We start from the raw sequence: 72,089 nt of genomic DNA, 5'->3' as shown, positions 1-72,089 counted from the left end.
TATAAAGCAGAGTTACAGCAAGTTAGAGCATATAATAATAATTACTTACCAAGTACTTTATGTCTGATTTTCGCTGTTTGGCAGAACAAATCTTTATAAAACAACTTACTATAGTTAAATCTACCTTTTTATTTATACTTTGGTTGCTCCACTACCGCCCACCATGAAAGCTGGAACGCCCACTAGTGGGCGGTAGGGACCAGGTTGACCACCACTGGAAACGCTGAAGATTCTGGTGGAAGTGTGGACATCTCCCCGTTTTGTGGTCACCCAAGACAAGCCTCCTATGTCAGTTCCCTTGCTTAGGACACCTGCCACCTAGCCACCTGCAGTGTCCTTCCTCTTTCTGTGGCCTCTCTCCGTCCTCCATGCACTAGAGCCGGTGTGCGAGCCAACAGTCTTTGCCACCACGGCAGAGCCCGGCAGGGTTCAGCAGAGGAGGGGACACAGGAAGCCTGTACACAGCATCTGCAAACTGCAGACCTGGGCAGGGACAGTGTGCCGGTACCACTACCCCCACCCCTGTCCCCTTAATACTGTGACCCTAAACAACCCTGTCTTCTTACACACAATGCAAAAATATATGCTGACGTGGGTAATTAACCTCCTGCTTTTAGCTGTGGGCTGTGTAAAAACACAGGAGAAAAAGCATGCTGGGATTTTCCATTTTCCACTCATTGTTGGGCCTTATCTCACTGAAACTTGGGAATCAAATTATCTGCTTTTGCCGTCAACCACAAAACATTTGCCCAATTAATCTCTGCCCTGGGATTTTGTTTCCCTGAGCCTAAATCCCTGTCATTATGCATCATTCCGATCCTGAAAACGCAATCAAAGCGGAGACTGCAGTGTGTTTCAGCCTCCATTGATCAACATAACGATTCCGAGTGGAGTGGGTAGGAAAGAATGCGCTGATTTTGCTGACTTTTCATTTTTTCCCCTTGCACAGAAATAAAACCCCTGGTGGCTCCGGGAGCTGCAATGCCAGGGCTCCTGCTCCTGAGGCTTGTAATGAGTTTCAGCCGCGACTCCGCCGCCCCCCCAGCTGGGGAGGGCATATGGTCCGTTTCCTCCGGATCAGGGTTCCCCAGAGGCCACGCCTGAGTCAGGGGCCAGGGGACCACCAATCAGACAGAGGGATCCTGAGGCTGTGTGCATGAACTTACTCTTCCGCTATATCGTTCGTAGCGCTTAATCCGGCTCCAGGGACCACGCTCCATTAACCGGCTACTGGACAAATGACTGGTCACTCAGTTGGCTGGAAGAAGGCCCTGTGTCAGGAGTCCTAACGGCTGCCTTCTAGAATTTGCTCACCCACTGGATCACAGCCCTGGGGAATAGGCGTCCGCCCTGCGGGTGTGGCTCTCGACAACCTGAGGGAGCCGGTCTAGCCACGCGGGATTTGGGAAGACATCCTTGGAATAGGTGAGTACTCGGTGAGAATTTTCAATTTCATCTTTTTGCTTAGCTGAAGATTTATCAAAAGCTGAAAATGACACCTCGGTCGTGTGTCTGAATAACTAAAAGCCAAGTTCCGCCTCTTCGCAGGATGTGGTCGCAGCACTGATTAACACTCTCAAGCAAGCGTCTCACGCGCCCGAGTGTGACCTGGGTTGCCCGTCTCTCTCGGGGGTATACGAGATTTCGGGTTTGGCAATCGCAGGGCATCCAGTACCTCTCCCTCTAGCCCTCAGCAATGGTCGACATAACGGAGAGTGGTTGATTCCTCCTGTCCATTCCTCTCTCTCTCTCTCTTTTTTCCTTCTTCCATCTGTTGCTCACACGTTTTTTGCTCACCGCTGGCAAGCCGACACCGTTGGAGCGATGAGGCGGCCAGAATGCAGGAGAGTCCCCATGTGCCTCTGGGGCTGCAGGGTTTGGCTGGGGAGACACACTTCTCTGTAGCGAGTCACAGGACACACGACATCGCACTGAAAACATCCCTACACTGCAATATAGTAAATCAAGCCGCGCAGTTAGCACCAGTAACTCTAAACTCTTGGTGCGCTCATTCCTGAATTCACGGGAACGTGCCGTGCCTCTGGGTGATTTTGAGTGATCTCCTCCAAATAGGTCTAAGCCCTCATCCTCAATCCTAGGAATATCCTACATTTCATGGCGGATGGGGCCTGACTGACTCCATGAAGGTTATGGATCGTACAATCAGCAGATTGTCTTGGGTTATTTGGGTAAACTCGGTTTAATCCAATGAGCCCTTAAAGGCAGAGAACCCTTTCCAGCTTGGGTAAGAGAGGGGAGCAGAAGAAGTCAGAGAGGTTCCAAGCATGAGAAGGACTTGACCCGCTGTGGTGTGAGGGCCACGTGGAAAGGGACGGAGATGGGCTCTGCTGACGGTCAGCGAGGAGATGGAGACCTCAGCCCGGCAACCACAAGGAACTGCATTTGTCCAACGACCAGAACGAGGTTGGAAGGAGACTGATCCCCAAGAGCCGCTAGTTAGGAAGCCAACCCTGCTGACCCCTTGGTTTTGACCTTGTGAGGCTCTCAGCAGAGGATGCTGCTGAGCCACTGTCTCCAGCCTGCTGATCCAAAGAACTGTAAACTGAGTGGGTGTTGATGTAAGCACCCAGCGTATGGTCATTGGTTAGGGCAGCACCAGAAAACGAGTACGCTCTTCCCAGCTGTATGGTCTCATCCGCAGTCTGGGGGCCACCCCGCTGTGCAGGGTGGTGCTGGCACCCACCCGGATGCCATGGTCAACCTTATTGTCTCCCGGTCATGCTGACACTCCTAAACTTCCTCAAAAATATGCAGATCTCTGGCTCAATAGGTAGGAAATCATTTCAAGAAAACACCCTAAAGAAAAAGTGTCTTCACACTTCAGAAAGTACCAGCCCACTCCCCTGGTAACTGCCATGTGTGCATTAGGGGCCGTGACCAAGTGAGAGCAGGAGGCTTTAGAGAGAACACTGTGTGCTCATCATGGGCACGCGCGTGTGTTTGGGGCAAGGAGGGCACGCTGAGATGTCAGGAGAAGTTCTCCCACGGAACGTGCTGCTGAGACGAGACATGGAGACGGATGTGAGGAAGAGCATTCTGGGCAGAGGCGCAGAGGGGAGTGCGGAGCGCAAGGAAGCCCAGAGAGGCCCTTAGAGTGTCCAGACGGCGTCGGAAGGGGAACACGACGCCGGCCAGGTGTCCTGTGGCCGCAGAGCGAAGCGGTCAGACGTGTTTTAGGACCACTGCTCTGGTGACACATGTGGCCCAGAGGAGACAGAGAGCGGAGTGAGGGAGGGTCATTATCTGTAGAGGATTGTTGTGCCTTGTATAAAAGAAGGAGTTTGTCTCAGAAAGGCGTGATTACGTCTGGGAGGGCTGGGATTACTGTCATCGGTGCCTGGGACTCGGACCCCATCTTCTCGGCGGAGAGCGAGGGGGGCCAGATGGATTGAGCTACAGCCCAGGTCAAACTTGAATGGCGGAAAGTGCTCATTTTGCTTCCCTTTCTCTGTGGTAAATACAGTGTAACCGCGGAAGAAAAAGAAGCGGAAAAACACCTCAGATTATCCTCCATTTTTGTCACCCCCCACAATGATGATTTTCTTTCTTGTGGGTTCATTTCTTGGCTTGTCGAAATGCCTGTATACCTGGACGCTCCTGCGATCATTCTGGACACAGTTTTCCGTCTCACTTGGGGAACTTAACGTGGTGATTTTTTTTTCATGTCGCTGTAGTGTCTTTGTAAGATCATTTCTAATGCCTACCTGACATCCCCCACAGGTAGACGTGCAATAGTTTTTTGTTTTTTTTTTTAAAGGTTATGAAGCTTTTTTTATTTTTTTATTCATTTTTAGAGAGGAGAGAGAGAGAAGAGAGAGAGAGAGAGAGAGAAAGAGAGAGAGAGAGAAGGGAGGAGGAGCTGGAAGCATCAACTCCCATATGTGCCTTGACCAGGCAAGCCCAGGGTTTTGAACCGGCGACCTCAGTATTTCCAGGTCGACGCTTTATCCACTGCGCTACCACAGGTTAGGCAACGTGCAATAGTTTTAATGAACTATTCTCTCTCTGTCAGACATTATGCTTCTCCCCGAAGTTTCACACCCACAGGTAGCACCTCCGGGACATAGGTTGCATTCTTTTGAGGGGCCATTTCCTTAGAAATAGATTTCTTCCTGTGTCATTGCTAGGTTGAAGATTAGGAATGTTTTTGGCTTCTGATTCCTATTGCTAAATTGCCTAGAAGGTGCGTTTTTTTTGGAAAAGTCACCCAATTCTCCATCCCTAGGGACCAGTGGGGACCGGGAAGAGGAATTAGCTGCTCCGGAGCCCCCACTGGGCACCAGACGCTGAGTCTTGACAGGGACCCCACGAGTCTTCCTACGTACTGATTTCTTACTTCACGCGAGTACCTTCATTACACGCCTCAGGTCCTTTACCTCATTTAATCATCCGAAGGGCTCAGTGAGGAAGACATTCTGTGTCTCTTTTATAGATGAGGAAAGCTGAGTTTTGAAGCGGTTAAACAACTTCTCAAATACTTGGCATGCGATGTGAGGGGCATGATGTAAGGGGTAGAGGCTGTTGTATTGAGTGGGACACTGGAAACCATGGCAACACAATACATTAACAATTAAAATGAAGTGCTCAGACAATAGCGGGGCTTGGAGCTGAGCCTGTCCTCCCTCCCTCCCACTCTGTGGGAAGCAACGGGCCCTCTCCCGACCTGTTTGTCGTGAGGCTCCTGTTCACAGAGGCATCAAGAGACATGGGCAGCATAAGCGGCCTAGACCTTGAGACGCAGAGGCTGCGTCAGGAGCCCCAAGCGCCACTTAAGTCCTTCTGACAGGACATCACTCCTATCTGTTGTCCATCCTGGATCACGAGGTGTCGGGGCTAATTTCTCTTGTTTATAAACGGTACCCAGAGGGTAACTCCCAGGGGTCCACGCGCCTGGGCTCTCGACAATTTCAACAGCATCTGTGAACGGGTGGCATCAAGCTAAGTTGCGGCTCCCTGGCTCCACTGTGGCACTGCAGGTGGCAGGGCACCGGGCGTCTATGAGCACAGGGACCGTCCAGCCTCAGAGGCCGTGGAGGGTCGCGATGACTCCTCGGAGGCAGAGGGACATGAGTGTACAAATAATATTTCCTTCCCCAGGCATTCCGCTGTGGCCCAATGAACTTGGACTGAGGGCAATGTCATTGAGCAAATATACACAAGTGAAAGATGATCATAATCATTAGTATAAAAAAAAAGGGTGTGCAGCAAATGCTCATCACTTAAGAAGAAGGCATCCCATAGGATGGCAGGGAACGGAGGGCAGGACACAGCAGAGGTGCGGAGGGAAGGGGGGACAGAGAGAAGACAGACACAGGACCCGTGGGGGCTGTGGCGATGCACAGCAAGACGGAGCCTCCCCTGGACTCTAGGCCAACAGATCTAGTTAGCAGACAGCCGGTCAAGGAGGCGCCCTTCGTGGCGTGACCCTGCTGGACACGGAAGAGCGAGTCAGAGCCCCTGACACCGGTTCCGGTGTTCATTCTTTTCCTCTGTCCCCCTGAGTCAGGGAGCAATAATTCTTCCTAAGCCGGGTCCTGAACGCGCAGTTAATTTAGATCTATTGAGTTTTACAAGGATTACCCTGCTTCCTTAGTAGTAAATAAAGCTATAAACAGCTGGTGAAATTGATTAATGGCTCCAGGTGAGCTGCAGCATTTAATCAATGGCAAAACCGTTCATTGGGTACAATCCAGAGAAGAGAGCAGCCCAGGACAGGGACCGTGGCCTTGGGGCGCCCAGGTGGGCGGGAGGAGCCACTGCGGGTGCGCGCTGGGTGGTGGGAGCGCCATTCAGCGAGAAGCCTCGCGAGATTGTATTTATTCAAACTACAGGGGCAGCTCCTGCGTCTCCTTTTTCTGTTTTGTTTGGCTGGGGATAATTGTTTGAATTATTATTTTTTAACAACTATAATTACACAGAAAGCAGGAGCATGAGTGTAAATTGATCACGTACAGAAACATACCTAACTCGACATAAGCCAAGGTCGTTTGATTTTTCTCACGCTCATCTCTTGTCATTGGCTAGATTCCTGCCATCGGTCCCCTTCTGGGTTCTCAAACGTCCCCCGGGCTGGCTCTCAGTGCCTGCCAGATCTCTGTCCTGCTCTGTCCTCTGCCCGGGACCTCCCGCTACCCACGCTGGAGGATTCCAACACCTCCTACTCGTCCAAGAACGGTTTCCAGCCCTGATCTATATAAATTCGATTCTTCTAATCAAACTGTATCCACTTTGGTTTCACTGCAATTAGGACAGTTTGGGTGATTTTTTTTATGCCGTGTCCTTTTTTTCCTCCCCTGGATTGTGAGCTCCTGGATGCAGGGGACACCTTCTTGTTCCTCACAGAATGTGTGGCTCGCGGCAGAATACCTGGACCCCAATTACATCACCATCGACAACTGGGTTTGATGGTAAAGACACGCTTTCATATTCTGCCCTTTTTTTTTCACGTAGCATCACCTCGACAGCACTGGGCCACCGTGGTGCGTTTGATCGGTTGATTCCTCTCCTCTTTCATCAGACGGACACGACTTATTTTACTTAATCATCCCCTCGAGGTCGGGCAATTGAGTTCTGTCCACTATTTCCTGTTTATATATAATGCGTGCCTTTTAGCTTCTTGCGGCTGATACACTTAAGAACTGTTTCTCGGGAAAATGGGCTAAATTGAAGAGACTATTCCCTTTGTTACATGCACAGAACCCTGCTCATCAAAGTCATCCAGTGTGTGGAGAAGCTCTCTGGGAGGCGGGGTACAAGTGTGGTCTGGCCGGCGGGTTTGGGGAAAGGGTGGGGGACACCAGGTAGACTAGTTCTCCCCTTCTACTCTCCTGAACGCTGTGGGTAGGCAAACACACGTCCTGACTGAGTGGAGAAAGCCACCACAGAAAAGATATAAATGAAAGGCCTTGGCTGGGTTCTAACAAGTTTATTTATAAAAAACAGGGGCAGATTGGATCTGGCCCTGGGGCTACTGTTTGCCAACCTTTGATCAAGAGAATTGAATCAGATGCTAATTGTAAAGTACTTAGCCCAATGTCCAGCACATAGGAAGTACTTCATGTAATAATAGTGATGACAGAGATTATAATGATGGTCAGGGTGATTGGCATCTGTCAGCCTACTGGGCTTGGCCAGCTGCCATTCTCTGGGGTTTCTTGGGGTCTGACGTCTGTACTCACACATTCTGGCTGTTCTTCCTGCCGGCGCAGCCTTGCAGAGCACGGCACTTCCCTCAGCAAAATTCAGTAACGCCCCTCTCTTTAGGTATACTCCATTGTCATGCAAGAATTCCTAGAGTCCTTTGCAAATCCCACCCTTTCAATTGGACACATTAGTTTAAGGCGTATAATTACTTCTAATTGGATTCACAGTCAATGTGCTGCAGTGCCATTAGAGGCGTGATCGATAATCACTTTCTGGAGCAAGTTGAGCTCAATACCATCTTCTGCCCGAGCCTTCTGATCAGTTGAGATTTGGCCGCATGTTAGGTAGCACATAAGCAGTGAGATGGATCAGTGGCCTTGCACGCAGCCTGTGAGTACTGCTGTGCTGTCCGTCTCCCAGTGGAAAGTCGTTGGTTCCATGCACAAAGAGAAGCAACTCTCAGCCAGGGGTGAAACCAGGAGGGCTGATGCCCACCTCCCATACCCGGATGGCTCCAGAGGCAGAGGAGAACATGGGTGTAGAGAAGAAGAGGCCACCGTTGTATTGAATTACGTCTTTAGCACCTGGGGTTCATCGGGGGTTTCTAAACTCTCAGAAGCAACAGAACATAGAGAGCCTTCTCCCTCTCAGAAAGCTCCATGCCCCTCGCAGGGGAGCTCTGGGTCCCTGAGCCCGTCACGTACGCTCCAGCGACTTCCTCACACAAGGGGGAGGCTGTCTGTCCTGGTCTTACCCTTGTCCGTCCCAGCTCTGCGGCTCCTCCCTGTTCTCCAGCTAGCACATTGTAACTGTTGCCTGCAGACAGCAGCAAGAGGCAGAGCGGAATCTGAGACCCCGACTCTAGCACTAACCATTTCTGTGGTCTTACCCTTGTCCGTCCCAGCTCTGCGGCTCCTCCCTGTTCTCCAGCTAGCACATTGTAACTGTTGCCCGCAGACAGCAGCAAGAGGCAGAGCGGAATCTGAGACCCCGACTCTAGCACTAACCAGTTCTGTGGTCTTACCCTTGTCCGTCCCAGCTCTGCGGCTCCTCCCTGTTCTCCAGCTAGCACATTGTAACTGTTGCCCGCAGACAGCAGCAAGAGGCAGAGCGGAATCTGAGACCCCGACTCGAACACTAACCAGTTCTGCGGCCTGGGAGACTCGGGCCGCTGCGGCTGAGGGAGGTTAACGCCAAGGCCGTGCCGGCACCGGCCAGCTGGGTCAGGGGTGGTGCCGGAGCCACAGTGGGTGAGCCTCCTTTCCACACGGACAGGGGTCTGCGTCTCTTCTTCACAATAAAGCCAGACTCTGCCATGAAGATAGACTCTGGACTATCCGGCGTCGTTGAAAACAATCCATGCTGAGGACAGTTTGAGATATAAGTGGTTTTGTGAATTAATCCAGCCTTTTTATAAGGCATTTTCTTTTTCTTTTGACAGAGACAGAGAGAGGGACAGATAGGGACAGACAGACAGAAAGGGAGAGAGATGAGAAGTATCAATTCTTCCTTGCAGCACCTTAGTTGTTCATTGATTGCTTTCTCATATGTGCCTTGACCCGGGGTGGGGGCTACTGCAGAGCGAGTGACCCCTTGCTCAAGCTAGTGACCTTGGGCTCAAGCTGGTGAGCCTCGCTCAAACCAGATAAGCCCGCACTCAAGCTGGCGACCTCGGGGTCTCGAACCTGGGTCCTCTACATCCCAGTCCGATGCTCTATGCACTACACCACCGCCTGGTCAGGCAAGGCATTTTCTTATAACGAATAATTTCTAATAAGTTAAATGGAGCTATTCAAGTCAATTATAAATTTGACTTTGTGTGATGGGTACACAACATAATCAACAGTTCAAATGCTATAGAAATGTTTACCTGAAACTTGTATACTCTTAATGATCAATGTCACCCCTTTACATTTAATTTTCTACATAAAATTTTAATAAAGTCAATTATGAAATGAATTGAATAAGATTATCTTTTTTTAGTCCATTCTCTTTAAGGTACAAAAACGTCGTGAGTAGCAACACAAGCAAATGAAACATTATCATATTTGTTTACACCACTATTTCATTCTTCGTATCAACTTTACTACTCAAACAGTAGAAAGCAGATAGCAGTGAGGTGCTGGGAGGGAGATTACACACATAAACATTTTCTACCACTCCTATTCTGCACCGGGTGGAGCGTGTCACAGAGACGCCCCCTTCCGTTCCCCATGGCGCAGGGGTTCAGGAGTCCAGGACACTGACCCCGCTCAAACGCTGAGGGAGACCGGAAATGCCGGGTCCCTGTCCTGCGCCCTGGCAGACAATTCAAACGACGGTGCGGCCACCAGCTTGCAATTTTTAGGGACCCTGAATGGGGCTCTCTCCTGCTGTGGAACCAAACCGCACTTCCGATGCCCCTGTGGTTTTGTAACTCGTGCGGGAGTACATGGATACCGAGGAGGTGCCAGACCTGGTCTCCACCCGTCACCCCTGCCGTCATCGTGACACAGTCTCGAAGACTCCCCCCTGACCACCCAGTGTCTCCGTCAGTAAGCGCTTCAGTCCTCCAGCTTCGCTTCTCCCGGGTTGAGTTCCCCAGCAGGGAGTCTGAGGGGAGATGCGTCCAGTTGCGGCAGCAGCGCGTGGGGCAGGGGTCCAGCCAGGCTCTCTGAACCCACCCGGTCACCTTGTCCTTATTCACTGTCATCACGGACGTGCTCAGTCCTTCTCATTTGACAGAAAACTGAGACTCGGGCCCGCTAACTCACTTAAAGACACACTACAGGGTATCAGTAGTGGAATCAATATTAGACTCAGAACTGTCTGATCCCAAGGCTGTCATCTTAGCTCTGGTCCCGCAGAGCCTCCCTGTGAGCCGCTGTCATGGAGGCTTGGCCGCCCCTGCTCCCGTGGGTCTGGTGGCCGACATCCCCAGTCAACCTGGGCACCCTTCCCGAAGCCCTGCCGGAGGGCCTGGGCCCCGCCCTGCTTTCTTCTGTTTCTCCTGCGGAGCTGAAGTTCTTGCTCTGAATCCAGCTGGCTGTCTGGAGTCCTGAAAAATTCCCATCCCCTGTTGCTAGCTGGCCACAGGGTGATTCCTCGGTCCTCACACCCCCACCCCCGGCTTGAGGCCAGCTACTGAGGGACTGGTCAGCCAGAAGAGGAGGGCTCACCCCGTGTCCTGTCTCTGTCTGCCCACGGAGTTGGACTCCCTCTTCTTGCTGCTGCCCCCGCAGCCCGTGGCAAAGCCCATGCCGCCACGCCTCACCGGACCCTCCGCGCTGCACTGCGGCCCATCCGAGCGCCCAGCCGTCTCTGCAGGAGCTCCCCTCCGGCGTGTAACAGGTTTGGAGCTACTTCCTAGCAGCCCTGGGCAGTCCTCTTGCCCTCTGTGCACCTAAACGCCTGTCTCCGAAGCGGGCGTGATATGGGCACCTTCCTCACCGGGGGACGGGAGGGGGGGAGGGGAGGACCCTGATCCGTGTGGCAGCTCAGGAAGAGGCCCCCTCAGAGAGGCGGGTGTTGTGCGTCCCGCCTCCTTGGCATTGACGTGGCAGTGGGGGGTTGGGGTGGTAGCGGCCGGGGCCTACGCATGGAGGCAATTAAGAAGATGAACCAGATCAAAGGAGGCAGAGGTAGTTAGGAAAGGGAAAAGGGAGAGAAGGGGGTTCAAAGCGTGCTTGTTAATTACTTGCTCTGGATTTAGGAGGCCAAGAGGGCCCACCAGCCGGAATTCGGAATGGAGAGGGGAAGGAAGTGAGCCGAGAATCCTGCCTCCTGTTGGTTCTCCGTAAGGGGCCCGAGTCCCTGCGAGTGATCAATCGCAAGGCAGGGAGCCAACTCCCTCCACCTTTGTCGGAAACTTCTTTAGGACAGAAGCAAAGATCCCGGAGGAAACCGGGACCTACGTCCAGGTCTGGGGACTGCATCACCGCGCGTGGCTCCTGAGGGAAGTCACTCTTCGTGGAGGGGGCTCAGTGACAAGCAGGGTGGTTATGGACTTGAGGGCGGCCCGGAGCTGAGGAAACGAGCTGAGGGGACATCTCAGGGACCCCGAAGTCTCCCTCCATGTGCTCTGTGACGTTGGGCGGCCACCCAACCTGAGCCTTCCATTATTACTCCAGGTGAAGGACACAGTGTCCTCCATCTTACCCTCAGGGGTCTTGTGAAGATCAAATGGGAGAAGAAATTCGGTAATTTGTTCAGGGACTCTAGATCTGGGTAACCATGGTGATGAAGATGCTGTTGCTGCTGATGGATTCAGGATCAGGCTCATGTGAAGTGGAAGTGGACTCCCAGGTGTTACACCTGGAGGCCAATGCCAGGTCCCCTTATCTACCCCCAGGGCCTCCCGCCGGCTCCCTGGTGCCCGGGTTGGGCACCCCGTTAGAGCACACACGTCATTCCCAGTGAGCACCTTATTACTGCTGTGTCATTGTGCCCACCCACCAACCTCTCATCCCATCGTCCACTCCAATCGGCCCACTTCCTCTTGGGTGAGGGTCAGGAACCAACATGACGGACCGGTCGTGTGTTGTGCTGAGCGCACCGCCAGGACCTGCACACGCCTCACGCTCCTGCATCCTTTCAGCAAAATGACAACGTCTGTTCTATTAATCTGATGGCGCATTCGGGGAAAGTGAGGCATATTCTGCATGACACGAACACTAAATAAATAAGAGGGAATTCAGACAAGATCTGTTTGATTCTTTTATGATAAATAAACTAACTCACTTCACGGGCTTCCTCTCATTTTCTGTTTTAAATGTTTCATAGAGAAGTAATCATGTTTTCGGTGAAAACATTATGTTGTACAGGCCCAAAGCTACGGCCTGAGTTTTCAGGAAAGAGAAGTTTTAGACTCTGCAGAAGGTGTATTCATTATAGGGAAGGCTTAGCTTTCAATCGACCCACCAGTGCCAGTCGGAGGCGCCCAGGTTAACTGCAGTACACGTTACTTTTACAGATGCTTGTGGCACATCGGTATGCTGGCATTGTCTCCACCAGCCAAGTGTCACCAGGATCACAGGAGCTATTGTCAGAGGTAGTGGTCACATCTGAGTCGTGCTGTCTGCCGAAAAGAAAGTGGTGGCTTTTGGAAGCAGACGTCGTCCTGGATGTGATCTGCAGACACACTGTTGACATCTCCCTCAGATGAAGGGGGAAGGGAGACGCCCACGCCAACAGGAGGTGCCTCGTGGGAAAGTCAAGGCTTGAACTTCTGAAAACACTGATGAGACAAAGCAAAACTTTCCAAAGTGAAGAAAAAAATCTTTCCATAGGAAGATTTTTTTTTCAAAAGCTGTGATAGATAACAAAGGCTCCACGGAACAGTTCCCCGAGCAAGCAGGCATTCTGTGGGGGGTCTGGTTAGGGTGATAGACAACGGGGGTTCTATGGGCACGTGGATGTGATCAAATTTACATCTAAATTGTATCCGATGCTTTTAATCCTGCAAGACTTCTCAGAGCAAATTCCTAAATGAACCTGATCATCCACTCTCCATGCCTCTCTGCTCCAGGGCTCAGTGGGACACAGTGGGGACTCGCAGGGACAGTCAGGGCGAGTGAGCTCATCAGGTGCTGTGCACGTGCTCTCTGGATCCAAGCTCTTCCCAGAGGAGAATTAGCTGTCCCACTTGCTATTTTCAGTAAAAAAATGCTTTAGAAAATAAGATGTCTTGTGGCCGTGCCTGAACTATACATTTCTCCACCTGTCTTATCTAGGCATTACTGTCGTCAGCCTGAGAGACACCACACCGCAATCCTTGGTTCATGGAGGACACCCCCAAAAATCCTATTGCCTGGAACCCTCCTTTCATTTTCTTCCCAAGAACTGTTACTAAGCAACTACTACTACCTTCCACATCTCGGAGAGAGACTATGATTTGAAAACAAAAAAGCTATACCTATCTATCTACCCATATAATTACTAATTTTAGAGAGCACAGGTCTGGTCTTAGTGCACCAAAATGAGTTACAACAACAACACCAATGCAGTCATTCACACAACACTGTGTAAGTGCTATGACAGGAATAGGGAGGAAGGTGGAGAAAGGACGGACAAACCACTCTAAGGTGAGGGTATTCCAGAAATGAGGAACTACCTTCACTTGATAAATTAAAAGACAACAACTATGAACTAAATTAAAAGAAACTCTTAGATCACTGTGATGATGTCACTGGTGGGTTGCGTGAACAGAGAGGTCCCCCTAATGGAATTCTGAAAAGTCCCGTTCCCTTTAAGCCACCCCAGCTCTCTTATCCGATTATTTGGGGTTTGTGTCTTCAGTCATATAATTATATAATTAAATTCCTCTTGCGTGCGAGTAATTGAGTTTGTTGAAATAAAGCAGGATGTAGGTAGGTACTGATTTTTCTGTATGAGCGTTTTCATGGCTGTGTAAGTTGTTAATAATCTACAAGTTTTGTTTTTTTTAAAAAAAACGAGTCTATGAAGAGTAAGGGATAGACAACTACCTTGTCTGAGTAGAAATCCATTCACTTCTTTCCCTACATATCATGAGGCTCAGTCACTATCTGATGTGCTGAGAAGCTAGAGTCGCTCAAGTGGAAGCCGACTTCCTCCTGTGCCATTTTCCTTGTGATGAACTTCAGAGCTGTGTCCGTGCAGAGGATTTCCCGAGCGGCCGTCTTCTGTGAACTAGAAATTAGCGCAGAAGCATCTGAATGGGAGAAAAGGCTGTGTGGTGTTTACGTGCAAATATGGACGAACACCACTACAGGAACATGAAAGGAAAAGGTCTTAGCACGTTTTGTTCCCCAACCAGAAAAGGATTCTCAGAGGACAGTAGGGGATTAGTCAGTGATATTGCGGGAGAATAATGGATTATGCTAAACTAAGAGTATTCTAGAAGGAACAGATTCCAGATCCCCCCCCCAGGAGTTGAAGTGCTACTGGGTGGTAGGCACAGGACACCCCCAGTGCCCCGTCTGTAGTAGGTGCTCAGTCATCCATTTGAAATGAATGAGAACGGGTGGAATGCACCGGTCTTTGATGATGACAACCAGCTGACAGCACCCCTACAACGTCTTAGAGAGAGGGCCAGAGATGAGTCTGTTCGCGTCTTTGATGTTTAGAGCTTTGGAAAGGGTCATGGGAGGGCCGGCCGCTGCCAAGCACCGGGAGTCATGCTACCAGCTCCTGGGCATGTGGTCAGGGACATGTCACAGCTGTGCTCAGACCCTCCATCCTCCCGGCTAGCTCTAGCAACCTGACTGGTGCTATAGAAGCCCGCCTCTCCTCCCTCCTCTCCTCCCCCCCACTCCTGAGGCCCCCCCTTCTGCACGGCAGGGTTCCACCGCTGGGATCCCAGACAGCTTTTCATCCGCACACGTGACTCTGGCTCCGCCCAAGTCCAGGTGCCCAGCCTCTGCCTGGACTCTTTTGATTGACTTGCATGGCCTGTCCCTTCCCAGCACTTTCCTGACCTTTCCTCACTTGTTCTTCATTTCAGAGTTTCTGTTCACGCCCAAGACCAGCTGTTTGAGGCAGTGACACCCTCTCTGGTCTTCCCGGGCTGCTCTGGGGGACTGCTGCACCGGTGACCACCGATCTGTTCACACTGCTCTGTGTCCGTAACCTCGGGGGGCTCCTACCACGCTGCCGCTGGGCCCGGTCACGCAGCTTCTCCAGCCAACGTGGCGGCTCCCAGTGTGGGCTCTGCCCCTGGACTTGCCTTCCTAGGCACACGTCTCTGAGGCCCCCACATCTGCGTTTCTCCCAGCCCTCACCTGTCCCCCATCTTGGGTAACTGTCTGAACTCACGTCTCCCGACCTCACGGGCCTGATCCACCCCGCGACTGCCCAGCCTCGGTCCTGTCTGGGTCGGACGCTGCAGACAGAACCTAGGAGTGCAGCCGCTCCACAGCGGTGAGGCTGCTTCTGGCAAGGGACCCGGCGACTTGTTGGCGAGAAGGAGCTCGAGGAGCAGAAATGCCTCCGCAGAACGCTGGGCCAGTGTTCCGTCTGCTGATGAGCAGCGAAGGGATCAAGAGAGGAAAACAGGTGGGAGGGACAACAAACGCAAAAGAAGGCCCATCCCTGGTGATTCGGGGGTGTCTGAACTGTGACCCTCGGGTCTCAGACGGAGCGAGCAAGGCCAGCACGCCTTGAACAGGCGGGCTTGCTGACCCGGAAGGGACCGGCTCGGAGGGGCACAGCCTTCACCGGAGACAGACAGACGCGGCATGGGGATCGCCCATTAGGACGCCTTGCACAGTCAAGCCGCATACACTGGGCCAAACCCTCACGAGCACTGAAATTCTGTGTCACGGGGGAAGTGACTTCTCCCAGTGTCAGCGGTCAGCCACTGAGCCAGTGCTGCTTGATGTTAATTAAACGTATGGACATAATTCAACGGCAGGAGAATCTGTGCAGCTTTTCAGATGCTCCTCCAAAGGACAGAGAGGGAAGACGCGAGTGAGAGCATTTTCACGGAGGTGATGACGTAACGGCAGCCTTCCAGGGGAGATGTGCAAATGAGTGTCTTATGAGCCCTATGAACTACTTTTTAAATTTGCGCTTTTATAAGACTGAAACGTTTTAAAAATATGCACTTTATTTATGATTTTACAGAGAAAGGAAGGAAGAGGGAGAGACAGAGACATTGATTTGTTGTTCCACTTACCGATGCATTCATTGTTTGATTCGTGCATGTACCCTTGCCTGGAATTGAACCCACGACCCTGGCATTTCAGGGTGATGCTCTAACCAACTGGGCAACCGGGTCAGGGCTTGCATCTGCCCTTTCACATTTTGTTACGTTTAGCTTCACCCTATACCATGGGTTACTCAGAGACAAACACCGGTCAGATCGCTGAGGCAGACTGATTTGGGTTTGAGCCTCAGCGAGCCATTGAATAGAGGTGTCCCTGAAGAAGGTACTTCAGCATTTGAAGGTCAGTTTCTTCAAAACAACAAGAAGCAAAATCATTTCGTGGAGTGAGTCTGAGGACGAAAATAGATTTTAAAACCCCATTAAATAAGCAGCAAGTGGCGGCTGGGGGGTGTCCCAGTACAGCAGGACGCACCAACAAGAATTTGTTATGATTACTACCGTCCTGTGCACTGGATAACTGCTGGTCACCTGCCACCATTTTCAGGAGACTGTGATGGCGCAGACCTCTGCCCCCCACCCCGTGACCGTCACCCCCCCCCCACGTCTGTGTGCATGCCCACCACAGGGTGCGTGCCTCCCCTCCTCCGGGGCGTGAGAGCCGAGGTGAAGGGCTCGGTCACCTTGACCTTGGCAGGGCTGAGTGCAGGCAGCTCAGAGACCAGGTGAAGAGGAACGTGAAGAATAATGATGCGGACATCTACATACACGAGGGACACTTTAGACTTTCTTTCAAAAGAAAAGAGACAGATTGAAAAAATAATAATACCGTATTTTTTGTTCCATAAGATGCACCTGAGCATAAGACACACCTCAGGTTTTAAGGAGAAAAATAAGAAAAAAAATATTCTGAAGCAAATGGTGCGTTAAAATATTTGATAAAATACCGCATTTTTGCTCCATAAGAGGCACGAGCATTTTCCCCTCCATTTCAGGGGGAAAAAGTGCATCTTACGGAGTGAAAAACACAGTAATTCCTCCTCTTCAAAGTCGTACGACGCTTTAGAGGCAGAGTCGTGCCCGGGGTGGAGGCGATTCAAAACGAAGTACGTGGTGGTGATTTATTGATGTCCAGTGTTTTAAGAAAGTTGCCAGATTGATGAAAAATGTATAGACATGCACTTTAGTCTGACGCCAGACACAAGGTGGGGGGGGGGGGGAGAAGGAGTCAGTTTGGAAAGAGCCAGAGATGAGCAACCCATCTAAGGCTCGGAGGATCGTGCAGTGAGGAGGAAAACGTCTCACAATTAAACCACACAAATAACTCGGGCAGGATTTGCGCTGGAGCGCCGCCAACCACCCATTCTAAGATCGTGGTTGGCGTAAGTCTCAAGAGGGAGCCAGGGCCATACTGGGGGTGGCCCCATGCTGAACAGGGACAAGCACAGGGCTGGGATGCAGGTGACTCACCTCAAACCCCAGCCCTGTCGCTGTGCAGCAGGGGGGTGACTTTGGGGAGTCACTTAAGCTTCCCTGACTCCGCGTTCCTTGTCTCTGTCATTCTGGCCCAAATGATATTAGGGAAACCGAGTGAAAATTGAGTAGGAACAGTCAGAACAAAGCTTGGGCTAGAAACATAAACGGCCGAGACAAAATCCAATCAGAGGCTGTGAGGCACCCAACTCTCCCAAGAGAAATTTGCCGTGGAGACCCAGCATGGGCTGACCTGAGAGGCAGACGGAAACCACAGAGAGTGTGGGGGAGGACTGTGGTTAGACCCCACGTGCACCACACAGCACGCCTGTCTCTTCTCCTCCCGTGTTCAGAGCTTACGGATGTACGCATACCCTAAAAAACCAAGACGTGCGATCGGCCAGATCCTTAAATGATGCTAAAGCACTCCTTCTTACCCTGTCTTATCCTAGACTCCTGTCTCCCAGACAAGCACTATTAGCCGCTTCTTGTGTGCTTTTCCAGAGATTTAGAAGTCACATGCAAGAAGAGACACATAAATATGGAGGTGAGACTTAGATGGGTGTAGAGATATACATGCAGCGTAGAGGTGATGCAGAGAGAAGTGTCGATGTGGATGCAGGTGAGCGATACCTGTGGGTGTTTACGTGGACATAGGTGCAGGTGAGATACAGGTGTATGTGTAGCTGCAGGTGGGCATGTGGAGGTAGGTGAGGGATAGATGCAGGCAGTGATGTGGATATAACTGTACATGTCGATATGGATGGCTACGTAGGTGAGATGCAGCCGTCAATCTAGACGCAGGTACAGATGTAGCTATAGGTTGAAATGTAGCCGTAGATGCTGCTGCAGGTTGAGGTGTAGACAAGAGGTGTAGACACAGCTGCATGTGTAAGGAGACGTAGGCGGAGGTGTAGACATCTCAGCACGCCCCCGCCTCGGTGCAGTCTGTAGGACCCTGTGCTCACTTGTCCATACCTAGCTTCCTCTCTCCCCTTCCATTCTGGGGGGTGGGTGTTCCTGGAACTCTGAGGGGATGGGCATATATTTTCTAAGCACTCACAGTTCTCCAGTACCTAAATGAACTACACTTTTCCCAGTCCCCCACCCCCCCGCGCATAATATTTCAGTTATGTGCAGTGTTTTGTTTTGTTTTTACAAACATGGTCATGATAATTTTTTTTTGTACTTGCATTTTTTGAATATGTGTCTGTCAACAAATTTGATGAGGTAGATAGAGTTATTGTGTCAAACAGAGCAAACATTGAAAACGTTTACAGATGTTGCCAAAATGTGGGGACCCGGCGAATCATCGAATTAGCTTGAAAAGCGCCGTGATCCGACCCAGTGCCTGACAACAGGCTCCGCAAATAAGTCACGATCACCTTTTTATATTAAGCTCTGATGGTCTATTTCTGCAAGTCGATGCCTAATTGCTGAGGAGGGTCATTTGCCCACAGTCATCCCTGGTCTCTACATTATTCTTTTATTTCAGAAACAAAGAACTTGTTCTCTCAGTCCTTGAGCAATATTAGCTCTGTCTACATCACAGTCTAGAAAATAATGTTAGTTTAATCTCAAATATGACTCTCTTTGAAAGTGCAAATATTAAATCATGGAAGTATTAATTATATGGGGTAAACTTTGACAGAAATATCCACTTAGCTAAATAGACATTTTTCACTAATTCTTAAAACATGTCAATGATATCTGGACTGAATGCATGTCTTGTGCAAAATAAAATACAGCTTTCTAAATATTAGGAGGACTCCAAATGCCTTTCACTGTGAGGTTATAGCTTATGGATTCGGGGTCAACTGAATATAAAATAAAGTGTTAGCAGGTCCGTTAGGAAGGGTGGAGCCCATTTCCTTTAATCAAAGGAAGGCAGGTGGGCCAGGGGAGGTTACGTGACTTGCCCGACCTCAGTCTGTGTGACCTCAGGTTACCCTGGTTGAATGCTAGTTCCATAGTAAGACTTTTAAACTGTGTTTTTAAATGTACATCTCCCTCTGAGGTGTTGTCATTCACATTTTGGGGGCTTGGAGATGAAGAGGCCACCCGGCCCGCGGTTAGCAGCATTGGCAGCCCCGCCTGGGAAGCTGTCAGAAAGGCAGATGTTTAGTCCTCACCCTGACATGATGGATCAGACACGCGGGGCTGCCCCTCCCCACCTCCCAGCCTGTGGCTGAAGCAGCCCGGCAGGTGGCCCCCCTCACGTCACAGCCAGAGACCCTCTGTTCTGAAGTCTCCTCAGAAAGCCTGGGGCAGAGGTTGGCCTCCAGCCCAGGCTCCTCCGACAAAGGCTTTCCGATGCAGAGTGCTACAGGGGTGGCTGTCCCACCCCAGGGGCGGTTTCAGCCTCCTGTCTGTCCCTTGCCATGACCTTGTTCCTCAGCTGCGGGCCGACCTGAGATGTTCTCTTTCCAGTCCTCCAACTGAAAGAGGAGGCAGAAGAATAAACAAGTGTAGACTGCATGTTGCTGCAGTGATTCTATCTCGTACCTAATCAGAAGCACCTGCTTTTTCTCTCTCTCATTAAAAGCTGGAGGAGTAGTTCATCCTTCTACCTTTTTTTACACAGAAAGTTTGGTGCCTGCCGAGAATGAAACAGGACGTCCTAGCCGCAGCAGCAACGAGCCGGCTGTATTTACAGACTGCCTTGAACACGAACATTCCCCAGCACCATTGGTTAACGTTTCAAAGTGTGAATTTAAATAAGGCAGCTGAACATAGATGAGAGCCCATTTATTCACAATAGCAATTGACATAAAAACAAATGACATCAGGGGCTCGACTCAGTTCCCTGGGACTTACGTACCAGGCACAAGAGGGCTGAGAGATGGGGACGGTGTCTGCCTCGGGCAGGGATTCTCTCTGTCCTTCCTGACCTGAGGTTCAGAGGTGGACACACAGTGAGTAGAATCATACAGGCCCTCTGTGGCTTCCTCAGTGCACAGGGCGCAAGCCCCTGTCCTGACATGTGACATGCGGGGCCCTGTAGCGCCTTGGTGACGCTTCTCTCTCTGGCCGAGACCACCTCCCCAACTGCTTTTCTGAGCTGTCTGCCCGCCCCCCGGCGCGAGGCTCTGATGCTGCCGCTGCCTCGGGAACCTCTCCCAGACCGTCAGCCACCCGCAAGCTGGAGATGCGCGCTGGGACAGCGCTCCCGCTCCTCGCAGCCAGCCTCCGGCAACGCGAGGGCCTCTGGGCACCTTCCCAGGCACCGCACTCCCAGCTGAGATCGAACTTTCAGTGTTTGTTTCTAAGTTAAGATAAAGACTCTGGCGGAGGGTCTCGTCTTGATCATCACCAAGCCCACAGACCCGCCAGTAGACGCGTCATTTACCAGGAACACAGAGCGTGTCAGCTGACCGCGGAAGTAGATTCCTGAGCGCGGGTGAGGAGGCGGGGATCAGAAGTCAGCGTGAACACTCCATGACTGCCCACGCGGGGATGCCTGCCGTTGTAGCTGCTCAGGGCCTGCGGCGTCCACAGAAAGGGGGATACTGCCTACGTGTTCAATCAGAAAAAAATTTTTAAATCTATTTTCTCTCGTTAATGGACCCAATCCATTTGGAAGCTCCTTATGGAGCCAAAACAGGAGGCGCGAGTCCCAGTCGCACGATCGCTCAGCGCGGTTGGTTGGCTGCGACCGTCGGCGGAGGAGAGATCAGCGGCAAGGGCGCCCATGGCCAGCAGAGGGCTGCTTGGGGGACACTCTGGGGGGCATTCGTGAAAGAGCCCCGGAATAAGACAGGACCAGGGAAGCGTTTCATTTTAATTCAAGTAAACTCAGCAAAGGTGTATTAAGTTTGAAAGGCTTCAAACAAAGGGTTGATAAGCACATGCAAACACACACACACACATTCTATACAAGTACGGACCCAACACAACTAACTGGGACACACAACCAGGACAGAGTGCATGCAGTTTACGAGAAGGCATGACAAATGACAAACTCACTGCCCACTAGAAACACCTTCCTCACGGCTCTGAACCTAGAGTGTGTACATGTCCTTGCCACACACACATTCACATGTGCACACCTGAAACTGAAAATGTGATTGACATACACACTCACACCAGCGTATCTGCTCGTACTCTGCAGAAGTTCCCACACTACTCAGATCAAATGCACACCGGTGTCACTCATACACAGAAACACAATAAACATTTATGCACCACACACAGACGGGTCCTCAAAGTTGCACCATGACCACATATGTCCTGTCCATCCCGTCCCCCGTTCCCCGTATGCTGTGTCTCACACAGCCAGTCCCCGTCCTGTCCTGCAGAAACTGATACGGTCTGTGCTCACGCTCTGTTCCTCAGCTGTGACTCACACACATGCGCACACGTTCACACACAGGGGGCCGCTGGCAGGTGAACTACATCCCAAAGAAACTCTGACGCCATAATGAGTAAGGTTGATGCCTTTTGAAATAACTGGTTTTGAACAGCCACCCGCTTGGAATCAGGTGTATGGGAAACCCATGGAAGCCTGACCGAGCGTCCGTCCCTGTCGCTGGAGGTGCTCGCAAACACCAAACACCAAACACCGAGAGAGCTCTCGGCGGAGGAGGGAGCGCGCGGCAGCGGAGGGAGCACACCGCAGCAGCTGTCTTTCACAGCCTCTTTGCTGCATGTCACAACTCACTGGACATGTTCAAACACACCATTCCATTTGATCTTTGTCGTGTGCACCAAGGAAGGGACACTGGGTGTCTGAGGAGGTGGCATGGGCACGGTGACACAGGAAGGGCCAGAGGCGGGGACCTGCATCAGGCCCGCTAGACGGTGATCCCGGCTGGGGAGAGGAGGTGGTTTGCCCCCCACCTGGGGAGATATCTTTGGGTGGCCACAACTTGGAGAGGGCTGCTCGTGGCATGCAGAGAGCAGGTGCCAGAGGTGCTCCTGAGCACTGCCCGCCGCCCGGGACAGCGCCCCCCAGCAAAGGCTCGTCTGGGGCCCCAGGGTCTAAGTGTGCAACGCGGAAGCCCCGGCCGGGCCCAGGTGGCTTCATGGCAGCCTTGGGAAAGAGCTGGGGGTGGCTATGGGCCCCGCACAGGCCGCCGCCCCTCAGGTGAAGGCCGAACAGGGAAGGTGTCCACTCCTCTCGCCGGGCCATCTGGCCACCCGCCGTGGCCGAGTGTGACGACCAGGAGCAAGGCAGATGCATAAATGGCTTCTCTCTGCTGACGTTTTTCTACACATGCCCTCCGGAAGCCTTCCCTCTGGAAGCCTTCCCTCTGAGAAACGGGGATTTTATTAAAAGGGGAGGACGGAAACTTCCTGGACGCGAGCCAGGGCAGAGCTGATAAGTGACCACCCGACTCTCAATGCTACATGCCTTCCCTTCAGGGGCAGTTACAGGAGAAACCAACCGGGGAAAGAAAATACCAGCTTCCCCTCGTATGACGTAAATCAGCTGGACAGGCCCCCACGGAGCTGCGAGGCATCCATCAGGGTCCCCCATGAAATCAATGAGCGAGCGAGAGGGAGCCCAGGGGCCTGGGAAGGTCCCGGCTGCCTGCCCTAACCAAGGGCACCGCCATTCTGGAGCCCGAATCCTCCCCTTTGTCCTTGTTTCTCTGGGCACAAAAATCGCTGGGCGTCAGGGAAGATAAATCATTTCACAGGTGAAGAAACCGGGAGCGGGCTGTTGGGTGATTCATGAGAGGGTCTGTGAACAGTGAGACCGGTTCTTCCACTCACACTGGAATCCAGTCCCTCCTGTGGTTTGTCAGGAGGACTGAGAGGGCCCTCCTTGTCCGAAGATCAGTCGTTCGTCTGGTCTGTTTGTTTCTGGCAGTGGGAAATATTTGCTGCGAACCACCCGCAGTCTTTCTTCTGAGCTTTCTGATGATTGAAGGACCTCACAGAGCAGGGTTGAACCCACCTGGTAACCTCCCCGCAGCCAGGCACTGTTCACAGAGACCGTTCCGGCTGACCTCACAGCAAGCCAACAAGCTGGGTCACATGACTAGCATTATTCCTACTTAGCAAATGATAAAATGGCCTGAGGCTGGGAGATCGCCAGTGGCCTGACCTCAGGTCCTCAAAGGGGTTTGAGACGGGAGCGCCTAGTATCTCACAGCCGTGACACTGACCCAGAGTAACGTGCAGACGGAGAGTGTGGGGAGCTTTTTAAAAACGCCGATGCGTGGGCCCTAACCCCCAGACCTTCGGATAAAACCAACTGGACCACAGCAGGAGCATCTCTGGGATGCTCTCCGGACCACTCTGATCGCTGTAGTAGATATTTACCCCGTAGCAGGCTGGGGATAGGGACTCTGGGCCCCCAGGGGATCCTGACGATGGACAGTCAAGACTTGAGCCCAGAGACATCTGACTTCAAAGCTCATGTTCTTCTAATCTGCTTGAGAATAATCTTTGTCACCTGTGGGGCGGCCTGGGATTTGCACAGGACTTCCGTAGCCAACGCCCTGGTTTTAGACCTTCTTCTTCCCATCCTCACTCATGACCTTGAAACCCCACGCTATTAACTACACAGCGACGCTCTGAGGTCTGGCCATGCGCAAAGTGAAACCGCAGTCAGCTCCCTCGGGGGCTTCGAGAAGAGGTGGGCGCAGAGGCAGCTGTTCGATGTGTCACCGGAGGGCATGTGGCGGGTGACAAGTGAGGCAGAGGATGACTCGAGTTCAGGACCTCCGTCCGCCGTCCGCCCCCTTGCTCACACCACCACGCTACCTTAAGATGACCCAACAGGGATCTCGATCGCATTGCAGAAGCCAGGGGCTGAGAGGGCAAGTCTGTGGCCAGCCAACGCGATGACCCTTCCAAAGGGAATACGGTAGATATGTGAGAAAAGTAGGCAAGCTACTCACGCAGCGTGCAGTAAGAATGCCATCGGGACAGGCAGGATCTGAGTGACTGGCCTCCCTTCCGGGTCAGGATGTCTTCCCCGCCCGCTGCAGAGGGCGGCCACGGGGGACGGAAATCACACGCGGGGAAGTAATGCCGACTGCGGGCAGCACGTTCCAGGAGTGGGCTGGCCTCTGGCTCCGCAGCTTTCCTCAGTGCCCAGCTCAGACACGCCGCGTGTTCAGTGTGCCAGCTGTGCCTCCACTTGAGCCTGGGTGGAAGGCGGGCACCTGGGAAGCCTGGGGACCACGGAGTCCTGCCGGATCCTTTGCCTGCTCTTTCGTTGGCATCCTCGGGGCACACAGAATGCCCGACACCAGCAGGGCTCAGCACCAGCCGAGCGTGAACGAGCTCTAGGACAACCTCTGCACACCGTGTGCATCTCCTTACTGGACGAAGTTGGGGCAAGCTTCCCACTTCCTCACCAACTGGCCCACGTTGAGCTGCAGCCTCCTAGCGGTGCGCAAGGTGAGCGTGTCGAAGGAACCGAGCACAGTTCCTGGGCTCCCGCCGTAAAGCCGCCCCCACGGTCCCAGCAAAGGGCCTGGGCGGCCGTGCCCCGGGCCTGGAGGTGCCCAGGAGTGAGCGTGCTCAGCAGGGGGGTCATTGGAGAAAAACGGGTCAGGAGGGTCAGGAGAGGTGTCGCTGCAGCTGCGTCTCCATTTCAGAACGCTGGAGGCCGCAGGGAAGGGCCTTCAGGTTGAACGGTGACAATACAAACGTAGGTCCGGCTGGATGGATGGCCGGCTCCGTGCGGGGCCCCTCACCCACACGGCGTCAGGCCGGCTCTGCTTGCTGAGTCGGCAGTAGAGTGATCTCTCCCCAAGAGAACCCATCTTATTACATTACAGTTCCTGATCCCTCCGTGGCTCCTGAGTGACCTGGGAATAAGTTAGAGGAGCATCACAGCCTCAGGAAACTCCGGCGACATTCTCCGCTGGGCAGGGGCGCCCGGAATGGCGCCACATGTGACCCGCGGGGCTGCCTGCTCTCCTCTGACAGCCCTTTCCACCGTCTCCTCTTGCTACGTTCCTGAGGGCGAAGTGATGACAATGAGGGTTTCCTAATACTTACTATGTGCCGGTCCCTCCTGAAGGCTCTGTTTGTCCATTGAATCCTCGCCATTACATGCACAGGCACCGTGGTTACACCGCCTTTCAAGCAGACAGAGCCGAGGGGGGAAGGGTGGATAGAGCAGGATGTCCGCGGACCCACCAGCCAGCTCCAGAGCCCACGCTTAAGTGACAGACGCTGGGCTTCTTCAAGGGGAGAGACGAGAGCAAGGGCCTCTGTCTCCTGCTCACACTTTGGGAACACTGTCATTTGGCTGCAGCTAACGTCTTCTGAGCGTCTACCCTGTACTAGGAAATACACTCCATTTAGCTGAGCTTTAAAAAGAGAGAGAGAAGACTAAAAGGTTCTAGGCAGGAAGTAGGGCATTTCAAGAAGAATATCATGGATGAGGCTCTAAGGAAGGGGCCGGAATGGATGGATAAAACATGGAAGAATTAATTAGCACGACTCCTTACAACCCCTCCCCCCAAAACCCACCAAGATTATAGAACAAGAGATACTCAAAGAAACGCAAACCTGTGTGCATGGGATGTCAGGAGAGGAGACAACAGCAGCAACGTTCTGTAGGCTGGAAACACAACAATTTTTTAGTGCGACTAGATTCATCCTAATTCAGGAGCTGGGAGAGATGTGAGCTACCCAACTGATGCTGCACAATCTAAAAACAAAACAAAAGAAAACACACCTTGAGAACATACAGCATTTCAGCAGCAGGGGCCTCCGCTGAAATTCTGTTTGTGAAGCTATCCAATCACCCGGTCTCACACCAGCTTCGATGGAAAACAGACAGTAGAGACGGAAGGCTTGTCCTCTGAGGACAGCAGGAGAGACGGTCCCAGGGCGAGGGAGGTGCCAGGCAATGAGAGACGGTCCCAGGGCGAGGGAGGTGCCAGGCAAGGAGAGACGGTCCCAGGGCGAGGGAGGTGCAAGGCAAGTTGCAGGGAGACGGGAAACATCAGTAAATATTTGTGCACGGGGGGCCGAAACCCACAGGCCTTTCCCGAGACTGAGCTCCTGAAACTGAGGCAGCCCGATCTCCCCATCCGGGCACCAGACTGAGAGGCTCTTTCCGGGGGGACATCCGTCCACTGCAGGCAGCCGGCCAGCCCTGAAATCACCAGGACTGGGCAGAGGCCCAAGTGAGCTGCCGAAGGGGTGGAAGTGTTGCCTCTGAAAGGGGGAGTAACGGGGTGCATCGGACACCTTAGCATCTGCAGCTGTCCAGGAGAGAGGAGGCGGAAAGTCCAAACAGGGACAGGGGAATGGCAGGGGCTGACGGCAAGACCATCCAGATGGGACACCATGAGTGACTGTCCAGGACTGAGGGACAAGAACAAGCAAGAACTGCCTGAACAGGCCATAGCGCAGTGGATAGAGCATCAGACCGGGATGTAGAGGACCCAGGTTCGAGTCCCCGAGATCGCCGGCTTGAGTGCTGGCTCACCAGCTTGAGAGCCGGGTCACTGGCTTGAGCAAGGGGTCACTTGCTCTGCTGGAGCCCCCTGGCCAAGGCACATATAAGAAAGCAATCAATGAACAACTAAGGTGCCGCAACAAAAAATTGATGTTTCTCATCTCTCTCCCTTCCTCCTGTCTGTCCCTGTGTGTCCGTCTCTCTCTCTCTCTCTCTCTCTGTTCCTATCTCTTTTGCTAAAAAAAAAAAAAAAAAAAAAAAGCAAGAAGCACCCTCAGTGTCTAACAGCAGGGACCACGTGCTGCTACCACCAGTGACGGAGATCTGGGTGGGCTAAAGGATCTAGTGGGGGACTATGAGTTAAACCTTGGGCTGCGGCGTTGCTTCCAGAAAGAAGTCTTGAATTTCCAGCGCAAGAGGTTACAGCCATCTCTTTATCCGGCATCACTGATCAGCAAACCACAAAGGGGTCATGGACCATATCAGCCTAAACCCCTGAGAGAGGGTAACACGGAGCAGAGGTCCTGTCAACCCCGGCCGAGTGTGTTGTGAATGAGAGTTTAAACCCTGCCTCTGTCAAGTTGCAGAGACTGTGGCGTTTGTCTCTTAGCCCACCCTGGCTGCTAGTCAGACAGAATGAAAACACAGACACTCCTGTCCAGACCCCAGAGGTCACTGCTCCTGTGATCTAATCCAAGTAACTTCGTGTGACTCGGTTATTTTACCTGAGGAATGGACGTCCTGGCCTCACTGCTCTGTGTGGAGGCCGCGATCAGTTAGCACATGCAGAGCATGGAGCACAGTGCCTGGGGCACGTTCAGTGCTGCTGATTCTCACTGCCATCGCTGGGTGTGGGTGCTAGGGCGGAGCAGAGTGGCAGCCAGGCACTGGGCAGGGCAGGCCACTGAGCCCTCAGGCAGGTGAACCAGACTCGAGCCCAGGTCTGTCCTCGGGTTTCTGGGGAATGCAATCCTAGGCGCGGCCAGAAGCCACCGTGTCCCCCGACTGAGAGCAGGGTCGTGCTGTGCACTCCCCTCTGGCCAGCGCGGGCTGTGCGGGTTCCTCGGCGACCGGTGCAGACGGAGAGTCCACGTCACCATGAGCCCACTCGAGGCTGGGATGGTGACCGGGGACACGGGCCTCACTTGGAGACCCTGTGCTGTAAGGTGCCCCATCGGCATTGGGGGAAAAAGACTGCGGGCTCTGTTTTCGTGGGAAGGTGTCGTTCGTGTGTGACACTGTGGGACCCCTTCTCCCCCAGCTCTCTCCGTGGTGGACAGAGAGGCAGCGGGAGGGGAATTTGTGACTTCTTAAGCCAGGGGTTGGGAACCTTTCTGGCTGAGAGAGCCAGGAACGCCACATATTTTAAAATGAAATTCCGTGAGAGCCAAACAATATGTTTAACACTAAATACAAGTAAATGTGTGCATTTTATGTAAGACCAACACTTTTAAAGTACAATAAGTCTCTGAATTCTTTTCAATAACATTGTTATGCTGTTGCTAACCAGTGATGAATAAAGTGTTTCTTACCATTAATGCGACTTCTGGTGCTGCATGGTTTTGCTGATGGCTTTGTAGTCTGGTTGATACGTGGTGAGGTTAAGCTTCATGCAGGCATTGAGACTTTGATCCGTTAAATGTGGTCGTAGGTTGGTCTTAACGTTCTTTAGATGTGAGAAAGACTGCTCACATGCATACGTAGAGCCAAACATTGTCAGTACAGCAATACTCACACGCTGCAGTGTGTGGTATGTGACGGGAAGTGCGTTCCAAGTTTTGACAATCAGCTGGTCCCCAGGTTGAAGTTTTTTCATTTCTCCCCACTTGTGTTTGCTCACCAACTCTGCTTGCTGTTGTGCAAGTCTTTCCAGATCTTCATTCAGTGACTTGAACTTATTCACCCACATGTCTGAGGCCTTCAGGTCAGCAGCTTGTAGCTCAAAATCTCTGATGGAGACACCGGGGATGTAACTCAGGTCAGCGCCATCCACCGCACACTCGTGTGGATGGGTGATAAAATTTTTTTGAATGCTGATGAACAGGAGACGCCAAATCTTTTTCTCCTGCAAACTTCTACCTTCTTTTATTTGATCCAGCTAATAACACTGTTTTGTCTTTTTCCAAATAGCTCCAGATATACGGAAAAGGTTTATATAGGCGGATGGGGATCGTCAAACCCCTCAGCGAGATCTTCTGAGCATGGCTTTTAAGGCACCAAGAGGCAGAAAAAGCCCAATAGAGATCAGGTGAACTACCAGCTTTTAGGATACACCCTTAAAGGCTCCAATGCTCCAAAGGGGTCTCATTGGATTCCATCTGGGTCCTGTTTCAATAGTGGAAAGGAAGGTCATTGAGCTAAAGCCTACCAGGTTTACATGCCTTTGCTGTGAGGAAAAGGGACACTGGAAGGTAGGCTTCCCCCTCGCTCCTCTAAGGGAGGGTTCAGTCTCTTCCAGCCCTGCTCCAGCCACCTATGACCTAACCTTGCCCAGAATGCTGGGGTTTGCCACTGAAGGCTGAAGGTGCCCAGGGCCGTCGGCCCCATCTCTGACACTGTGGACGAGCCTAGGGTATTTCTTCCAAGAAGCAGGTAAACTGATCTCATTTGTACAAGGGCCACTTAACTATGTCTTGCCTGAATAGTCAGGTTTTTTATTCTTCCCTCGACTGTCTCTGTTGTGGGTGTTGATAGTCCTATTTTCTGCTGCTTTGTTTAATATATAGTGTTTCCTTTATTCCTCCTACCTCAGTGACCCACTCATATTTCAGGCTGGGACCTACTCCTAATTTAGAGCTCTTTTTCCCCCTTTTGCCAACTTCTATTATGAATTTACCTTTGCCACCCAGCTTAGTGTATCCCAAGGTTCTCTTTACCATGCCACAGTCGCAGAGCTCCAGGGAAAGGCAACCTGGTCTCATCTCTCCAGGCAGAGGCGAACAGAAGCTTTATCTCCACACATACTGCAGATGGCTTTTCCAGTCTACCTGAATCATTACCAGCTAGAAGCAGTGGTCATTGGGACTTGGACGTGAGCTGCAAAGTATAGAATGGTGACAACAATTCCAGTGCCATGCGGACTTTTCTTGGATGTGGACTTTTCCTGGACTCCTGCTCCTTGTGACAGCTCCTAACGGATTGAACTGGGGTTGGGTTGCATTTGCAGGGATTTGGAATGGTGTTGGTACCAACTTGGACTTGGTGAACATGTTAAAGACACTACTCTTTTATGGATTATTGTTGTATTGGCCAAGAGTTTGCTTAAAGGCTTTAATCATTGTAAAAAAAAAAATAGAAGACTGAATAAAGAAGATGTGGCACATATACACTATGGTATACTACTCAGCCATAAGAAATGATGACATCGGATCATTTACAACAAAATGGTGGGATCTTGATAACATTATACGGAGTGAAATAAGTAAATCAGAAAAAACCAAAAACTGCATGATTCCATACATTGGTGGGACATAAAAACGAGACTAAGAGATGGACAAGAGTGTGGTGGTTATGGGGGGAGGGGAAGGAAGGAGGGAGAGGGGAAGGGGGACGGGGAGGGGAGGGGCACAAAGAAAACTAGATAGAAGGTTATGGAAGACAATCTGACTTTGGGTGATGGGTATGCAACATAATTGAATGACAAGATAACCTGGACATGTTTTCTTTGAATATATGTACCCTGATTTATTGATGTCACCCCATTAAAATTAATAAAAATTTATTTATAAAAAAAAAAAGAAGAGTGCGCTCACAAAATTCTCCAAATCGCACTTTGAAAGACTGCAGGGCATTAGATGGGAAGCTCACTAGCTGCTGGAGATCAAGATGTTGAGCAGGGTCACTTGCTGTGCATGCATCTTTAAACTTTCCCAGTTTTTCAAAGTGTAGTAAACGACCTGTTTCAATGTCTGTGATGAAGAGTTCCAGCCTGTTTTCAAATGCAAACACTGCTTGTTAGAGGGATAAGACTGTATTTCCAACGACTTGCATTTTCACATTGAGCTGGTTCAGATGTTCAGTCATGTCCACGAGATAGTAGAACTTCAGGAGCCACTCAGCGTTAGCTAACTCAGGATGCTCGACATTTTTCATTTCAAGAAAAGTCCGGATTTTGCTCAGACAAGCAGCGAAATGGCTGGTCACCTTTCCTCTTGACAACCAACGCACATTGCTGTGCAGAAGCAGACCAGGATAATTATTCCCAACTTTCTCCAGCAGTGTTTTAAACTGGCGGTCATTTAAAGCTTGGGCAACAATAAAGTTAACCAACCGAATGACCAGCGACATCACCAAGCAGCTCGCCACATATCTGAGCACAAAGCGCCTCCTGATGTAGGATGCAGTGAAAACTTAGGATGGGTCTCTTTTCATGTTCACAACGAAGTGCTACGAATCCTCTGTTTTTCCCCACCATGCACGGAGCACCATCAGTACACACCGAAATAAGTTTTTCCATCGGTAGATTTTTTTCTTTAGTGAACTCAGTGAAAGACTTGAATAAATCCTCCCCTCTTGTTGTTTCTTTCATAGGCAAAACAGCAAGACTTTCCTCATGTAGTGTGTCACCAACAGCATACCTTGCAATCATGCTGAACTGGGATAAATGGCTTACGTCTGTTGACTCATCCAAAGCGAGAGAAAAGAATGGTGCTGCATTTATGTCCTTCACTTGTGTTGCCTCAATTTGATTTGCCATCATGATGGCATGAATGTGAACAGTTCTTGCCGACAGAGGCATGTCTTTTATTCGTTTGATTATCTTGTCTTTATCCAAAAAGTTGTCAAAAAGTTCATTGGCAACATCAAGCATGAATGTTTTGGCATACTCCCCATCTGTGAATGGCTTTCCGTTTCTCACAATTGCTAAAGCACCAGCAAAGCTAGCCAAATTCCAGCCACCTTGTTGAGTCCAAACATGGAGTTGCTGCTGACTAGTTTGCACTCTGAACAGTAGCTCTTGACATGCTTTCTTCCTGCTGTCCCCTGCTGGATATTTCCATGAGAATGTAGTATGGCGTGTGTCGAAGTGCCGCTTTATATTTGACTGTTTCATGGATGCAATTTTATCATTGCATATTAGACACACTGCAGAACCTGCTCTCTCCACAAAGACGAATTCCTCTGTCCATTCCTGCTGAAAAATATGATACTCCTCATCTTTTTTTCTTTTAACCATCTTCTTTGTCAAAAGTGTTTCTGCAATTAGCTAGCTGACTAGTTGATTAAAAAGAGGGATGTTTACTTCCTGACCTCACAATGACCCGTGTACTTTATGCATTATCCAATAAAAATTTAGTATTGTCCTGGAGGACAGCTGTGATTGGCTCCAGCCACCCACAACCATGAACATAAGTGGTAGGAAATGAATGGATTGTAATACATGAGAATGTTTTATATTTTTAACATTATTATTATTATTTGTATTAAAGATTTATCTGCGAGCCAGATGCAGCCACCAAAAGAGCCACATCTGGCTCATGAGCCATAAATTCCTGACCCCTGTCTTAAGAGTTGAGCACCAGTCTCTTAATTTTGTTATTTTATTTTTTAGAAAAAGAGAGAGCTGGGACTAAAGATATTTTTGCGAGCCTGGGGCCTTTCCATGTCCTATCGAGCAACTGTGGGCATCAGAGGAAGCAGCCACGCCCTGGCCATGATGCAGGGCTGCGGGCACAGCTCAAAGTCTGCTCCTCCTCACCTCCCACCCACAGGAAGGGGCCCCGCATGTGGTTCTCGGCTGCTCCTCCAGCGGCCTGCGTTTACCTTGGAGTATCGTTCACTCTTCAATCTTGTCCGGCATCAGCCCTGCAAAGATTCAACCTGGGCGGCCGCAACAATTCCCCAAATAACATCCTCAACAGCTCCCACACCCTTAAACCGTGGTGGAACTGTAAATTGGACACTGCCTTTGTGCCAGCCTCTATGCTTGGTGAATTAGGACCACCACCTGCTCTATTCCTCTGGACATCCACAGGACATTGCTGTCATTGATCCCATTTCTTGTGTAAATACACGGACTGACTCAAGTTTGCATGTTGCTGATTCTGAGCCCGATCACTGCTCTTAACCTCTCTTCTGTCTACATCGGATCCTGTCACGAACACGTGCTGGACTTTGGGCCAGTTACGTGCCCATCCTCTGCTTCTGTTTCTTCGTCTTTCAGTGGCCACCTCAAAGTGAGAATGAAATAAGTTTCAATGAAATATAAGCTACTTGACACATATAAATGCTCGGAACATGTTGGCTATGATCTCTGTCCTTCCTCCCCTTTCTCTGTCTTTTTTTTTTTTCCCCTCCTTTTCATTAACATATATTGAGCCCTTGATCCACGCCAGGCACTGGGACGGATAAGACTCCCCCACACTACAAATGCACCCTTTCTTTCGGCACCTGCCCTAGGGCAGAGAAGCTCTTGTTAGCCAGAGATCTCAGCGGTTCAGCCTGCTCTGTGCACGGAAAAGCAGGATCGTCAGCATTAAACTTCACCCATGACGAGATTTTAAAAACAGGGATAGCCATCACGGCTTTTGCCCCATCAGCCTCGTTGCAATCACGGTGCGAAAGTAGGTGGTCTCCTGCCTGTGGCTCTTGCAGACAAATCTCTTACATGCCTTGGATAATTTTAGAAGCAGAATTAACTTCCAGTTTGTAGGTACTTTACTGAGGTGAAAAAAGTAGAGAAAAACAAAATGAGACATTGAAATTAAATTAGCTCTTCATGCTGGTATTATAACCTTAATATTAAGTACAGTGTGTTCACACACACCCACGGAGCCATGAGTTAATCCAATTCCCAATAATGAAATATTTTTCTTCAGGTTGAACTGATTACTCATCAGCAGATGAGACTGGGTGGGGGAAATGCCCAGTGTCTTAAATACACACACGCAAAAAGACCGATACCCGCGGACCCTCTCCGGTGGCTTTAGGAAGCGCCTCACTCGGGGAGCCTGCTCTTGGCCGACAGTCCTCTGTGGGTCCTAGACCTGTGCGGCCACCTCCTGGTTCCTGCCCTCAAGGTCTACACCATACGGTCCAGAAACAGACACGAGACGAATGCCTCCACGGGGCGAGCCCGCTGTGGTGAGCGGTGGAAGCACTGAGAGGCGGTCGCAGGAGTGAGGACGCGTGTGTGTCTTGGGCGTGCAGGAAGTCTTCCCGGTGGAGTAGTCGTGAGGTGTGACACCATGGGAAAGGGCAGAAGACACCAGTTCTCAAGCTGGTTAGCTCAGCACGCTTTCCTGAACACTGAACAGAGGGGATTCACAGGGTTTCTGCTTCATATTCTCTTGGGTTGTCACCACGCTCTCCCAACACCAGGGAAGGGGACATTTTACCCTTCTCATTGTTTAGGGAATTTGGGATAACCAAAATATTTCCTATCCTAAAAGTACACATGTGCCTTTCTGTGGTCTACTTTTGCCAGTTTCCGTGGGACCTGTCCGTTTGCTCTGCGCCCTTGCTGTCTTCTTGAACCTCAGCTGCCAGAGTGGGACCATCTTGACCTTGGTATTTATCCATCAGAGGCTGTCTCTCCCAAACCGCTTCCCAAGAGGCCTGGCTCCGATGGCTGGTGGCTTCCTCCTTTGGAATGAAGGGCAAGTATGATGGCTAAGTTTTGCAGTTTTAAGATCTCAACTGATATCCTGAGATTGATTCATGATCGCCCACGAGAATATTTTGCTTCCCTGCTCCCAAAAAGAAACCCTACCTCTTAGACTCCCAGGTCATCTAGACCAGTGGTTATCAACCTCCCATCCACAGATGGGTCCACCAGAAATTTCATGCTAGTCTACGAAAGAGTTAACCATCCTGATGTTGTATGAAGATTATAGACCCAATGATCTTAGCTGAATTTGCTTATGCTCAGGGTGATTTCTGCCTTAGCAGTCACTGAAATAATTCTCCTATTTTCACTGGTCCCCAAGTATAAAAAGGTTGGAAGCCACTGATCTCGCCTCCAGCCATATTCATTTAAGTAAAGACTTTGTGCTTTTTAAGCTGACTTAGCTTAGTTCTGTCTTTCAGGAACTTGCCTTCTCTGTGTGTCCCAGACTGGCTGTCACATTCTTTTATATTGCAAATCAGGTTATCAGTGCATGTAACGAACAATAGAAACTGCCTGCAGAGTCTGGGGACACTGATAAGGTTTGACATCAGTCTCTGCATCTGAGTCCTCTCTGAGTCCCTGATTCTTTTCTTTTTAATTGAATTTATTGGGGTGACATTGGTTAATAAAGTTATGTAGGTTGTGGGTGTACCATTCTACAACACATCATCTGTGCATCATACTGTGTGTTCACCACCCCGAGTCAAGTCTCCTGCGGTCACCATTTACCCCCTCCCCCCGTTACCCTCGTCTACCTCCAACACCCCCTTCACTCTGGCAACTTGTGAAGGTCAAATCCATCCCTGCATTTGTATGTATAAGATAATTATTAGCAAAAGGGCTGGCCACATGGGTAAGCTGACCACATAAAAAGACTTGAATAAAATTACTAACTTCCGCAGAAATATGTAAAAATTGTCTTTATAATCCAATTATTTGTCTTCTAGCTAGTGTTCCAAGTCATGGGTCAACCTTTCTGGGTTAAAATCTTCTCCACGGAGACCCTCACCTGAATCTCAATGCATCGAATTTAGACATTCTAAGATTGGTTCTTGAGTGCTGGACCATAGCCAAAGATTCACAGTCAGTCATACCGGAAATCAACCATCAACTATTGACACGTTCATTTCAGAAATAAGAAATGTGTGCCACATGAGCACAGTGTCCCCATGATGCCAGGTTCTGAATTTCACAGTCGCCTGTTTATTCATAATTTCCACAACATCTGGTTGCAAAAATACAGGTTCAAAGCCACTTACCTGAACTCCTTGGAGGCAGATATATCTGGGATTTTAAAAAACTTTTTGAATATAATAAATGAGCATATTACATATGACATGTACCTCAAGGGTTCTGGGGTGGCACTTTGACAGTGAACACAGCAATATTGTCCACACCAATTTACATATGTTCACAACAAGTAGGACAGTCAAGATTATAAAGAACCTCCTGCCAGACTAGGTTAGGCGTTGTCATTTAAATGGGCACAGGTTGGGTTAAATCAGTCCCATTAACTAGTTATACCAAAGCTTTGGGTTTCGAAAGTGTGGCAAAGGGAATTTGGACCAAATGATCATCATTAGCAGTAAAAACAACGTACGTTTTACTGAGCTCTTCCCAGTTAACCTACATAATCCAGCGATTCCTCATGAGGTGGTTGGTACCCATAGCACTGATAAGGATACTCAGGTTCAAGGAATATGACCAGTCTCCTCACACACGTAACAGCACGCGGAGCCCAGAGCTGGATTCTCGACTTGATTTCGAGGCCAGCACTCGATGCACATGGCATAATCTACACTTCTGGGGACCCCAGTGCTGAGTGGCCCGCATTTCACGGGATCTGTTGTCCTAGGCTACAGCTATTTCCTTAAGGAAATCATGTTTTTGTGTTGGGCAGATAAAATGTATTATGCTCACTTTGTTAAAAATGGTGCTGCCCACGTGAGGCCGTCGCCCAGGTGATATTAATGTGTATTGAGAATCCTTGTAGCCTGGGGCTTGGTTTTGGGATTAAGCCTTTCCCACCCTTTTTGATGTGGGGCGGTACAATCCAATCATGCCTCAGAGAAGTGACTTTGTATTAGAGACTTCCCTATTTTGTATATTGGATTAGAGGTTGTGAAGCTTCAATATAAAATGGGGGCAGAACGAGAGTTTGCTCTCTCTTAGTTCCTGGGATGATTAGCATGAGAGAGCAGAGGGAGCAGAGCAGAGAGCAGCGGAAAGAGGCCATGTGGCCAGGAGAAGCAGCCAAGATGGCAGAGTGCTGAGTGAGATGCCAGTTTGTGCAGAGTTTGTATCTGGGATAAGGAAGGAGATGGGGAACTGAGGAGAATAAGGCTGGTGAGCTAGAAACCTTTGATTCTAGGAAACTCGGATAAGTCAGTGGCTTTGTGAGCACTGAATGTGAGTGGGTTTTGGAGCCCAGTGTGTGTTTTTACTTGCCCGCCGGGTGCAAGCTAGAATTAAAGAAAATGGCCCATCAGTTTTTGGCTCCGTTGTTTCTTTACCGACTGTCCGAATCCAATGTGAACCTGCATGGGCTGGGCTGCTCTGATGGTGGCCCTGGCCACGACTCCTGGCTTTGCATTTTGTTTGTTTGGTTGTTTTTTCTTTTAATTCTGATAAAGAAATAGGAGTAAAAGCCTTCTCTAAATGCTCCCTACAGAACACTTGCAAATACATGATTTGCAACTGAAAATCTGACCAACAAAACCTCATTTCATTTGTTCCATAGGCAGAGGCTATGAACAGAGAGTTCACAGCGAAGGTTCAGAAACCATGAGAAGAGACAGCATCCCTCACAGGAGGACACAGGGACGGGAAACTGTATGGAGTTCCTACTTCCACCCATCTCTTGTCAAAAGTGGAAAAGGTAGTTGTTGGGCAAATGAGTTTGTCAAGTTTCTGTTTTTTGAGTTTGCTCACTTTTATTGTTAAAAATGGCGTGGGGCAGCCACGTGTGTGCTTGCCCTCAGCGCAGGGCAGTTGATTGCAAATTGCGGATTGCGTTCCTGCTTGGGAGGGCCGTTATCTTGCTAATGTTTGCAGGAGGAGGGGTCTTTGTGGGCCCAGGCAGTCTTGCAGGGAGAGCAGAGAGAATGCAGAGTGTGGACAAAGAAGCAGTTTGTGCAGAGAGGAGAAGGTGTGCAGATGAGGAACCAGAGCTGAGGGGCTTTGCGAGCTCCTCTCAGACAGGTGAGGCCTTTGGTTCTAGGAGGAACCGGAGAAGATTCTCCTGGCTGTGGAACAGAGAGTATCAGGACTTTGAGAGCCGTGAATGAGAGGGAAGCGGTCTTCCTGTTTGTTTGCTTGTCCGTCAGTGCTGCGAGATGCTGGCGGTGGGAATGGCCCCCCGTTTCTTGGTTCCTCTGTTTCCTCTCCATCTGCCCGGATCCAGTGACAACCCACATGTGCATGACCGCCACGGCGGCGGCCTCTGGCCGTACTGTAGTTGTAAAGCCAGTAGCCGCGGCCACCATTACTGGCCACCATCACAGCCGCCTGGCTTGTGCAAGTTCGCATTGGATTCAGGCAGATGGCAGGGAAACAAGGGAGCCAGGAACTGGTGGGCCATGACCTTTCTTCCTAGCTCACGCTCGGCAAGCGAGTAAACGCAAACACACTGGGCCCCAAAACCCACTCATTCGGGGCTCACAGAGCTACTGACACATTCGAGTTTTCCTAGAATCCAAGGCCCCACCAGTCTTATCCCCTCTGGTTCCCCATCTCCCTTCTCCTCTCTGCACAAACTGGCTCCTCCTTCAGCACCGGCCATCTTGACTGCCTCCTCTCCTCCAGCCACGCGGCCTCTCTCTTCCCTGGAACAATGTGGTCTCTCTCCCCCAAATGGCCTCCTAGCTCCTCCTTTTAAAACTTTTCCCCTGGGAAAACCCCCTCCTCCAACACACATTAGCATAACCAAGCCCCTTCCCAAGCATGAAGGTAATTCATATTATCACCTAGGCAACGGCCATCCACGTGGGCAGTGCCATTTTTAACAATAAAAGTGGGCATAAACATCACATTAAACTTATTTGCCCAACAGTAGTGAATGCGCTCTTGGCAATACTGTGGGGAAACGGACCTTTTCGTGCATTACTTCTAGAAATGTAGGACCCTGTACCAAGGGCCATACCGATCACAATGATCAATCTGTGGGCTCTTTGTTCCAGAACTTCTACTTCTGGGAGTGTATCTGGCGGTTGTCATTGTTCCTGTGTAAGGTGCTGTATGTGTATAGTTGTTCACTGTGGCACTGCTGGTAGTAATGCGAGACGGGAAAACACAGACAGGCCCATTGATAGGGCCCCTGTTGAACTAATTAGGATACTTTCATGTAACCAAATTCTAAGAGAATGAGAAAAATATCCTTGTCTTTAAAATATAGTAAGTTTAAGAAAGCAAGTTACGTAGCGTGGTATCATTTGTGTAAAATGAAGAATAATAGGAGAATATAAATTTGTTGCTTTTTTTAATGCATCGAGAAAGCCCAGAAAGATCTATGAGATGCTGTGTTTACAGGGTTACTTGGAGGGGAGAGGGAGGACAAGGAAGGGAGAGAGATTTTTCACCGGAGTGCTTTCTCTACTTTTCATTTTAATGCACTGCATTACTTATGCAAAATTAAACTCTATGATTAAGTTTAAGATGCAGTGCCCAATTTATATCTGCCATTACGATTATTAATATTAAAATTGAAATTAATGTTAGATATCCTGAGTTCTAGCCAAGATGGCTGTAGGCTAAGTGTTTGGACTCCGGCAAGTTCTTCTAATTATCCTGAATTTCGCTAGTTCATAAAATGTCACTTTTCGAGGGCACTGCCTCCTTCTCCCTCATTGTGGCCGGAAACGGGTGAGCATTTGAAGAACAATGTGTACAGTGCCGGGGCTTTGTAAGTCAGCACTGCAGCAACGCAACGACTTTCTCCTTCTCCACTTCGGAGGTGAGGAAACTGCGCTGCCGATTATTTGACTAACTGGCTCTGGGTCCCAGGCCCAATGGGCGTGAGAACCGAGCCACGGACCCAGGGCCCCTGTGACTCCAGAGCTCCTGGTGCCACCACTACTGAGTGAGATTTCTGGTCCTCAAAGAGCCTCCTCGGGCGCCCGAGGTCAGTACCGAGCAGAAGGCAGAGGCCCAGGTCCAGGCTTGGCGCCTGCTTCAGTCCCGCTCGCGTGGGAAGACTGAAAACCCGCGTCTGTGTCAGAATTAGACCGGTTAGGTTTCCTTCACGTTGATGGGCATTGTCACCCAGGGCAGGAGGGCCCACACCACTGAAGAGAGCACGGGTTTCGTTTTTTCTCCTAAATCTAGTTCCTCCTCCTGCCATCTTCCCTGGGTCTCGAGCTCATCCCATATTCGCACAATGTTTGCCACGTCCTTCAGAATGTTCTTTGACCCTTGCTCTTGGGGATGTACTAGATTAGCAGGGAATCCTGACCAGAAAGACGTACATCCAGGAGAGGGTCAAGATGAGCAGGACTGGACAAGCCATTTACCTGCAGAGACCGTGGCTGAAACGCAAGGGATGGATGTGACATGTAGATAAAAGGGGAAAGTTGCTTCAGAGCCGGACAACTGGCCCATGGGTCACATCCAAGGATGCACAGGGACGATGATGGAGGAGAAGCCAGGGAGCGGGGTCAGACAAGCAGCGACGAGACCGGGAAGGAGGGCGTCTGACCGGCTCTGGTGATTTCCGTCTGTACTGATCTCCAGCCCCGTACCTAGTTCACCAGTCCTTAAGGAGAGACCAACCAGGCGATCACTTCCAAACACGCCTCCTTCTCAGGGACCTGCCCCCTCCTTCTGCTTCTCCTCTCTTCTCCCTTAGCTTTAACAGGATGTAACTGAGCTACGGCCTTGTGTAAGGTGTGCGGTGTGATGATTTCATACGTGTATGCGTTGTAAAATGATGACCACAATAGTCAGTCAACACATCCATCATCTCGCACAACTGCAGTCTTGTGTGTGTGTGTGTGTGTGTCTTGAGAACATTTAAGATCGATTTTCTCGGCAGCTTTCGAGAATACAATCCAGTATTGTGAATTAGAGTCACCATGCTGAGTATGAGACCCCTAGAACTTACTTGTTTTCTCTCTAGGACTTCGGGCCCTTGACACAGACATCCCCCCCGCCTCCCCTCACCCCGGCTCCTGACAACCACCATCTGCCGTTTCTCTGTTAGAGCAAACCCCCTCTGTTCCCACAACTCAAAAACGCTGATTCTCCCTCTTCGCCCCTCTGTCTCCTTGCCCCCGTCTCACTAGGCAGGTTACTTCTGACACTTTCGGTAGCAAGAATCTAACTCACATTTTATTTTTCCACACAGGAAGTCATGGTAGCAGCTGGTGGAATCTAAAACCTCAGGGAACCTGAGCGACAGAGCTCGGTCCTGGTCCTTCTCTGCCTATAACCCGCGCTTGGCGTCTTTCTCGGGGCTGATAGGACTCAGGAAGCACAGGTGTGATGCATACCGAGACAGACGTGGGTGTCGGAGGGTGGGCCACCCTGTGAGAGGAAATTTGGTAAAAAGAAAGAAAGAAAAGTCCCCACACTTTTATGATGTGTCTGGACAAGACCTGTGTTTCAGTGGCTCCCTGTTGCAGAATCAGACAAAACATTCCTGGCGCTTAAGTGCGCCTGAAAAACATCCTGTCGGGCTACTGAGATGCGCTCAGAAATAATGTGGGCGTGTCCAGCCGCAGCCAAGAGGAAAGTATCTCTTATCAAAGTGGCCTCCAAACTGCTCTGTGCTGTGTAAGCACAGGCTGCAGGTGCCCATCAGTGTCGGGGCTGAGTGGTGTGGGGCACACTCCTGACGGCAGCCGCGAGGAGCAGGGTCCGCTTAGCTTTCCCTGGGACGCCCAGTGCCATTTCCCCACGGAGCGTGGAGCCGGGTGCTCCGTAACCCTCGGAGGGGCCGGGGGCTGGTGCGTTTCAATCCCAGCCTCCAGGACACATTGAAAACCAGTGATTAATTTCCCGATTGCTGCAGCATTGCTTTAGGGTTCTTTTTTCATTTTAATTTTATGCTAAGGCTGGGGAACTGGAGCCTCGGTAAACAAAGTCATTGATCAATGGCTATCAGCAATTCTTGTGAGAGGGCAGGATAAGCTGATGGATTCCGGACAATAGGCAGAAAAGAAAATATAGTGCCAGCAAGTTGAATAAATGAACAGACATTATTGTCAGCAGAGCCGGAGGTGCTCACAGGTGCTCTTAAAGGGGCACCTTCCTCCAGGCCCTGGGGCTGCTGCCTCTCCCAGGGGCCACCTGGAGTTGCTGATGGGGTGAAGACCCCCATCTCCAGCCTCCAGCCCACTCCCGCCTCCTCATCTTCCCGCCTTGGTCAAGAGACTCTTTCTCTGGATTACTGGGGGGAGGGGTTTAAAGTGGGTCCTGCTTTATTTTTAACTTTTGCCCAGCCACGGAATGTTGGTGCTGGGAGGAGGTGCCTCTGTCCTCACATGCCCTGACTTTCTTCTGTGAGGATTGAAACCTCTGGACCCCCGAACGAGAGGTGAATTCCTCGGGGTCACAGCTGAGCGTTGCCAGAGCCAGGCTTTCAATTCCCGCTCCCTGCCTGCAAGTCCAGGGCTTCTTCCCTGCTGTCGCATCTCGTTCCTCCCCGGCTTTTAGGTAGGGGACTGTCCCGTGAGCTCTGTCACGGTGGGGACCTCTCTCTGTCCTCCCTGCTTCCTTCCTGTCCCCCTTCTTAACCACCTTTCATATGGCTTCCTGGTCACATTCCCCCAAACACAACTTTGTCCTTGACAACACCGGAGTCTTAAGCTAGAATTCAAAATTCTTCGATATTTAATCATTGTTGATTATTTTAAGTATAGTAAGTTCCTGAGTTTCACACGTCCAACTTATGCACAACTCATGCTGACGAATGGAGCGCCCCAAGGGTTACTGGAAGTCAATCGCAGTTGGACAGCAGCAAAAATATCAAAGAGTCACTCAACTCTCGTGGCAAAGAGCTAACCAATGAAGATCTTACAGAACTAGATGACAGCACTTAGGGAAGAAAACAGGGACCTAAAAACTCCAGAACTGAGAAAGCTTTCTACAAAAGAGTTCGCTGACGCCCTCTGTCTCATTGAAGTAGGAACGGCAAAGTTGCAGGAGCAAGAAGATCCCGACACAGAGAGGCTCACAGAAGTTTACCGTCCAGTTACTGAAGGCCTGAGATGCTGCAGGGCCATCTGTGATGAAAAAAAGAGAAGCTCCGTGCAAACCTCCCGTGACGCCTATTTCAGGGAACTGACCCCAGCAGCAGAATCAAACCCTGACTCTGACACCAGTCCTGTCCCCTCCAACAAGTCCATCATCTCATCTCCATCACCCAGCATTCTTTAAGCTTGTATTTGAAAATGTTTAAGTATTTATATGCACAGAAAGGTAAAAAATAAATACTATTATGTTAAGACAAACATCTAAGTTGCATTTAATAGGTGACTGTACCTGCTCCAACTTATATACAAATACAACTTCAGAACAAACCTACAGAACTATCTCGCTGGTAGCCTGGTTATTGGGTCTGGATCCTTTGGTTTGAGGGGCCATTTTTCTCCCCCTTTAAACGTCGTCAGCGCAATCTTGGCCGCAGAACACGGAGGGTGAACGTGAGTCGGCTGATGTGTGGGCAGAGGAGGAAATAAAAAGCAAACAGCGCTGAGCTACCGAATAGCGAATCTTAAGGGAAAGTTTCTTATTTTCGGTATCGTTATTTCCTGGGATAGAAACAGAATGTCTACATTGGGAAAGGAAATCCCAGTGGGACCTGCAAAACATGAAAGAGAACTGCTTGGCCTTCTCAGGTTTTGTTTTCGCTTTGCATTCCTTCGGGGTGTGGAATGAGGTCGCGGGGCGTTGTTATTAGGTCGGCGTCTGCAGGGGCGGTGGCGGGGGGGGGGGGCGGGAGCAGGAGGGGACAGCACTGGGCAGGGGCGGGCTCCCCGGTTTTCAGAGCTACCCTGCTCATTCCGTTTATGGCCATTGTGATAGTAGCTGAATTGATGGAGGACTTCACCCCTGTCCTGTGTTACACACGTGGTCTGATCTGGTCCTGCTTCACCTCTGTCATGACTTCGCTGATGAGCAAACAGACTGCAGAATACCGTCTGTCACTTCCCGAACCACTTCCCAGGTTGTGAGAGGTTCCCGTGGTCAGTCCGATGAGGCTCCTCCCCGTCTGGGGCGTGGCAGATGCTGCTTTGCTGATGCTTGCCCCTAGTCTCCTGTTCTTGCAAACCCTTTCCCAAGAATGGACAGTCGTTACGTCACTTGGTGATCCTGGTGAGTTTTGATTCCTTCTCGTCGACCAGCCCCAGGACAGGCAGTCATGTTGGCGTTTGCAGGGCAGTGAAGGGAGTGTGAGTCTTCAAACTGGACTGACTGGTGGGGGCTTTGAGGTGCTTGAGAGCAAGGCTTGAACCTTGTCCATACCTGGATTTCCATCGCTCTGCATAGTGCCAAGAACAGAAACCACACTCCGTGTTTGTTAGCTTTTCTATTAACAAGTTATTTTATCTCCCCCAGTCAGTCCTCTTGTAACTGTTGGCAGATTTATCTGTGAGGTAATCGGTGACCACCTGGAATAAGCTAGTAACAGTGCCCAGTGTGGCTGAAAATAGTGTGACCTCTACAAAGCACTTCACACACCATAGACCATTGGGTTAAACTCTCTTGGTTCCTTTATCTATAACATGGAGATAAATCATCACACTTACCTCAGGAGATTTCTGTGGGATTCAGTTATTAATGTGCAAAAGCACTTAAAATAATGCCTAGATTATATTAAGACCTTAATAAATGTTAGCAAAGACTATTACAGTTCTTACAAACACCTTGTGTGGAACTCACTGGGCAAATGCTCATTTCATAGATGATGTCACTGAATTGGGAAGGCAGTGGCTTCTTTAAGACCTCACAGCTAGGGAGCAGAACTCGTCAGTGATAACTGAGACTTGAGCCCATCTCTGTCCCCTGAGCCCAGAGAGCTAATGAGTCAATGAATGAGCGGACACATGTGGCACTCGCCACCTAGGAGCGCCCCGTTGGTGCCCAGAAAACAGCACACTTATGGGATTCTCAAGTCTTTCCTCCTCTTTTCCCAAGTCCTTGGCTTTGCACTGGGTCTAGATCATGATCAAGTTAGTCCCCGAGGAAACATTTGGCAATGCCCAGGGACATTTCTGATGGTCACAACTGGAGGATGGTACAGCTAGCATCGAGTGCACAGACCTAGGATGTCGCGAAACACCTTCTAATGCACAGGGCAGTCTTCACCACAGAGAATCAACCTGCCCAAATGTAATAAGCTCTGAGGTTAAGAAATTGTGCTTTAAAGAACGATCCATTAGATTGATTAATGACTCCACTATAACCACAATCTAACAATGAGAGGGCACAGAAAGGCAGCGTTGCCAACCTTTATGCCCAGGGGTCTGGGCAGCCTCAGCTGACTGGAATCCGGTATTGTTAGCACACGTGACCCAATCAGGCCGTTTCGGGGAACCAGCTTGTCTTCCTAAGTAATCGTGACACTCCTGGTGACAGTGTCATTGATTGGAGAGAACAATGCCATTGGGATCATAATTCCAAGATCACCCTTTGTGATATGTATCACAACTGTAATTCATTAATCCATGATATCATTGTCTCTTTAAATGTGGCCTTCCTTTCTGCAAGGTACACTCTAGGATGACAGGGACCACCACACTGGGCTTGTTCACGGCTTTCCCTCGGCACCTGGCAAAGTGCCCAGAACCCCAGTACATCTAAAATAGATCCATGAGGAGATACACTTGTACAAATACGTGAATAAATAAATGATCCAAGCCAGCATTTTGAAATATAAAAATAGGATCGACAGCCCAGAAGAGCAGTTTGTGATATTTAAGTTGGGCTAGGCAACACATAATATTTAAAGAATTTTCAACCCAACGCTCATTCATTCATTGCCCTGATGGGTACAGACAGCCCACAACAACGGGCCAGCCAGGCTGAGACTCGGGGGTGCAGCCCAGAGTTCGGGCCTGGCTTTGGGTCCTGGATGATCCAGCTCCTCCCTGTGGGAGCTTATCCCTGCTCTGCTCTTCAGTGTGGCCTTCTGTGGCAGCTGTAACACAGGTCTGCAAGTGCTGCGGCACGCCTTCCATCAGAGGTTGGTATCTGTGTCCCTTCCCTTGAGTCGAGGCAGGCTATGGGGTTTCCTTGGTTAATAGAATGTGGCAGAAGTGACACCACGTGACTTTAAAGTCGGGTTTAGAAAGTCCAAACAGCTTGACAACCCTGTAGTGAGTTGAGCGGGGGGTGGGGGCTGAGGAGCCCCAGGTGAGTACACAGACACCTGACAGCCCAGACGTCCCCTGGCCACTCTGAGGATGTCACATAGAGAAGAATATCAGAATCAGGGAGGTGTGAGGAAGATGAGTCTATGATGCTACACTCACGTCAGATATTTTTTAAATGCCTTATATGTTGGGTGACTCAAGAACAGACTCAAGGAATTCCTGTCCAGATGGTAAAACTGACATAAAAATTTGAGAAGACGCAAGAGACTGTGGTCCACGGTTTGAGTGCTTTATCTTAGCACAGGGTCACTAGCAGGGGAAAAGGCTGGCGGGTCATCGCCAGTCGACAAGCGTATGCGTGCCCTGGTCGCATGGTCATTATTCTAGAAACAGACCATCGTCACATCCCTAATCTTCTGCTTCACTTTGTTCTTCCAATGAAAGTGTTACAAAATGTAATCTGACAACAGTTCAGACATCCACTTATTAATGGTGAAAGCAGCTATTTTAACTAATACCCAAAGATTAGTTTCCTAAGAAAGTGATCCTGTCTCCCATTTCTTCTCGTAGAAAATAGAACAAGGGGGGAAAATGTCAAGAGATGAAACCAGAGAAGACTTGTACGGCCACGGTCTCCTCTGCTGCAATCAGCATCTGGGAGCCCGTGAGACCGCAGGGGAGTTATCCACTCAGTGAAGCAGCCCCTCCTCCCGGCCTCTGACCCCTGGCTCTACCTCTGACCCCCCGGGTGATGTCACAGGGTGATCTGATGTCATCGGCCCTGAGGGTGTTTATTTTTACTTATTTCTTGGAGGACAGAAGATGCCACAGACGGCCAGCTTCACAACCAGCAAAGCTCGGGGAGGTGGCCGCGCTGGGGGCGGCCGGAGGAGAGGGTCTGTGAGACGGCAGAACTCGGCCGCCCGGCCTCCTGAATGATCGATGGCCGATGACCAGCGATGCCCGAGGCTGTCACGGCTCCTGGCTGGAGGAGCCAGGGAGCTGTGCTTCCAAGCCGGGCACCCGCCGCATTGCAGCTGTCGCTGGAGGTGCCGCTGCTGGAAGCCCCTGCCGCCCGGGGCGGAGGCCCTGTGCCCAAGCAGCCCTTCCTCGGTGTGTGCCCTGAGGGTGGGCACCCATGGGACACCCAAGAACTCCACCTGTGTCCACTCATGCACCGATTCACTAAAACCCCTGGGCCTTGAATCTCAGCGGCCACTGATGAGGTTGTGTGACTTGATGGCGGGGGTGTCTTTGGGCTCTCTGAGAAGTAGAAGTGACCCAAGAGTTATGGTGTCACTAGTATGTCTAGGGTAGGGGTTGGGAGATGAGCACACGCCATGCCTCCCTCCCTGGTCTCAGTTCTGAACCAGCTGAGGAAAAGGCAGGGGAACACGAAGTCGGGAATGAGACGGAGTGTCGGAGTGTCCCTCCGACTGACTGTCAGCAGGAGGAGGCTCAGTGCAGTCTTCAGTGGGCAGAGCACATAGTCAGACTTGTAACCCGGGTCCTGGGCGTGAGCTGGGGTCATTTCCCGGGTCACCAGACTCTTGGATCGGGCTGTCCAGTGTTCCACGTGGCCAGGAGCAGCGGGGGCCCCAGCGATCTGCGGTCAGCCGGCTCCCAGGACGAGGGGCAGAGAACGCTCCCGCACGAGGCCGGTCTGAGTCTCTACGTGTGTGCGGGCTGAGACCGTGCCTCCAGACGTCCCCAGGAGAGCAGGGGCAGCGACACTGGCACAGGAAAGCAGTGTGGCCCGGGAGGACCTGGCTCCACCTGCAGGGACGTGGCAGCCGGGAAAGGGGCGTTCCTCCTGCCCACCGACGTCAGCGCCGTGAGGGCCCCTTCGCAGCGGTGATGGCGGAGGGCCGTGCGGAGGGCCGGACGCGGTGGTGGCGTGCGGAAGAGCCCTGTGCTGACCAGAAACCGCGTACAGCCCTAGGGAGACATCAAGTGCTTAACGTCTGTGTGCCAGGTCTCTGGAGAAAAAACAAATGAAAAACTAAATCCAGACGGACTGCATCGAACTATTTCATTGACCTTATGCCTTCACCAAGCGGGTAGTTCCTGAAGTCACATTTCAAAGGTTCGGATTTCACCTCTCTCTGACTTTGGGCAGGTTGCTTCACTTCCCTGCGTCTTGGACAACACTAGATTCTTAGCATTCGAATTCTAAGAACCTACAAGTAAATGTAAGCTTAATGCGATACCTGACCTGCCAGAGGTGCACAGCTGAAGTCAGGGATGGCGAGGGTGATTACGTTAGTGCAACAGAGTGGAAATTGTTCCGGGTGACAGCACTCTGGCACTGAGATCCCTTCAAATGCTTCCTGTTGCCCTGAGATTCTGGCCCTGGGCAGAGGCCCTGGAGGCCCCACACAACTCCGCCTCTCCTCTGCAGCTCCCGGCCCCTCTAGCTGCGGCCTTTGCTAGCCTGAGCCGAGAGCCGCCCGCAAGCAGGGAGCAGCTCCCCCGGGATCAACCCTGCTTCCCTGCCCTGGGGTGGGGTAGCTCACTGAGCAGTGGTTCCGTATGGTCTTCGAGGTCCTCAGAGGTGAGGCCCCACCTGTCTGCGCACGGACTGCTCATCCGTGCCTGCGCGGTGCACTGTGACCCGTCCTGGCTTCAGTTCCCCGCTCACTGATGGGCTTCCCGCCCGGAATGCCTCCCACCTCGGTTAAACGCATCCACAACCCTGTCCAGGGCGTGCTTCTGGGAACAAGAACGCCCAGCGACAGACAGCTGTCCCAGCCAAAGCATCAGTGACACTCGCGTTGTTTTTGGAAGACAGCCTTTCCCCAGCCTCGACTCGACGGAGATGAGGTGGGAAGCCAGCGTGGTCTGGCTCAGGGACACCCACTCCCGCCACGAGTATGGCTTCCGCAGAAAGTCCTGTCCGATGATCAAATCAGAGGGTTGTGAGAGAGGCGAATATGTTTCTTCTTCTCATCACATGGCGGATTTTATTTCAGTTTTAAGATGGAAGGGTCTACAGATAACAGAGGTATTGGTTGTAAGGACCTGATTTCTCAACATAAGGGAAGAAAAGAAAGAATACTTCCTGAGGATACCTCATGGGCATTACCTGACAGTTTAGAGTTCATTGTTGGATGTTGTCATCACTGGCTGGTGGGTACTGTGGTCCAGGGTGATGGCTAATTGTATACATCGGCTTGATGGGGCTACGGGATGCCCAGACAGTGAAACTTCACCTCTGGATGTGCATGTGAGGATGTCTCCAAGAGAGGCTGACACTTGAATCTGAATTGGTAGACGGAGTAAAGAAGATTGCCCTGGCCAATGCGGGCGGGCATCATCGAGTCACACAGCGCCCAGACAGAAACAAAGAGACAGAGGAGCGGCCAATCCGCTCTCCGGCTCTGGCACAGGGACCCCCACCGCCTCCTGCCCCTGGAGAGTCCTGCCCAGGACCCTCTTCCTTCCTGAGCCTCTGCAGCTGAACTACATTCCACCACAGGTGTGCCCGGTTCTCCGGCTTGCAGGTGGCAGACGGACTGAGGGGCTTCTTGACCTCCATGGTCATGTGATCCAACCCCCATAATAAATCTCCCTTTATAGCTCCCTCAGTTTACATCCTATTGTTCTGCTTCTCTGGAGACTCCTGACTACTCATCCCCCCGTTTGAGAGCTGAAGGAACTGAGAGGAGGCGTGCCACACAGTGAGCCTCAACACGATCATCTGTAAAACGGACATATTACCCACTTCACTGCCCCATGGTGAGATGTGCCGGAAATAACCCAGGGAAGGTATTTAGAACAATTCCCAGCATTTAGCCTGACATCAACATATCTCAGCTTCTGACCGTCTTGTTCCTATGACATGACTGGTAAGTGACAAGGGCAGGAACCCATCCTGGTTCTGCCCAGGGTCCTGTGTGCTCTTATCATTATCCCAAGTTTCATTATCTGAAACTCTAGTCTTTGGGAATAGAATTATAGCTGCTAACTAAAATTGAGCCAGGTGTCACCGAGGTCTGCAAGTAACAAGAATGCAGTTACAGAACTCTGTCCCGGGTGCTCCCTGTATATAAAGTGCATTGACATCCATCTTATGTAATGTACACTGAATCTGTGTGTGTTCTGTGTGTGCCTGAGAATACACACCCGTATGATAATTAAACATTTATCTTGTTGTGTGGTGGGACTCAGAATGAATTTATTTTATTTTATTTTATTTTTTTGCTATTTAAAAGGTTTTTAAAAAATGAACAGTTATTTTTATGATAGTGGAACTGTGAAAAGTGCTCACAACACAAAGTCTGCATTAGAGACAAAATAAAATATTCATCAGCTTCTATGTGTGGGACATGCTGGCACTGGAAATCTCTCCTTAAGCCCTTCTGCAAACAGCTGCTGTGTGGAGAAGATCCAAGTTACCATGGGCTTCCTATTTTTATTAATGCCGAAGTACATGCATCCCGAAAAAAGCCATTTCTCATAACTCTTACTTGGTGACAAGCAAGAACATGGTGATGTTTATTATGACATTGAGTTCTCCTAATGAATTACGCATTGGAGCTCTATGACTTATTTCTAGTCCCATCAAATAAAGGGTGTCAGGCCTCAAGAACAACCCATCCTGATCAGAGCTGGGCCAGGGCCTGGAGCAGGCCTGGACACAGACTGGGCGTGTGTGTAGATCCTCTCTGTACGTTCACTTGTTCCATAGAACCGACCACCGGCGAACAAGATGGCAGTTCTGAGATTCAAGAAAACATGGTGGGCCAAGGAAATGTATTAAAGTGGCAGTAAGATACTACTTTATAACCCCCAAATTACCAAAAATTAAAAAAAGAGAGAGGGAGAAGATGAAGAAGAAGAGGAGGAGGAGGAGGAGGAGGAGGAGGAAGAGGAAGAAGGGGAAGGAAGAAGAAGAAAAAAATATGTAAATATTAAGTGTTGGCAAGGATGTAGGAAAACTAGAGGTTTCCTAATCTACTATTTGAAGAATAAAATACTAAGGAAAACAAGTTGTCATTATTGGTAACATTAATGAAATGCTTGAAACTCCAACACACACATACACAAACACACACACATCTGCACCAACTTATATGTGCTAAAGTGTTCATTCTTTATGTCTTTGATGACCTCTCATTTATTCAATTTGATTACATAGTCTATCACTTCCTCCCAGATACTATCAACCCCCAACACCTGGATCTGGTCATCTGCTTTGGAAATAAAGTTTTATTGGGACACTGAGCCATGCCCTTTTGTGTACAGCCTGTCTGTGACTGCTTTCACACCCTATGGCGGAGTTCAGCAGCCACAACAGAGACTATCGTGCACGTGAGGCTTAAAATATTTACTGCATCCACCTTTGCAGAAAATGTTTGCTGATTCCTGACACTATCTCCCTCTTTTACTAAACCCGGAAAAGAACATCTCATTTGCCCTGAGCCAGGCACCAACGCCCACTCACCATGCCTTGAAAGTTTCAAAGCCCCAGACTTACTTCAGGCCTTTCCATTCTGTCTGGAATGCTCTTTCTCTAGAGAACACAGGGTTTAGATCTCTATACGGAGGGTCACCTTGTAGATAAAGATCTTCCTGGTTCTGCTCTATGAACCATCTGTGCTCTCCACCCCTGGTAACCCCATCCTCCTTACCCCGCTGCATTTTTCTCTACAGAGCTGATATACCGTGTGCTCACAATTATTCTGTTTGCTCCTTTTCTCTAGAATGTAAGCTCCACGTAACATCACTCTGGTTGTGTCCCAAGTACGTGGAACAAGGCCTGGTACAGAATAGATCCTTAATAAGTAACCGTTGGATAAATTAATAGATAAATGAAAGAAGGGCCTCAAGAAAATCAGGGCTGATTAATCACGGTACACTTACGCCTGGAATACCAGGCAGCCGTGACACAAAATGCATCCCCACCATGTACGTCGACAAGAGCAAGTCGCATTACAGAATTCTGAGCAACCAAAAAAAGGCAATTTCAAGAGAATTACAGAAATGATTCATACAAAGACTCAGGTTGGGCTGAGGTCAGAGACCATAGGTGAGCATCTCATTTCTAGGGGTCTACCCCATTGTGGGGTTCCCTTTCTTGGCTGTTGTAGCATCAGAGGTGCCCGTATGTGCGGGGAGGCGGGCAGCAGACTGAGCAGGGTCTGAGGCCCAGCTGTGGAGTCCAATCACCCTTCAAATTAAAAGTCTCTCGTGGCCTGACCAGGCGGTGGCGCAGTGGATGGAGCGTCGGTTGGACTGGGATGCGGAAGGACCCAAGTTTGAGACCCCGAGGCCGCCAGCTTGAGTGCAGGCTCATCTGGTTTGAGCAAAAGCTCACCAGCTTGAGCCCAAGGTCACTGGCTCGAGCAAGAGGTTACTCGGTCTGCTGAAGGCCCATGGTCGAGGCATATGTGAGAAAGCAATCAATGGACAACTAGGGTGCTGCAACGTGCAATGAAAAACTAATGATTGATGCTTCTCATCTCTCTGCTCCTGTCTGTCCCTGTCTATCCCTCTTTCTGACTCTCTGTCTCTGTCTCTCTGTCTTTTAGAAAAAATAAAATAAATAAAATAAAAGTCTCTTGTGTTTAAGGGGCATGAGTCTGAGAAAGACTCTTTTCTTCTGGAACATGAACGAAGAGGAAAAATCAACAAACACGGGCCCGTAAGAGGAGGCAACAGGTCAAGATCTGAAGTCAGGACATAATTCCTCACTCTGTCAGGCAGAGGCAGGTAGGAGACGTCTGTGTTCCTCTGAGTCATCTAATGGAAAATAAATGAACGTCAAATCTGACTTCTTATTTAAAAACCACTTTGATGATGCACTGTAGCACGACCAGCACAAAGCAAATAGGACAATATGTTCTCCAAACGCTGTGGAATATTCACCACACCCAGACTTCGGGGTCAGGAAGACCTCGACCTCTCACCTGCTCTATGCTCTTAAGCGAGTTGTCCAAACTTCCTGAGCCTGTTTGCCGTTTTCCTGATGTAAAAATGAAAACATTAGTAAATACGTTAAAGGTTTTTGCAATGATTAATTGAAAAAAGAAACAAACACTTAAGTGTAAGACCTGACATTAAAATTTGAATGACTACACGAATAATTATGTGACTAAATAAATGAATGAATGGTTGAGTTAAACTCGACAGTTAAGCAACGGAGACATGCAGTTAAATCACGGCCAGGTTCGGAAGTGATTGAGGGACCTGCGCTGTTCTCCTGGACAGCAGTGCAGCTCACTCCGCGCGGGGACAGTGGGCAGGGCATCCTGGAGGAGTGTGTTTGGGCCTTGGCGTGGATGAGCTGTCCCAGGGATGGGGGACAGACCAGGTCTTCCATGCTGATGGGAAGGGGCTGTGAGGTTGCACGGAAGGCAGAGACAGCGGTGGGGTGTTTGCCAACTTCACAATTCGTTATCATCAATCTGCCCATCGAACTCAAGCCTTTACACTGGTGGAAACTACATGACAATCTAAACAATGTCACCAACGTAAAACAGTTTCACGGTCACATATTGGGAAGCTTTAGAATGCTACATTCTCCCCCCTCCCTCCTTCCCTCCCACCCTCTCACCCTCCTTCCTTCCTCCTTCCCTCCTTCTCTTCCTTCCCTCTTTCCTTCCTATTTTAGAAAGCCATGTCCTCAGCAGGGTCAGGGACATTAAATAAGTGAATAATTCTGCAGTAAACCACAGACCCCCTCACACCAGTAAGATAAAGGCCATCAAGAGCCTCAGGACAAGTCAGGTCATGTTTTATTGCAAAATACATATCAAAAAAATTTTTTTTCAGCTTTCAGAATTTTAAATGTCAGCATCGCAGCAGCTGAGAGGCAGCCTGTACGGACCCTGAGAGTGGAGCCTGACCACGTGAAAACACAGCGGCCGTGCCTGGGATAGATACCCATCTATAAAACCACAGAGGGCAGGCGGTCCGGCAGGAAACGTGAGGCCGTACCCTACTTCCTGCGCAGTGGATCCATTCCTCCTCGCTTTACAGAAGCCGCGAGAATTAGGAGGCCCTCTGGAGACATCCGAGCTGTCACATGCTAATTAACACAGATAGCAATCCTCACGTGGCTGGGTTGTGCCTGGAGAATCATCCTTGACAGTGCACATCTAAGCACCATAGGAGAGAGGCAACGAGTAAGTGTTTTCTCTCTCTCCTGGCTGGCACTGCGAGATATTTCAAAACCAAGATCAACAGAATACCAATTTGTCTGACAAGGGAGAGAATATATAAGGCATGTTTTTCTGACTCTTTTCTCCCCCCTTGAGATGTCAAAGATTTAACTCAAATCTTCAGCTATTCAGCTTATTATGAGTGTAATTTCGGAAGCATGGCTTAATGCTCCGGGCTCTAAGGTGGTGAACATGATGAGAGCCGAGAGCCCGGTCCCATCACAGTCATTTCCAGAAGATCTCTTCATTTCTAGTAAAGAATCGTTGCGAGGGAACTGGCAAGCAGTGTCCTGCCAGTTGCTGGCTTTGAGAGCTGTGTGCACCAAGGCACCGGGTGAGCTGAGATTCACATCTTTTGCGTTAAAGCTAAGACAGTAAGCACTCACCGGAGACGAAGAAGATCATGTGTGGACAGCGCGAGCCCTTCAGTGAGTCTGTCTTCATCAGGTGATCTCGCCAATCTTGTCACGCCAACGTCCTGTTTCTCCACTTGGAATGAGGAATGGGGTGGTCATGGCTTCATGAGGACTCGACCCGGGGTTAGAGCGCAGGGGGCAGAAGTCAATCCCGAGCCGCAGTTCTTGCAGGAGGACAGGGCGAGGTGAGGTGGGCAAACAAACAGAGAGGGTGGTGATGAGCTGGTGCCCTGGACACCCGGCCCAGCTCGGGAGGTGTAGGCTCTGGAACAAAGTGGGAGCACAGAGCTGCCTTGAGGAAAGCACGGTGCTTGGGTCCACGCAGACCTGGCCCCCTCCCCACGAAGTAGCTGTGGGATTTCAGACAAGTCATTTCAGTTTTCTGAGCTCTGAGCTGCTACTTCCCCATCAAAAATTTTAAAAGAAAATGATGTCAACCTGCACTTACTATGAAGATTAAGTAAGAAAGTAGCAGAGCAGCACCCGAGGTAGTTGATAGAGGCAGCTGTTTTATGGAATGGTGTTGCTGATCGGGATATAAAGATTCGTGATGGTGATGATGGCGATGATGGCGATGATGGTGATGATGGCGATGATGATGACTGATGATGGTGATGATGGCGATGATGGCGATGATGGTGATGATGGTGCTGATGGTGGTGCTGATGAGGGTGATGATGGTTAGAAGTAGTAATAATAACCAGAGGAGGATTTGGAAAGATCGTAGCTTCATTGTCTAGCAATCTCGTGGTGAATGAAGGTTTAAAGCTAGTGTAAAGGTGAACAAGTCGACTTGGAGGCAAAAAGGTTGGTTGAAAGTAGAAGGAATTCCCACTCAGTTGGAAAGGGAGCCAACTTTCTCTCTAGTTTGTGCCATACACTCCTTCATACACTGAGGACCCACAGCAGATTAGACAGACGCAATTCTTGCCCAACAGAATGTATCTCCTAGAGAGAGAACACAGGCGAGACGCAGGTGACAAACGGATACAGACAATATATATGGGCATGCCTAAGTCTTGTAAAACTATACCAGTCATTATGCATAAAGATTAATGGCTTCTGTTCTGTGGGGGGAGGGCAGAGCTCTTTGGACTCAGAGTTGTCATAAAAAAAACTCCTTGAGAAGCAGATGTTTGAATTGAAACTAAAATGGTGACAAAAGGAGATTTTAGTTTATGTAGGACTGTGTGGGCATGGGGAGGATTTGGGGTGTTTTCCCTGAGTGAAAGGGAAGACGATTAGACGGTTTTAATCAGGGGATGGCATAATCTGATTGTGCTTTGGTGAGATGGCTGTGGCTGCCGAGTGCAGGGTGTTAAGGCTGCTGGGGCGGGGTGGGGGCCTAGGATGTGGTATGAGCACAAGCAGAAAGTGCAGCTTGGAGGCCGCAGCAGAAGTGCAGAAAAAGGAGAAGACAGTGCCCTGTGCTGGGTTCTTGGTTGCAGAGAAAAGGGATGTGGGAGAAGTTGAGGATCAGTTCTGGGGACATGCGGGCACTACTGTCACTGAGGACACACCTGGGAGACCCCACCCTACACCCAGAAGAGTACCAGCACACAGTAGGTGTTGTGCATGTGTTTGTAATAACAAATGCATTAAGTCTTCTTTGGTTCTTTTAAGTCAAATCCAAGGACCCTTTACACAAATGACAGATCAAATTAAATGTATCTCAGGCAAAAGTATAATTATTTCGGACCAACTACTTAACACAGTGGTGCAGCTGAACGCTAAGCATGAAGTAGAGCGACACCCGGGGACAACAGCACTCGTTTTCTCCTCCAGCGCCTCTGCTCCTCCCTGCAGACAGACGGACAGGCTGCGGGCTGCCCTGCTCTGAAACCCTGAACCTGAGACAGGAAGCCGGCCACCTCCTGGGCCAACCAAGTTCCCTCCACAGCCCAGATCCACTTCTGAAGTTCTCACTGGGAAGCGCTGGTCCTGGAGCGCCTCAAGGCTTAGCATAGCCTAACGTTCTCTCCCTGAGCCTCCGAGTGGGGTGGGGGTGGGGGTTGGGGGCCTGGAGGAATGAGGTTGGTGCCCCGGGGAAAAGGGTCCTGTGCAGAACCCAAGCCAGGTGAGACAGGAGGATAGCTGAGCCCGCCTCAGTCAGGGGCTGCTCCTTCCTGCCAGGAGAGAAGCTCCCCATCCATCCCGAGAGGCCTCCCCTCCTTTCTGGGGTGCTGTCCTTCCCTGTAAGCACTCAGTGTGCTGTCTGTCCTCAGCACTGACCTTGCGACTTCCCGGATTATATAAAGGGATGCATGTATCTCCATGTATATGCACATGTGCGTACTTTGCAAATACACATATGTAATACATAGGTATAGGCACACATGTGTTTATGTACATAAATATATGCATTCATTTACATAACATATGCATACATGTATGTATATATGTGAATGAACAAATGGGTAAAACATGGACAGCTAAAAACCACATGCTAATGAGTTTTACTTAGTGACGGCTTTAATAATTCATCCACATCTGATTTTTTGTTTTCTTGTCAATTCTGATCAAGTTTTGCTGTAATTAATCTTCTTTTAGTTTAATTATTGACAAATCTCATTTAAATATTTAATAAAATGTAATAAACCCGATCCTTTTAATAAACTTTATTAGCATCTGCCATTCAGTATGCTACCTGAATTCAAAAGCTGACGTCTCCGGCTGTCGTACAGCATGTTTAGCAGCGAGGCGTGGCTCAGAGCTGTTCATTCTCATGCCGACGCTGGTGACAAAGCGTGAGCATTGACTGAAATAAACGCAAAGTTAGAATTTATATCAAATCTTAAACTAAATGTGGGCTTGTTAGTATTTCTTATGGTTGATAGCTTTTTGGAATTCAACTTCAGCACATATATCTCAGCCTCAAATGACCAAACTTCAGTTAAATTGATCTGTTTAACATTTCAGGCCATTTTGGTTTGAGGGGAGGTAGTGAAACTTCAGTTGGGATTTCCTCTTCAGAGTAGACGACCGTTTGGGTTGGCCTTCGTCAGCATCAATGAATCAACAGAGCGGCCTGAGAGAGGCTGGCTGATCCCAACGCCATTGGGAAGGGGGTCCTCTGGGACCAGGGTCCCCGTGCCAGAAGTCAGGGGTGATGCTCAGATCATCACACATCGGTTTTCTGGCTACCTCCTGTTCTCTCCTTGAAAGGAAGAGAAAAAACTATACTGCTCACAAAAATTAGGGGGTAATTTTAAAACAAATATGAAGTGATAAACTATCCCCTAATTTTTGTGAGAAGCATAGATAGATAGGCAGGCAGACAGAAAGAATAAGAACCACCTCAACAAACCAGCAAATTGAACTACAGTATTGGTGACTAAAGACCCGTGCTGTTTCTTGTGGAAGGATGGATGAGGGAACCCCGCTGGGCCTGGGATAAGAGGACTTGGATTGGAGTCTGTTTCTAAGGGAAGTCCATGGGGTAGACACTGCAAAGGGTTGATAAAAGCCTGCGTATTTGATATGTGCCTTTCTTTGAATACAAAGATTCCTGTTTTCCTCCTCAGAATCTCCAGAGGTTAGCCACAAATTCCTTGGATGGTTTCTCCTTAGGCAAATGAAGGGAATCTTTTTCCAATGAGCAGGCACCAGGGTGTCATGCCCCGACTAGCATGGAGGGGTAGAACTGCTACCTTGGTGGCTGGGGAGCAGTATTGTCACAGACACAGCATGAGACTAGAACCAGAACCAGCACTGAAGGCCAGGCCAAGGGGATCACAGAGCCTTAGGTTGAGGGAGGGGGTCGTAGGAGGAAGAAAACAGGAGAGAAGAAAACACCTCAGAGACTGAATGGCGAGAAGGAATAGCCGTGGAGTAAACCGGAAGGCTCCTTTTCCTCCAGGCTGGTAGTGTGAACTGGGAGTTGCTGAGTACCACGTACAGGCCTTGTCCTGGCCTGACCATTGCCTGAGACAACATGCCCTTCGTATTTGCCGGATTGAACTGAACTTCAACAGGCATGGAGGGGACTACTAACAGCTCAGTTTGCAAACCAGACACTCTACACTCACGATGCTCTGGTTTAAAGTTATCGTACCTATTAAACAGATGAGGAAAATAAGACGAAGACATGATCTTGCTCAGAGCCCCACAATGAACCAGCCTTTCGGCGCTGATAGGCGCCCCCTTCTCTCTGAATCTGAACCGCGTCTCCTGCCCTGTGCCACGTCGCCTTCACGGGTGAGGAAGAAAAGGTGCGTGGGTCAGGTACCAGGGATAATTAACGAGAAGCAGGAGGGACGGGGTGGGGAGAAAAGATCCAGATTATATGGGAGGGAAATTTGTGTGTGTGTGTGTGTGTGTGTGTGTGGTTTTGAGTTGGGGGTGTGCAGCTTTCCTCCAGTTCTGGGAAATGGCTGTTCTGCTGGGAACCTGTGCATTCTCTGAGCTGAATGGAACCAGTCCCCATGTCTGGAAGAAGTAATCTCCTCTTCCAGGACTTAAGTCACCAAGTTCAGTGTATTCACTGGAGCTGTCTGCATGGACCCTACAGGTAAGTGAGTAAAAAATCTTCCCGAGAGATGGGTCCATGCAAAACATAGAGAGCTAAAGCATGAGCAAGGGTGTGGGTTAAAAAGTTAAAAGAGGCCCTGGCCACTCGGCTCTGCGGTAGAGCATCGGCCTGGCTTGTGGAAGTCCTGGGTTCAATTCTTGGCCAGGGCACATAGGAGGAGCACCCATCTGCTTCTCCACCCTTTCCCCTTTCCTTTCTCTCTATCTCTCTCTTCCTCTCTCACAGCCAAGGATCCACTGGAGCAAAGTTGGCCTGGGTGCTGAGGATGGCTCCATGGCCTCTGCCTCAGGCGCTAGAATGGCTCCAATTGCAGCAGAGCAACATCCCAGATGGGCAGAACATCGTCCCCTGGTGGGCATGCTGGGTGGATCCTGGTCGGGCACATGTGGGAGTCTGTCTGACTGCCTCCCCGCTTCTAACTTCAGAAAAATACAAAAAAAAAAAAAGTTAAAAGACGATGCTATTTCATGATCTTTAAAACACACTGTGTTCAGTGGTTCTTGAAAATGCACTGTAACTTTCATTCATTCAGTCACTCATGGAAGAAGTGATCACTGAGCTTCGAGTATATTCCCCTCCAGTTGCTGTGTACCAGTACTTTATGGTTCTACATAAAATTCATTGGCTGAAGTGAAACCCAGTTTCCTTCCTTTTCCTCCCAGGGCTCGTTCGGACAAGTTATCATGTCTGCAGGCAGAGGGGGCTGGTTCTCGGGGAGACAGGTCTCCAGAGCTGCACCCCGCCTATCGGGACACATTCACAGTGGCTGAGTGATTGATGTGTGTTGTATAAATAGAACACTGCAAACACAATATGGGACTAGGAAGAGCCAAATGTCAAAAAAAAAAGAAGCCCTGAAAATAACCATTTAAATGTATGCAAATTGCTTAATTAATTGACCTCATTTGTGTATGCAGATATCCTTTGCCTTTGCCTTTGTGAATTGGTTATTTTTCATTGTGTTCCAAAACAATATTCCAAGGCTAATTAAACCCTCTCAAGCTATAGGTTAATATTCAATTCATATGTAAACACATTTATAAACATTAATCAAATTCAAATTACTCATTTCATAAATACTGTTTTATTCATTTTCGGCTAATAGATGTGTTATCAGTATTTATTCAGTCTTGGTCTTGAGGAATTCATATGCAGGGAGATGCTAGTTATTTAAATGGCAACCTAGTGTTTACCTTCAAGTTAATTAAGACTTTTCTTAGTTCCCAAGTGCCTGTTGCTATACAGATTCAACACAGTCTTCATTTGGAGTGTTGGTGGGGCACTTAAAATGTAACAATGATTATCAGAGCACTATGGCACCCCGGAGCATTTGCATTTAGAGAGATGTCAAAGGGGAAGCTTGCTGTCTGTTCAGGCTAGACTCCCGGAAGAGCAGAATGAGTCTTCACGGGGCCAACACAGTCTCAGATCTTGCCTCAGCTGGTGATGTAGTTAGTTGTGATTGATGTGTTTATTCACTGTTATCTATCTATCTATCTATCTATCTATCTATCTATCATCTATCTACCTACCTACCTATCTATCCACCCAATCATTAATTTCCTCAATAAACATATGGAAAATATTCTGCATTGAAATGTAAAAAATATTTGACCCAATGAAAATTCCTGTGCCACATCACTGATGCCCCAAATCTGACATACCTCCATTTTTAAATAAACTCCTAGGGTAATTATTATATACAGTAAAATGTAATCACTTACACATATAAACATGTATTGTGCCCATGCTTAATGCTAAGCACTGGTATAGGTAGTAGGAACTACAGGTGGGATTATGAATGAAACAGACATCCCCTCCCTTTAGACATGGCTATGTACCACTGAGTACAAGAAGTGCCATGACAGGTGACACAGAAGGAGGTATGAGACTATAGAAGCGGAGACCCTAAAGTAGTGAGGGTGAGGAAAGGGTCCCCTGAGAACGCTCTGGTTAAGTAAGCCTGAAGGTCCAATGGGAGTCAGCCACATGGAAAAAGATCCAGCAGGGTCTGGGGTCCTACTGGAGCTCTGGCTGCGGGGTGGGTATGCGATTCCGAAGACGACACAGGCCTGGAATTTTATCATCTGTGGAAGACTGACAAAGTGAGAAACAATTATGTTCTAGTTATATGTACTAAATCATGCTTGCTTGCTTGCTTTTTTTCTTTTCTTTTTTTTAACAGGGACAGAGAGTCAGAGAGAGGGATAGATAGACAGACAGGAACAAGAGAGATGAAAAGCATCAATCATCAGTTTTTTGTTTTGGCACCTCAGTTGTTCATTGATTGCTTTCTAATATGTGCCTTGACCACAGGCCTTCAGCAGACCGAGTGAACCCTTGCTCGAGCCAGCCACCTTGGATCCAAGCTGGTGAGCTTTTGCTCAAACCAGATGAGCTCGTGCTCAAGCTGGCGACCTCGGGGTCTCAAACCTGGGTCCTCCGCATCCCAGTCCGACGCTCTATCCACTGCGCCACCGCCTGGTCAGGCAAGTCATGCTTTCTTGAACAGGTTTTGGAATCAGCATTGGAAACCAAGCCATCCCTGTGTGACTCCAGGAAAGGCAATCTTTCTGACCCTCGGCAATCTTACATTTACAAGAAGGCACCACAGCCTTTCTTCACAAGAGTGCCCCAGCGGGCGAGTCATGTCATCATGTTGAGCCAGTACTGGAGGAGCGCAGAGAAAGCTGGTGGTCCTGCGGAAAGGCCCCTGAGGGAGGGTGGGTTGTCCCCAGTGCCTACTTGCCGGGGATCCTGCCGGAAATGGCCACAATGTGTCTGGGGTCTCAATCATCTCTCATCCTCCAAAGGGCAACGAGAACCAAACCAAGAGGGGGTAGTGTTCATTCTACATATTGTTCAGTTCAACTTACTAAACTTTGGCGAGGACTTTTACATTTACGTGCATAAGGCATGTTGACCTGTCGTTTTCTTATAACGTCTTTGTCTAGGATGGGGATCACTATCTGGCTAGGTTCCTGGGAGGAGGTGGGAAGCACACCCTCTTTCTCCTTTCTCTAGGGTAGGTGGCTTAGACTTGGTGTTATTTCTTCCATAATGTCTGGTTGAATTGGCCAGTGGAGCCACCCAGGCCTGGGATTTTCTTTGCTGGAAGGTTTTAAACTACGAACTCAATTTATTTAATAGAAAACGACTTAGGTTATCTGCTTCTCCTTTGGTGAGTTTCAGTAGCTCATCTCTTTGAAACTGGTGCTGTTTATTTAAGGTGTTGCTTGGTGATGGGCATAGAGTTGTTTGTAGTGTTTCCATACTGTTCTCTTACCATCTCCTGGGCCTATCATGATACTCTTGACCTCATCCCTCAGGGTGGCACCTGCTGTCTTCTTCATGGACTTCTCTGTAAGTTTGCCTAAAGGCCTACCAGCTCACTGATCTTTTCAAAGAACAAACTTGCTTTGCTTGATTTTTCTCCATTGGTTATTCATTTACAATTTTAATTTTTTTTTTTACTTTACTTTATTGTTTCCTTCCTTTTGCTCTCTATTTTATGTTCCCCTTTTTAAGCTTCTTAACATGAACACAAACTATTGATTTGAGATACTTGTTCTTATTATAAATTTGCCTTTAACCACTGATTTAACTGCATCCCACACATTTTTATATGTTGCATTTTATTTTCATGTTTTTATATTTACTTACAGTAAAAACAAGCATATGTAATAAATATATATTAATATGTATAAAAGGTTTGTTTTAAAATAATGTAGTCTATATTGTTATGCATTTGATATCATTCAATTCAAAACATGTAGTTTTCTTTTTCTTGTTGCTATTTTTTTATTTAATTAATTGTGTTTACAGAGATTCTGAGGTCACCTCGAATGCATCCCCCCATTCCCCTCAACATCTCCCTTGCCCCCCTCTTTACAGCGCCCTACCCGCTTCCCTTCAGGTTTATCCCATCCTATGATCCCTTTTCCCTCTGTCCTCTTTTCCTCTGATCCCTTTGATCCCTCCTCTGTCTCAATTCTGTTCCTCAGTTCACATTGTTCACTGGATTCCTCAAATGAGTGAGGCCATATGATATTTTTCTTTCTCTGCCTGGCTTATTTCACTCAACATAATAGTTTCCAGGTCCCTCCATATTATTGCAAAAGGTAAGATTTCCTTCTTTTTCATAGCCCCATAGTATTTCATTGTATATATGTACCAAAGCTTTTTAATCCACTCGTCCACTGATGGACACTTGGGCTGTTTCCAGATCTTTGCTATTGTGAACAATGCTGCCATAAACATGGGGTGCATTTCTTTTTTTTCAGTTGGTGATATGGTGTCCTTGGGGTATATTCCTATAAATGGGATGGCTGGGTCAAAGGGCAGTTCCATTTATAATTTTTTGAGGAATCTCCATACTGTCTTCCACAGTGACTGCACCATTCTGCATTCCCATCAGCAGTGCAGGAGGGTTCCCTTTCTCCACATCCTTGCCAGCACTTATTCTGCATTGTTTTGTTAATGAGCAACATTCTTACTGGTGTGAGGTGGTATCTCATTGTGATTTAATTTGCATTTCTCTAATGATTAGTGATGTTCAAGATTTTTTCATTTGTCTATTGGCCATCTGTATGTCCTTTTTGGAGAAGTGTCTATTCATTTCTTTTGCCCATTTTTTGATTGGATTGTTTGTCTTCCTGGTGTTAAGTTTTACAAGTTCTTTATAAATTTTGGTTATTAATCCCTTATTCCCTTATCAGATGTATTGTCGAATATGTTCTCCCATTGTGTGGTTTGTCTTTTCATTCTGTTCATATTGTCTTTTTTTAAAAATTTTTTTATTATTATTTATTTATTTATCTATTCATTTTTTTAGAGAGGAGAAGGAGAGACAGAGAGAGAGAGAGAGGAGAGACAGAGAGAGAGAAGGGGGGGAGGAGCTGGAAGCATCAACTCCCATATGTGCCTTGACCAGACAAGGCCAGGGTTTCAAACCGGCAACCTCAGCATTTCCAGGTCGATGCTTTATCCACTACGCCACCACAGGTCAGGCTGTTCATATTGTCTTTAGCTGTGCAAAAGCTTTTTAGTTTGATATAGTCCCATTTGTTTATCCTGTCTTTTATTTCATTTGCCTGTGGCGATAAATCAGCAAAGATATTGCTGCAATTGATGTCGGTGAGCTTACTGCCTATGTTTTCTTCTAGGATGCTTATGGTTTCAGGATTTACATTTAAGTCCTTTATCCATTTTGAGTTTATTTTTGTGAATGGTATAAGTTGGTGGTCTAGTTCCATTTTTTTGCAGGTAACTGTCCAGTTTTCCCAACACCATTTGTTAAAGAGACTGTCTTTACTCCACTGTATGCTCTTATATCCTTTGTTAAATATCAATTGTCCATAAAAATATGAGTTTATTTCTGGATTCTCTGTTTTGTTCCATTGATCTATATGCCTGTTCTTATGCCAGTACCAAGCTGTTTTGAGTACAGTGCCCTTGTAGTATAACTTGATATCAGGAATTGTGATACCTCCCACTTTATTCTTTTTTTTCAAGATTGCTGAGACTATTCGTGTTCTTTTCTGGTTCCATAAAAAAAATTTGGAATATGTGTTCTATATCTTTGAAGTATATCATTGGTATTTTAATTGGTATTGCATTGAATTTATAAATTGCTTTGGGTAATAAAAATATTTTAATTATGTTTATTATTCCTAACCATGAGCACGCTATATGCTTCCACTTGTTTGTGTCTTCCTTGATTTCTTTTATCAATGTTTTATAATTTTCTGAGTACAAGTCTTTAACCTCCTTGGTTAAATTTACACCTAGGTACTTTATTTTGTTGTTGTTGTTGCAATAGTGAAGGGGATTGTTTCCTTAATTTCTCTTTCTGACAGTTCATTGTGTATAAAAATGCCTCTGATTTCTGTGTATTAATTTTATATCCTGCTACCTTGCTGACTTAGTTTATTAGGTCTAGTAGTTTTTTTGACTGAGACTTCAGGGGTTTTCTATATACAGTATCATATCATCTACAAATAATGATACTTTTACTTCTTCTTTTCCAAGTTGAATGCCTTTTATTTCTTCTTCTTGTCTGATTGCTGTAGCTAGGACTTCCAGTACTCTGTTGAATAAGAGTGGTGAAAGAGGGAACGCCTGCCTTGTTCCTAATTTTAGGGGAAATGCTTTTAATTTTTGCCCATTGAGTATGATGTTGGCTGTGGGTTTGTCACAGATGGCCTTTATCATGTTAAGGTATGTTCTCTGTATTCCTACTTTGCAAAGAGTTTTGATCATGAATGGGTACTGGATTTTATCAAATGCTTTTTCTGCATCTATTGAAATTATCATGTGTTTTTTCTCCTTCCTTTTGTTTATGTGGTGAATCACATTAATTGATTTATGAATGTTATACCATCCTTGCCACCCAGAATAAATCCCACTTGATCATAATGTATGATTTTTTCATGTATTGCTGGATCCAGTTTGCTAATATTTTGTTGAGGATTTTAGCATCTAAATTCATCAGGGATATTGGCCTATAATTTTCTTTCTTTGTGTTGTCTTTGCCTGGTTTTGGAATCAGAATTATGCCCACCTCATAAAAGGAACTTGGAAGTTTTCCTTCCTCTTGAATTTTTTGAAATAGCTTGAGAAGGATAGGAGTTAGTTCTTCTTTGAATATTTGGTGGAATTCACCAGTGAAACCATCGGGCTCAGGGGTTTTGTTTTTGGGGAGCTTTTTGATAACTGTTTCGATCTCTTTTGTTGTAATCAGTCTGTTTAGGTTTTCTGATTCTTCCAGATTGATTTTTGAAAGATTATATGTTTCAGGGAATTTGTCCATTTCACCTAGGTTGTTTAATTTTTTGGCATACAGTTCTTCATAGTATTTTCTTACAATATTTTGTATTTCTGTTGTGTCGGTTGTTATTTCTCCACTATCATTTCTAATTTTATTTACTTGAGTCCTCTCTCTTCTTTTCTTGGTGAGTCTTGTTAAAGGTTCATCGATCTTATTTACTCTTTCAAAGAACCAGCTCTTGGTTTCATTGATCCTCCTTTTTGTTTCTTTAACTACTATGTCATTCATTTTCACTCTGATCTTTATTATTCCCTTTCTTCTACTACCTCTGGGCTTTATTTGCTGTTATTTTTCTAGGTCTTTTATTTTATTTTTTATATATAAAAATATTGTTTATTAAAGCTATCATTTAATCTTTCTGATCTTCAGTTTTTTCTTCACTTATAAATTGGGAATAAATTCCTTGGCTTATTTCAAAGGCGCCTACTGAGGTTGAGTATAGCAAGCTTTTTATTTTGTATCATCTTTCTCCATTTATTTATGTTATTAAATATAAGTAGGTAACAGCAATTTTTAACCTGTTCTGTATTTTGAACTTCTTTGTTGATCTGTAGAAGCCTATGGATGACTTCTTAGAAAAAAAATTTTTTAAGTTAATTTTAATGAGGTGACATTGATAAATCAGGGTACATATGTTCAGAGAAAACATCTCTAGGTTATTTTGAAATTTGATTATGCTGCATTCCCATCACCCAGAGTCCAATTGTCTTCCATCACCTTCTAACTGGTTTCTTTGTGCCCTTCTCCTCCCCCAACCCCCTCCCTCTCCTCCTTCCCTGTAAGCCCCACACTCTTGTCCATATCTCTGAGTCTCATTTTTATGGCCCACCTATGTATGGAATCATATAGTTCTTAGTTTTTTCTGATTTACTTATTTCTCTCAGTATAATGTTATCAAGTTCCACCCATGTTGTTGTAAATGATCCGATGTCATCATTTCTTATGGCTGAGTAGTATTCCATAGTATATATGTATCAAAGCTTTTTAATCCACTTGTCCACTGATGGACACTTGGGCTGCTTCCAGATCTTCGCTATTGTGAACAATGCTGCCATAAACATGGGGGTGCATTTCTTCTTTTCAAACAGTGCTATGGTGTTCTTGGGGTATATTCCTAACAGTGGCATAGCTGGGTCAAAAGGCAGTTCAATATTTAATTTCTTGAGGAATCTCCATACTGTTTTCCACAGTGGCTGCACCATTCTGCATTCCCACCAGCAGTGCAGGAGGGTTCCCTTTTCTCCACATCCTCGCCAGCACTTATTCTGTGTTGTTTTGTTGATGAGCACCATCCTGACTGGTGTGAGGTGGTATCTCATTGTGGTTTTAATTAGCATTTCTCTAATGATTAGTGATGTTGAGCATTTTTTCATATGCCTATTGGCCATCTGTATGTCCTCTTTGGAGAAGTGTCTATTCATTTCTTTTGCCCATTTTTTGATTGGATTGTTTATCTTCCTGGTATTGAGTTTTACAAGTTCTTTATAAATTTTGGTTATTAACTCCTTATCAGAGATATTGTCAAATATATTTTCCCATTGTGTAGTTTGTCTTTTTATTCTGTTCTTATTGTCTTTAGCTGTGCAAAAGCTTTTTAGTTTGATATAGTCCCATTTGTTTATCCTGTCTTTTATTTCACTTGCCCGTGGAGATAAATCGGCAAATATATTGTTCTGCGAGATATGTCAGAGAGCTTACTGCCTATGTTTTCTTCTAAGATGCTTATGGTTTTACGGCTTATATTTAAGTCTTTTATCCATTTTGAGTTTATTTTTGTGAATGGTGTAAGTTGGTGGTCTAGTGTTATTTTTTTGCAGGTAGCTGTCCAATTTTCCCAACACCATTTGTTGAAGAGGCTGTCTTTACTCCAGTGTATGCTCTTACCTCCTTTGTCAAATATCAATTGCCCATAAAAGTGTGGGTTTATTTCTGAGTTCTCAGATCTGTTCCATTGATCTATATGCCTGTTCTTATGCCAGTACCAAGCTGTTTTGAGTACAATGGCCTTGTAGTATAACTTGATATCTGGGCATGTGATACCTCCCACTTTATTCTTCCTTTTCAAGATTGCTGAGGCTATTTGTGTTCTCTTTTGTTTCCATATAAATTTTTGGTATATGTGTTCTATGTCTTTGAAGTAAGTCATTGGTATTTTAATCAGTATTGCATTGAATTTATAAATTGCTTTGGGTAATATAGACATTTTAATTATGTTTATTCTTCCTAACCATGAGCACGCTTCCACTTGTTTGTATCTTCCCTGATTTCTGTTATCAATGTTTCATAATTTTCTGAGTACAAATCTTTAATCTCCCTGGTTAAATTTATTCCTAGGTACTTTATTTTTTTGGTTGCAATGGTAAAGGGGATTGCTTCCTTAATTTCTCTTTCTGACAATTCATTGTTAGTGTATAAAAATGCCTCTGATTTATGAGTATTAATTTTATATCCTGCCACCTTGCTGAATTCATTTATCAGGTTTAATAGTTTTCTGACTGAGATTTTAGGGTTTTCTATATACAATATCATATCATCTGCAAATAATGATAGTTTTACTTCTTTTCCAATTTGGATGCCTTTTATTTCTTTTTCTTGTCTGATTACTATGGCTAGGACTTCCAGAACTATGTTGAATAAGAGTGGTAAAAGAGGACACCTCTGCCTTGTTCCTGATCTTAAGGGGATTGCTTTTAATTTTTGCTTCTATATTAGGTGCGTAGATATTTATAACGGTTATATCTTCCTGTTGGATTGCTCCCTTTATCATTATGTAGTGACCATATTTATCTCTTACTATAGTCTTTGTTTTAAAGTCCATTTTGTCTGATATAAGTATTGCTACCCCAGCTTTGTTTTCATTTCCATTTGTGTGAAATATTTTGTTTCATCCTTTTATCTTCAGTCTATGTGCATCTTTTGTTTTAAGGTGTGTCTCTTGTAGACAGCATATGTGTGGATCCTGTTTCCTTATCCACGCAGCTACCCTATGTCTTTTGATCGGATCATTTAATCCATTTACATTTAAGGTTATTATTGATATGTAATTGTTTATTGCCATTTTATTCTTTAAAACTGTATTCCTTTTTGGGCTATATTCTTGTTCTCCTTTGATCTGTTTACAACAAGCCCCTTAGCATTTCTTGCAACCTTGGTTTGGTTGTAGTGAATACCTTAAATTTTTTTTTGTCTGGAAAGCTTTTTATTTCTCCTTCAATTTTAAATGATAGCCTTGCTGGATAAAGTAGTCTTGGTTGTAGGCTCTTGTTCTGCATTACTTTGAATATTTTTTGCCATTCCCTTCTGGCCTCAAGTGTTTCTGTTGAGAAGTCAGAAGTCATCCTTATGGGGGCTCCTTTGTAGGTGATAGTCTTTTTTTCTCTAGCAGCTTTTAATATTATCTCTTTATCACTTAGCTTTGGTATTTTAATTATGATGTGTCTTGGTATAGATTTCTTTGGGTTTCTCTCTAATGGAGTTCTCTGTGCTTCTTGAAGTTGTGAGACATTTTCCTGCCTTAATTGAGGAATGTTTTCAGCTATGATATATTTGAACATAGTCTCTATCCCTTGTTCTTTCTTTCTTCTTCAGGAACCCCTATGATGCGGATGTTATTTCTCTTCATGTTGTCACAGAGCTCTCTTAGAGTTTTCTCAGACTTTTTGAGTCTCTTTTCTTTTATCTGCTCTGCTTCCATGCTTTTGTTCATCTTGTCCTACAACTCACTGATTCAATCCTCAGCTTCATCCATCCTGCTTTTAATTCCTTCCATTGTGGTCTTCATTTCTGACATTGTATTTGTCACCTCTGAATGATTCTTTTTTAATATTTCAATGTCCTTTTTTATATTTGCTATCTCTTTATTTAGGTGTTCATAATGACCATCCATTGTTGTTCTAAGATCCCTAAGCATCCTAACAATCATTTTAAACTCTGCATCCAGTAGTTTGGCTATTTCCATATCATTCATTTTCTTTTCTGGAGATTTCTCTTGTGGTTTCATTTGGATTGTATTTCTCTGTCTTCTCATTATGTCTGTGTGTTTGAGTGTGTTGTTTGGAGGGCTTGTTGAGTCTAGGTTTGGTGTTGTCTGCCTCCAATTTTCAGTTGTGTTATTTCTAGGTCTTCTTGGGTTGGCATCAGCTGTTGTTTTCTTTTTTCATTAAATTTTTAAAAGGTTCAAATTTCTTTGAAAAGTTATTTATTGACCTTCAGGTAGTTGAAATGGGTTTTGCAATTTTTCAAATATGTGAGACATTTTCCTTCCATTTTTATGTTATTGAGCTCCAGTTTATTGCAGTATAGTCAGAGAACATACTTTATAAATTATATTATTTTTTTATCTTCTTTTTAAAAAGTAAGAATATATGTTATGATCCAGGGTATTGCCTACCTTTGTGAATCTTCATGTAAACTTTCTAAGATAGTGTATCTTGCTTTTTGGGGTGGAGTATTCTACAAATATCTGTTAAACTATCAGTTATGTTGTTTAGGGCTTCTATATTCTTGATGATTTTCTATTTTTTAATATAAATAATAGAGAGAAGGAAGTATAAGTCTCATCCCTGGATTAGCTGTTAAGAAAAATAAGCATATGTTTAGGGCACAAAAGGAATAATGTAGCATAGTGTTTCATTTCCCTGGGCAATCATACCCTTAACACTTTCTTTGCCATACTCAAATTCAGTCAATTAAAAAAAAAATTATCTGTATCTTTCCTATTCAACTTTAAGCTGCAGTGTTAAAAATATTTTCTTTGGCATGGTAAGCAACCAAAGTTTAAAAATTTGGTTTGAAGGTGTCATCACACATTACATTTTTTTTTCCTAGTCATCTAAGGAAAGTTTCCTTTTCACTGAGTTTAAACATAGCTGCCTGGAGCAGCCTACTATATAACTTCTCAACTGGCATGTGTTATGGAACTATAACTCCTCATTTGATGTGATAGAAGGTTCAAGGGTGACCTCTTATTGGTCTGTGTTTATGACATCAGTTAATTTTAAACTTTTCCTGATAAGTCTCAAAATATAGTTGTGGATTTTGTCCATTTCTCCTTTTAGTTCTATCAGTTTTTGTTCCATGTAGTTTGAAGATCTGAGTTTAGATTCATATACATTTACTATTATGCTTTATGGATTTAATTGTGTATTGTTAGAGTTTATGTATTTAACTGTGCCCTGCCCCCAAATTCAGTTGTTGACATCCTAGCCTTCAGTTTCTCCAAATGAGACCTTATTTGGGAATACAATGATTGTAGATATACTTAGTTAAAGTCACTCTGTAGTAGAGTGTGCTTCTAATCCAGTACAACTGTGTCCTTATAAAATGGGGAAGTTTGGACACAGACGTACATACAGGTAGAATGCTATGTAGAGATGAAGACAAAGATTCGAGTGAACCTTCCACAGGCCAAGGATCACTGAAGTTTATCAGCAAACACTGGAAGCTAGGCAAAAGGCAGAAGCAGATCCTTTCTCATAACCCTTGGAAGGACTCTGATACCTTAATTTTGAACTTCTAACCTCCAGAACTGTGAGACAATACATTCCTATTGTTTAGGCCACTCAGTTTGTCACTCTGTTATGGCAGTGTTAGCAAACCAAATAACTTGGTGAATTGTCCATTTTATATTTAATAATATCTTTCTTGATTTCTGATATGTTTTCTTGCTCTGACATCTACATGATCTAATATTAAAACAGCCACTTTTTTAAATTTAAAATTCTCATTTGCTTAGCCTATTATTTTCTATCTTTTGCTTATAATTTATCTACATTATTATATTTAATGAGTATATTTTATAGACAGAAATAGTTAGGTCTTTTCTACTCAATTTAATCTGGCAATGCCTATCTGTTAATTGTTATGATTTGACTACTTAGATTTAATGCAATTATTGATATCACTTTATTTTCCACTTGTCTCCATTTGTTTTTGTTCTTTTGTTATTTATTGACTTTTTCTGAGAGAGAGAGAGAGAGAGTGAAATCAATTTGCTGTCCCACTTAATTATACACTCATGCTTGACTCTTGTCTGTGCCATGCCCGGGGATCGAACCTGCAAACTTGCTGTATTAGAACAGTGCTCTAACCAACTGAGCTACCTGACCAGGGCTGTTCTTTCACTCTTTATTTACTTTCTTATTCTGTATTATTTGAATATGGTTTAGCATGTCATTTAACTAATCTATGGGCTTTGGGGCCATACTTTTTTTGGTCTTCTTCATGATTGCTATAGGGAAAATACAACATGCATACTTACCATACCATTTCATAGTCTGCTTAAAAATGAATATTTCAAGTAAAATAATTATTTCTTCCTCCCACCCTCAGGTTATATTTTTGTATGTTACATTCACACACATCAAAGGGAGACTAAAATTGGCTGTAGTTCTCCTTTTCAAAGACAGCCTCTCCCCAGACTTAATCTCTAGTGTGTTTTCTGTCTACTGGTAGCTGGTGCTCACTGTTACATCATTGCCGAACCATTACTATTTTAATTATCCGCAATTACTCAATGGCCAACGGTTATCTATCAGGGGATGCCAACTGTCACTAGGAAAGTCACATGTGTTGTTAGAGAAGTCATAAATGAGTGGAAATTCCAGATTAAAACAGTGATTCAAAAGACCCATCCCCAGTGGGAGAGCTTCA

The sequence above is a fragment of the Saccopteryx bilineata genome, chromosome 3 (genome assembly GCF_036850765.1).
Source record: "Saccopteryx bilineata isolate mSacBil1 chromosome 3, mSacBil1_pri_phased_curated, whole genome shotgun sequence".
In the NCBI taxonomy this organism is placed as follows: Eukaryota; Metazoa; Chordata; class Mammalia; order Chiroptera; family Emballonuridae; genus Saccopteryx; species Saccopteryx bilineata.
Note: the sequence above shows the minus strand (reverse complement) of the source record.